The 72,089-nt window shown below is 37.0% G+C and overlaps 1 protein-coding gene across 3 annotated transcripts; it reads left to right on the top strand.

Annotated features, from left to right (window-relative positions):
• Positions 1 to 14,602: 14,602 nt before the first annotated feature.
• LOC110445593 (semaphorin-1A-like) lies at positions 14,603 to 56,604 on the top strand. Of its 3 annotated transcripts, XM_021490271.1 has the most exons (18): positions 14,603 to 14,708; positions 20,697 to 20,834; positions 34,822 to 34,924; positions 35,891 to 35,939; positions 36,197 to 36,259; positions 42,066 to 42,176; positions 44,819 to 44,909; positions 45,697 to 45,804; positions 46,001 to 46,089; positions 47,927 to 48,068; positions 48,208 to 48,571; positions 49,081 to 49,163; positions 49,819 to 50,035; positions 50,912 to 50,980; positions 51,362 to 51,411; positions 51,722 to 51,853; positions 52,131 to 52,232; positions 54,213 to 56,604. In XM_021490271.1, the coding sequence occupies exons 2-18, from the start codon at positions 20,735 to 20,737 to the stop codon at positions 54,614 to 54,616; spliced, it is 2,277 nt and encodes a 758-aa protein (XP_021345946.1). In that variant the 5' UTR covers positions 14,603 to 14,708; positions 20,697 to 20,734; the 3' UTR covers positions 54,617 to 56,604. The 3 variants fall into 3 exon arrangements, with proteins under 3 accessions (XP_021345946.1, XP_021345945.1, XP_021345947.1); XM_021490270.1 differs by lacking the exon at positions 14,603 to 14,708 and having other exon boundaries at positions 20,216 to 20,834; XM_021490272.1 differs by lacking the exons at positions 14,603 to 14,708; positions 51,722 to 51,853; positions 52,131 to 52,232 and having other exon boundaries at positions 20,216 to 20,834.
• Positions 56,605 to 72,089: the final 15,485 nt, after the last annotated feature.

Here is a 72,089-nt window from a genome sequence, read left to right as displayed (position 1 = left end):
ACAGTTGTAACAACCTGTTAAATAACCACATAGCTTATAGTGCAATTAAATGCAAACAAATATATTAAGTTTCCTATTATATCTAATAATAATTATATTTATCTATAGCTTATGTATGTAGGACTAATTGTATGTATTTATTCCACATAATTAAACAATAATCTCTTGAAATTGGATAAATCTGACAAATCTAGTGATTCCCATACATATATAAAAAAAAATAACCAGGTTTTATAATCAGAGTGCATTTGAATGTTATTGACGATGACATCATATTTTTATTATTTATAAGTGTTAAGTACAACACGGTAGGATCTTTCACAGATTATACTACAGCTTACGTTTTGTTAAACCTGACAAGATTAACTTGCATCAAAGAAATGTGCATTACATATTATGTATAGCAGTCTTAATAATTACCTCATTCAACTAACGTTAAAATCCGTGTAATAACGCTTATAAGTAGTTGAGATCAAAGTAAGATTTTCATTGTTGTAATGTTTCGTAACCTTGTTTTCCATATTAGGAAATAAACATTGCAGTTAGAATTTAACATGGAACAGCCCCAGGTAAACATGATCAGGAAAAAATAAATATGCAGCATTATGTATTTGACACAATTGCCTTTAATTGAGTTATTATAAACACGATTACCTAATATTATATTCTCACACCTTTCTGATGTTGTCCTCTATTAGATTTAAAGGATTAGCGTGTCCACACTGACAACGGCACACTTCTCATCCAGATTATCACATCTTACATCTAAAGGCAGACTTCATTTTTTGGCTTTTGTACCTGCCCAGGTATTGTGATTGGTTTCTCCCCAGGTAGACACACCTGGCCCTTTGACCAGAGGTGACAGAACAATCATCACAACATGTGTTTCTATCTGTCCTGTTCCCAGTGAACACATGACCTTGGGGCCCATACATTTATCCTTGGGCTTACACAGTGTAGTTTTGTTACGAAGTTGGTCAAGGCCATCGCCAAAGATATCTCCCAGCATGCAAGTGTGTGTTGGGTAACGGGTCTGTCCCTTGATATTACCACTCCCCCCTCACAAAGGGAGGTAATTACAAGTATGGAGGACCCTTGAGTTATTCAATCAAATATCGGTTCAATCATTGTTGCTATTCAAACATCAGAGGAGGCTTTGTGAATCGCTAAATAAACCTTAGGGGATGCAAGGTAACAATGGAGGGGCTTTGTGTAGGGTGTCAAGCATTAAAATTACAGGGGAGGGGGGCATACATGCCATCTTTGCCTATTTTGGAAAGAGACACCCGATTTTTAGGCTTTCGTGTTGTGAATGTTTAAATATTTTATCCAGCTAAACCCTCATTTAATCTTATGAAAACATCCAAGAAAAAAATGAAAATGAATTTGATAAGTATTTGACAATGTAAAATTTAGTCACTATGTCATGGTCACCATCAAAAAATGAATATCCGAAATATTGTTTCTATTTTATGACAAAATAATCCTTAAGACGAAAATAGATCTATTTTCATCAAGTCATCAGCTCAGGCTGGGAACGCTTTGAAAATAAAAGCTTCGGGCCTTCAAGTGGCAAATCATTTTTTTAAGAGAAAAAGTAAAGAGTCACAGGAGACAAAATAAAATATACTACACTACCAACAAATAAGGTAATTGCTCTACTTTCATGACACTCCGGACTAATCTATGCTAATTACTGTAGTAAGTACCTTACCTAGTATCTACATCCTATTCACCTGACAGTAATTGACAGTCATTGTTGTCCCCCTAAGTCATTTGTGACTGGCTAATGGCCTGCTGTATTGACCTAAGTACTTGCTAATCACAAACGATTGCAGTGACTACTGGCCCATTCTTATGTTGATGCCTGCACAATGTCCACAATAAAAGGATTTCTACATTTCTACGTCTGATCAGAGCAACACTGGATCACTAATATGGCACCTGATCCGAGTCAAGGAGACTCTTCAAGATTGCAATACATTTAGATTATGTATGGCATGGCACTCAACCTTTAGACGCTGGTGATTTGGTCGTAAAACGGACCCTTGTTGGTTTGCTGTTTGTAATTGAAATTTTTCATTATGACACGGATGGGGACTTTTATTTAAACATTTCCTCTTGTCACACATTGAGGTTTTGATAGTGGTTTAAACGCTTCCTTCCTAGGTCATTGTATCATTATAAAGGACAGCGGTCCCAATGTCATGACCTCTGTGTGGGGGTTATAGACACACATCAATGTGCTTTTATACCTTTTATACCCCTGACATCATAGAACAGGTGGGGGGATGTGTTCTAAGACAGAAAAGTTTCAACAAATCCAAGTCTTTATTGAAAAATATATCCCAACAAATGACACACTTCTGATGTCTGTAGGTACTCTTATAGAATAGACAATTTTCTTTTTGAATACACACGATCTTTTAAGTTATAGAAATACACTGTCTCTTAATTTGTAACACTTTAAATCAAAGAGTGGGCAAGTCTAGTTTATGTATATAGGGGGGGAATGATTTAAAAAGATTTTTTCTCCCTTCGTTGGGGGCCTTCCTTAGCTGTGCAGGTTCCCTTTAGTAATCACAGTGTCTGTCCGTCCATTTGCCCTCAGTAGCCCCCAATTGAAAATAATGTGGGTTACAGTAGCCGTTTTTTATGGATATTTAATTTAAAGAGTTTATTATAAAGAGTTGCGGTCAGTGTTACTATAATAGAAAACCAGCTGAAACCTTCCAGGGTTTTGGGTTTCTACAATTGAATGGGAATAATTGGTTCCTGATTTGTATTTATATTTGCTATGTCCACCCAGACATCTAATAGCCCGGAAACGTCCAGCTCAGCCACTGTCCACTAGCTCCCCGACATTGTGGAAACAAGTGTCTCGCAGATGGTCAATTTTACTTTCTGTTTCGGTTGCCAGGGACAATTGCGAAAAGAGGACTGTCCAGACGGTGATTTCCATTGATTTTGTGAATCTTGTTTGAGAGTGTACAGCCTGGCAGGCCTAGCACCTTGCCTAGGGAGGTATGTTATATCAGCACAAACAGAGTTTAACTAAATCATAGGAAAAGCTCTTGTATCAAATTGTCTAATGCTATATAACAAACTCTGGTGAATTTTTGTTTCCGCTACACTTGTGCTGATCTTAACAAAATATCCATTTCTTTTATTTCGCTTCAAGCTGATCAGACTTTGGTCAAGTGGACAGTGGTCATTAGATGGAGGAACTGACCACATCAGCATGGATCAGAACTAAAACCCAATGACAAGGTCCATAATTACAAAGTCTTCTAATCTCACTGCCCGATGGTCAGCAACTTGTCACCCATCACTCCTGGACACTGGTCAAGGACTTTCAATGTACCCCTCATCCCTCAAGGATCTGTGTGGTCAGTGTATTGTTAGCTTCATTAATTATTCACCCAAAATATAAAATGGAATTTCTTTGAAATGTCTTTAAAGTTCCAATAATAATTGTGTATTTGGTGTTCATATTATAGTCTCTTTGATTCTATGAACATACAACTTTAATTATGAATTTCAATTTTTTTTATAGTTTGGTAGAAAAAATCAACACAAAGTTTTATTTTAAGATGTTCATTCTCCGGTCAACAAGTTCCTGACCACAAGTTGGAGACATTGGATGTCACTGACAATAAACCAGCAGTGCCTATCACTAATGACCGTCATTTCTATGCTTCAACCATTCTATACATTGTCTCCAGAATTCTTGTCTGCAGTTTCAGCAAGAGACATTGATCTTCGACCATGGCTCTCTCCAAATAGCCTCATCCCTCCTCCATTTTTGTACTCCTAGGAAATAATTGTCACCAGATTGTCTGGAAAGCAGGGGAAAAGGATACTGACAAATTCCTATCTGTTAACAGATTGATATTTTTCTCTATATTTTACAAGTGTTGTAGTCTTGGACATCAGCAATTAGCCAGCCCGGAGGTGTTTGATAGAAAGGTGTACTTTATGGGCTGGCAGACAAGGTTCCTTCCTGGTAACTTGTGATTACATTGGTAGGTTGTAGATTTATATGGAATGTCAATGACAGAGCTCACTCTTTGTGACCTATGATTGCAGTAGGTCTGTGGATCTGTAGAGTGACAGGATCGTTTCTGGTAAACTATATGATTGGTAGATCAGTAGACCTATACGTACATTTGTATATATAAATATTGGCAGGTTTGTTCCTGGTACCCTATGATTGGTAGGTTCGATCTTGACCAAAGTATGATCATCCAGTGTCCTGTAATGTCGGTAATATCATGTTTACCAATACCCTGTGATGTTGTTTACAACATGATCAAGTCTCCCGCGAGATCAAGAATATTGCCCAAAAAACTATTGTCCCATACTACTGCCCCAAACTATTGCCTTACAGCTTAACATACTATGCCTCACAGAAAATTGATCTAAGAATACTCCCCCACAGACTATACTGCCTATATCCTATTGCATCGTGGAATATTGCCTATATCCTATTGCATCGTGGAATACTGCCTATATCCTATTGCATCGTGGAATACTGCCTATATCCTATTGCATCGTGGAATACTGCCTATATCCTATTGCATCGTGGAATACTGCCTATATCCTGTTGCATTGTGGAATACTGCCTATATCCTATTGCATCGTGGAATACCGACTGATAAAAAAATGTCTCCTCGCACAATCTCTGTGACTTCACAGTTTTATCACTGTCCTGCTCTCGGTTATCAAGAATCATTAGGAACAAGTTTTCTCCAGACATACTAAATGGATGGCCTCCAGTTTCTGATTTGGCCAACAAGATCCTGGGGTATCATGATTAGAGTGTGACGGGAGGAACAGAGCACAGAATGTTGGTCTAATGGTTCAGGGTATATAGTTTTAGCCGCCAGATATAAATAGATACAATAACACAGTATGATGTGATTTGAATCTTCAATAGTTTCTTTGAAATAGCTACACTTGTACAGTGAATGTCTATAGGCTAAGTTTCTGCATGATAACCACAGGACAGAAAACACACGAGCCATAGTTTTGCTGATATTTTTTATAAATTTAAGAATTTACTTGAATGTGTAGTTAAAATGATAACTTTTAATATGGCCAAATCACTTAATTTGTTCGTCCTACTCCAGCACTGAGTTCTGACATTATTGAAATGTCGGCTAGTTTCTAATCATGGCCTACATATACCATGATTATCAAATGCAAATAATGTGCAAAAACACTGAGCTATGCAATAGCTGATTTTACTGGGTTTTTTACTCCATTTTCAACAGTTCGATTCTTTTACCTTATAAATAAAATATCTGCACGAGTCCGGTAACAAATGACTGGTTACCTTGGCAGGTTTCGAGGGCTCCGGTATAGTGTAAATCCATAGTCGGGTATTTAAACCTTGGTTGCCCTGACAACTTCTATTGTCTGTTGTATTTGTCGAAGATTAATTTCCATTCAATAAAAAATATTGACTGTTTAGTTGTTGTTTGAACAGTTGACAATAGCTTGACAAGGCCGTGTAATTGGTCGGTTTATGACCTTTAAGGGGTGATTTTTCATACCAGTCATCTGGTTTATACCTGACCTTTGAACTATGTGTCCTTCTTGTAATAATGGGTGGTTAAAGCTAAATGCATATAGTTAATATTTCACTTTGATGTTGTCATCACAATAGAATTTTTAACAAAAGAGATAGTTTGTATGCAGGCAGACTCATTACAGTAACTGCAAATACATATCTGTCATGTTTATTCTAGTAAAGACAAAAAACAGGAATTTCTAAAGATCTGCATGGTGTGTGTAACATAAAAATCGTGGTTGTATTTCCTGATGCATTAGTCAACCAAGGCGTTTTATCCTGATTGATAATACATGATAGAGGATGAAAAACATAATGAAATAAACTAGTTCAAATTTTGAATATATTATGTAATTGAAAGTTAGTTTAAAAAAAGTTTATCTGTATATTGCCTGCTATTCAAAATTAATTTATCATTATGTGACTTCACCTCAGTTGTGTCATCCCTGTTGATTTCAAGGTCACAATTTGATTAAACAAAAAAAGAGTACAATGGAGTGTGTTTGTGTGTGAGATTGACAAATTGTCCTGGTTCAGTGCTGCGATGTCGGTTGATGTGTATACCTTACAACGGTTCGATCATCACAAGTTCCTCCCTCCAGTTGGATGCCCTCCTGACAAAAATGACGGAATGAGTCTACATGTTCCCAATACATTAGACATAACATAGTCAGACATCAAAGTTTTCACCCAGGCTGCACGGACGAGCTGTTGCATCAATACGTTCCCCTGTTATAATATCTGTCCCCAAGAATTCACATTATAATCGGGCACAATTGTTGCTCGACACTTGGTGTAGAACATTTGTTCCCAAGACTTTACATTTTTTGATAATCAGGGAATACCGGGCTATAGACAACAGTTGTAAGATTGCAGACATTGTTACTGCCTTGCCAGCTGATACATTCATCAGACCTTACATAATCTGTCTTCTGTTCATTAGGTGTCCACTATATACTACTCCCTGGCATTCTCACACTCACTATATCAGATTATCTATCTCACTAGTCTACCCCTTAATTAGGTCAATCATTGATGTTTAGCTTATTAAGTAGGTCAATTATATAGGGGTTTGCTTCTGAAAAGGGTCAGTAATCTATAATTAGCATTTAAGTAGGTCAGCCGTAATGGATGTTTAGCTCCTTAATTAGGTCAACATTCCATGTTTGGATAGCTGAGATTTTGTGCCTAATAAAGGATGAATTTGAGATTTCACTGGCTGATGGGAAAATAAACAGAAATATAAAGTCTTGATTTAAACTTCATATGTGTTTCAAGTCATTTTGGTAGAAATACTTTCTAGGAGCTATTATTATCACAATGGGAGGGGGGGGGGGTAATTACAGGAGCTGGCCTGTACTTCCTTCCACTATGTGTACCTGCATTTATACAGGTAACATTTGTATGTATAATCTAATGGGTCATTGTATTCATTATCTACAATATTATCAGCTCCCCTCTCTTGTGTGATTGGTTCAACCTGAATTGTGTCTGACCTACTGATTGGAGTTGGACCAAGGTCATAAGGTCAAGGTCATTGGTTGTCAGTCTACTTTATATTGTCATATGTGAGGCATAATGTCAACTTTCATTATAATTTCTCGGAAGATTCTGTAATGATCCATATATAGGTTACTTTTAATTGTGAAACGGTGATTCGACTAAACGTTAACACTTACTGGATGAAGCAACAGCTACCAGCCCCTAAGGTAGGCAGTTATACGCCTCACTTTGTGATATACAGTGAGTGTATTGCGGTGTACTACCTATGAAGATTATGTAATGTGTGGTCAAGTAATCCTAGACTCAATTTGACCAGTGACCACTGTCAACAAATGTGGTTGGTCAAAATCAATTTGTAGAGATGGTGTTTAGGTGGAGCACACCTGGTGGTACACCTGGTGGGCTGGGAGACAGGTAACTCACACCCATAACTGAGGCTCATTCACATGCCTGGTCAGACCTCATCACATGTCATTGTTATTCGGCCTTGTCCTAAATGTTAGTATGATTTGTGAGGTTCCTTCATTTTTCAAATGTGAGTTTTGCCTGGTAGGAACATTTAGGTTGCTATACCTTTCAGCTATTTTACAGTTCTGCCTGGTCACTTAAGTAAAATTTCTTCAATAATGACAAGATTTTTTTACACAAACAGTTTTTATCAAATAAACTTGGCATGTACAAAGAGGTTTCCTTGTGTCGTGGCTGGCCTCCAATGATAGTTTTCTTAATATTTATACCAGGTAGTTTTCCAACACAGTTTGTCACTGAAATGGATGGTCTTTTCACGAATCTTTCAAGACATGAATAGTCATTCAAGAAAGTAATCTCTTAAGACATTAGGCCCACTATGTCTTTGACAAGTTTAGAAACACCTCAACTGTTGGTGACACCACTAGAATTGCGCTCTGTGGTCAATTAAAAGAATGATCAGAGGCCTACCACTCTAAAAAAGATCTGATAGCTAAAAAGAAAACGCCCCCCATTCTCATCAACAGCATACCCTTGTCACTTCTCTTAATTCCTTCTGATTAGCACTTCCTCACATTTATTAGGCCCCTTGATTTTATGAAGTTTTTAACCAGAGAAACTCTATCACATGCCAATTATCTTCAACTTGTTGAAGTTGGGCAATATCCAGAAATATCAAAAACCCTGTTAATACCCCTAAACAGAACTTTCTCTTTAAAACAGGTGCTTTATCAAGACAGGTTCTTTCATTTTTCCTTGCAGTTTGGAAAAAACTTGACAATTAAAGGTGGTTTAATTTGGTTTTCATCCTCCAAGAGTGGTCCTATTATTACAAATTTCCTATGAGTGTAAACAGCAAGTGTGCATCACCTCAATCATTGTTTTGTTCTATAAAATACAATATCCTAAAGTAACAGATTTACCACGAACATTTAGCAAATTGTGTTGATGATGCCCTTGTAAGACACCCATGTGGCGTCTTGAAATGTAATACAATATTTAAAACGTAGAAAATACAGTTTTTTCTTGTATAGAAATATTCAGATTGTACCAATTATGTTTTTTTATAGATAGAGAATTACTATGATTTGTCTGTGCCTTGGTATAGCTCTGACAGTGTGACGCTACGTCTATTGTGTACCAAACCTTGCCCATTGTACAAGGTCATTGTAACCCCCACCACCTATAAACCCTATGCTAATTCCTTTAAATGTACTAGATTTGTTGCTTTTGAATATAATAATGGACTGCTTTCCCGTTTTCTATAGAAATGTAAATGGGTGTGTAAAATGGCTGTTATGTGTGCTGCACTGAACACAGTGTACTATACTGTCTAATTGTCCATACGCAGGCTTCAAAAACCTGTACTTTAATACACAGTTGTAGCCTTGGACGGTAAAACAGGTTCGAGAGTTCTCAACATGTACAGATCTGTTCCTCATCCGTTTGTTTATGCAGAATTATTCCAAGTGTAAAACGCAGTGACCGAAATTCGTTTTATAATGCATGCAAACTCAGTCGTTTGGTTTCTTGCCAAATATATAGAATTGATTTTGAATATAATAATTTAGATGGTAATTAAATAAAGATGAATACATAATATGGAATAATGGTCAATGGTTTAGTCAAATGAATATTAATAATTCATAAGAGATGAATGTTCCTGAACACAGCCAATGGAAAACATACCGGACCTCTTTATATGTATTACAGTCTAATGCTGCAAATTCAATTAACCAAAGGGGCATATTTACTGTTGGTGATCTCAAGTAAGTAGTGAATAAACTTGCTCTCAGACTGACAGGTTTGGATAAAGATTTGTAAAAGCATTTGTATGACATTTAAAAGACCTTAATTTGTCTGTTGATTTCTTTTTAGCTGATCCAGCCATTGTTGTTTGTTTCAAGTTTTCTGGTTCTGTTTTGCACACCATTCTGTCTGTTCTCTGGTTTCTGCATTGCCAGCCGTTCTTCGGTTTTGCCCGCCATTCTCTCTGTTCTCTGGTTTCTGTTTTGCCCGCCATTCTCTCCGTTTTCAGGTTTCTGTTTTCCCCGCCATTCTGTCAGTTCTCAGGTTTCTGTTTTGTTCGCCATTCTCTCCCTTCTCTGGTTTCTGCTTGGCCAGCCGTTTTTCGGTTTTGCCCGCCATTCTGTCAGTTCTCAGGTTTCTGTTTTGCCCACCATTCTTTCTGTTCTCTGGTTTCTGTTTTGCCTGCCATCCTGTCTGTTCTCTGGTATCTGTTTTGCCCCCCATTCTGTCTGTTCTCTGGTATCTGTTTTGCCTGCCATTCTGTCTGTTCTCTGGTATCTGTTTTGCCCGCCATTCTGTCAGTTCTCAGGTTTCTGTTTTGTTCGCCATTCTCTCCCTTCTCTGGTTTCTGCTTTGCAAGAAATTCTTTAGTTAATAAGTGTAAATTGCAGAAAAGTTACATTAAGTATCTGTGAGATATCAATATTTTGTTTGGCTGACAGCTTTTGCTTTTTATACTGAAAAAATTTGGTACAATATGTATAGGCACATGTATTACAGATAACAAATAATCCAATTCCGATGCTAGAATACACTGGGTCCTTTACATCATAACAAATATACTTGGTCTGTATTGTAAACTAGCTTCCTTTTTTCTTCTGTGAATTCATGAAAACATTTATTTGCAGAAAATCCAATTAAAAAAGGTTTTGTTAATTTGTAAATATTTAAAAGGATGTTTTGAAGTGTCCTTGCGAAAGACGTGTGATTGGTCGCATACAACACAGACTAGTTACTGAACCTCGGGGTTAACTCCGTACAGAATGTGAGTCACTTTTTTTTATTTAAGATAAGAAATAAATACATAAAAATGGAATAAGACTTTGAACTAAGGTAAACAAGCGTTTAAATACGTGTCACTATTCCATGACGTATTCTTTAGTGTTGCACAGATTTATAACTGATAATGCCGCGAGGGGGGCATACCAAGGCAGGGAGGTTGTCGTCAGGAAAACAGCAGGCACTGATATGGTCTTGTTAGAGTATTCTGTCAGTTTGACCTGTTTTACAATTATATTGTTATTAATTTTAGGAAATGCACCGAGCAGGATTTCTCAGAAAAATGAAACATGATACTCTGAGCTTTAAATGGTCTTTCTCAGAATTTGCCTGCACTACAATTTCTTTTCATTTGATATATAATATACCTTTTTTTTTTTATTTAAATACATCTCATGGTTAACACATAGTGTATATAAATGTTAAATTAGCTTAAATTAACATACAAAAAATAAAAATGCCTGTCCATGTCTGTTCCAAAATTATACCCCAGACATGATATCAGGTAAAATAAATGATCACTGTTTCAGTTTTGCAATACTAATTAACTGATAAATGCCTACCTTTATACTGAAGTAACTTACCCTTCCTGACCCTCACACCAAAGTTACCTCCCCATCCAGACCCTCACACCAAAGATACCTCCCCATCCAGACCCTCACACCAAAGTAACACACCAAAAGTACCCGCCCCTCACCCCAAAGTTACCTCCCCATCCAGACCCTCTCACCAAAGTTACCTCCCCATCCTGACCCTCACACCAAAAGTACCCGCCCCTCACACCAAAGTTACCTCACCATCCTGACCCTCACACCAAAGTTACCTCCCCATCCAGACCCTCACACCAAATTTACCTCCCCATCCAGACCCTCACACAAAAGTAACCTCCCCATCCAGACCCTCACACCAAAGTAACACACCAAAAGTACCCGCCCCTCACACCAAAGTAACCTCACCATTCCAACACTCATACAAAAGTTACCTCCCCTTCCTACCCTCACACAAAAGTTACCTCCCCTTCCTACCCTCACACCAAAGTTACCTCAGCATCCCATGGCCATCACTCATACTAAAGTTACTTCCCCTCCGGACCTTCACATAAAACTGACAAGGACAAGAATACAGAGGGTGATTTGACCAGTCGAGTCTAGTCAAAGCTCGACAGAACAGAACTTCAGTTGGTAGTCTAAATAAAGGTCTAAATTTAGTGTCTCTGATCTCTTGAAATTCATTCAAGATGGTATCCATATTACCTAAATGGGTGAAATATGACTGATGCTTGGATTCACTGAGGTCATTTGATACGTCTGGTACACGACCAACATTATCTTGTATGTAATCAAAAATATCTATTTCCAATAGGGTCTAATAGTAAGGGAACATCGGTGTTTGAAGACATATGGTGGTTGTCAATTTGTGTATGATATCGGCCATTAAAACGGGCTTATTAACTTTCCAATGAATGACAAAATAACACTTTTTAAATTTGAGAGTCTTATATTGATGTGTAAGTATTACAGGGCAAAATTTTCAATCTTCAAAAATAGCAACCCTTTTGTGAAATTCCTGTGATGTAATTATCGCACTCAGAATTTCACAGATCCTGCTATCTGTATGGGAGTTATGAAGCCCTGTTTACAAAATTGTTGGCCAAATCTTTCCCTGAACAATTTCCTCCTGCAGTTATAATCCCAATTTGTAAAACTATTCGTTTTCTCTAGTCAGGAATTTTCGTAGAAGTTACCTCCCTTTTGCAAAATTCTTCGTCAGATCTTGTCCGCACAACTCTTCCTGTAGTGTTAATCTTTTTGTGAAAACATCCTAGATGTATTTATTGCACTTCCATTTTATTTTGTCTTTTTATGGGTGTTATAATTACATTGTCCTTTTTATACGCCCGTCGAAGACGGAGACGTATTATGTTATCACGTGAGCGGGTGGGCGGGCATGCGAACGATGTCCGCTCGATATCTCAAGTAATTATTAACGGATTAACTTCAAACTTCACCACAAGGTTAATTACCATGAAACCTCGGACAAGTTCGATAACCGCCATTATCCGACCATAATTTGTGGAGTTATGCCCCTTTATGGACTTGCCGAAACAGTGTCCGCTCGATATCTCGAGTAATTATTAACGGATTAACTTCAAACTTCACAACAAGGTTAATTACCATGAAACCTCGGACAAGTTCGATAACCGCCATTATCCGACCATAATTTGTGGAGTTATGCCCCTTTATGGACTTGCCGAAACAGTGTCCGCTCGATATCTCAAGTAATTATTAACGGATTAACTTCAAACTTCACAACAAGGTTAATTACCATGAAACCTCGGACAAGTTCGATAACCGCCATTATCCGACCGTAATTATTGGAGTTATTCCCCTTGGTTTCATTAATGCGATGCATGTGTTCCATGATGTTGAATTGCACTCATTGATCTACCAGTTATGTTGAATGATTTCTCTTTCAATATCAATTACTCACAAATACTTCATATATTTCAATCATACAAACAACTGCTCATTCAATGTGTGACGGGTGTATTTTATACCGCTCGCGGTAACCTTGTTCAGAATTGGAGATAGGGGGAGGTATTGGCCTATATGAGGAGGTATTGGCCTATAGGGGGAGGTATTGGCCTATAGGGGGAGGTAATGGCCTTTCGCTGCAGTCGCTGGTGTTATATGTCCTATGTAAATGTATCATTTGAAGGAAGTATCTGGTCATATTTGTTGGCCAGGATCATATTTTGTATTAGCTATGAAGGCCACAAGAAGGGTTATAGGGTCAGTAGATTGTCTTGATTTCAACTTTTGCAGAATGATTTATGTTTAATTTATATCATTATACCTCATCTATGTTAAATATTGTCCCTAATTGATTAAGACACATTGTATGATCCTGAGACAAATCACCTTTTCTTACACTAACTACTACACGCTTGAAGTTGTAAAAAACCTTGTGTCTCTCATCAGTGCATGTCTCTAAAAGGAACCTTTCAAGAGTTATTGTCCTTCACAAGATCGGCAACAAGGGCAGACAACAACCACCCTTCCAAATCTAAGATTTAGTTTGTTGGTGTTGTTGATATGTAGTGTATTCACTTGATTTGGTACTTTATTGAAAAAAAAATATTCAATACACTTTTCATTACCAGTTTGGCCCTGGTGATAGGGTAATATGAAGGTTTGTCGACCCTCAGCAGTCATATTCCCCTCAGGCTTTGCCCTTGGGCAATGACAGCATCGGGTAAACAAAACCAAAGATCGCCCTACCACCAGGGCTGTTTAAGTGGAATATTGTTTGTGTCGATGAACACTTTCAGCTTTTTTTCTTAGTCAAAATGTTGCTCCACCATTATAAGCATCAAACAGACTCGTGTTTTACTCCTCAGTTACGGACGCTTCCTTTGAAACTGTGAAACATTGTACAGGTGTAATGTTATCTAATGAAAGAACCTAAATCAGGACACATAGAGTAATTACCTGTGTCTGGGTGCTCTAGATGTATGCCCTCAAGTAGCCAATTAGCTAATTACCCCCAAAAAAATAAAACGTTGCTATCATTTTGAAATTCAAGTACCTGTAGATATTACACAGCAAATATACATCACACGAACTTTTCATGTAAATGTTTGACTTTTCATGTTATTTTTAATTGCTGCAATTTGAATCATAATTAGAATCAAATTTCCTATTAAAAGATGGATTTTTTACATCATTGAATTTAAGAAGTAAGTACTGGAACATGACATTTTTACATTCTTGTTTGATGTAAACAATTTTTTTTCGATTTGATGTGATAACAGTTCGTTTTTAATTCTAAGAAACTGCGTTTTAATAAAGGATGAAATATGTTTTAAATGACCTAAAGTCTTAGTTCTATTTTAAATTGATGTGTAAGTATTACACAGCAAATCCAGACCTCCACTTCACATACTGTCAGCCTGACACTCTCCACAATGGACATTTTAATTGGGTAAAAAGTCTCGGACACTGAACGGTCTGAATAGGCGAGCCACAGGTAGCCCAGGGTCAGATATTGTGTCCCCTTGTCAGCTGGACAGCGGCCGCGGAACACAGCCAGGTGAATGTGGGACCCTATCACAGGTTACTGCCAAACAACTTGCCGCGGCATGATTCCATTTTATCTGGTCCCAGCTTCAAGTGTCACAGTGTTGGATCACGGGACCTTAGCAAACCAAGCTCTCTTCTGATTGGTTCCTGCTCCCCTTAATGTTTACTATCAACTTTACTACAATGTTTATACTGATGGCCTGACTGCGGCTTTATATACGCAGCAAAACTTTTATACTTTGTGGCAGAGAACTGAATCGGAAGACCTGTCGGTAAGTCGTTTGTTCATTTAGTTGTCAGTGCATGCATGCAGGTGATTATGATTAATTAGTGTACATGCAGTTATGATGTGGGGCACAGTTGGTAAGGGCACAGGTGTGTGCAGGTAGCGTGAGAGCTCCGGATATGGTGATGAGGTCAGTTTTACCTGTGTGTGTACAGGTGTGAACTCTTGTCAACTCACCTGGTCAAGCACACTGAGTAAGGACAAACAGCATCATTATTCATGTTACCCAAAGCAGAAAACACTCTGGCGTAAACTTTTAGAATTGGTGTATGTATACTTTATTTTTCAACGATTTATTTAGTTATACGATGCGTTATAAAAGATTTTGGGAGAGCATGTAGTTTTGCATGAGTTCATCAAGGGACTATCCTCTCCAGGTACTGTTCCGCTAACTTAACGTGGGGCAGGAGACGCATTTAGCACAACTACTCGCAGCTTATTGTTATTTGTTAAAGAGAATTAGCACTGACATGGATTAGTCATTATGTAATTAGTTAACCAGCATCCCCGGCAGAGGATATGGCTGTCATGATATTACAGAGGATATGGCTGTCGTGATATTACAGGGGGGATGGGAGGGATTCATTCTTCATTAGAAAAATGAGTTTAATATTAAAGGGGAAGAATAGGTAAGGAAGGAAATTGGGGGATAAAAAGGTAGGGGTTTTGAATTTTAAAAAGTACTCTGGTAATGGAAGGGAATGGAATTATGGAGGGGAATATGGGAGGGGGAAGAAGTGTTACTAGACAGTAAAAGTGAGACTTTGAAGGTGAAATTAGCAGGAAGAAAGTTTGAAGTAAAAATGGAGGATAACAAGTTAGGGTAGAAATGGTAGGGAGGTTAGGAGAAATAGACAGGGGAAATTAAGAGAAGGAGAGAAGAATGAGAGGCAGAGGGGAAATAGAGAGAGGAATGGAGAACCTGGAAAGGTGAAGAAACATACAATAGATAGAGCACGATAATTGAGGGAAATATAGAGGATGGAGAGGAGGAGGGACTAGAAACAAGAAAATGTTTGTTCCAGGATACATGGAGCACAACACTTCCTGGGTCCGATAAAACTCAGCCCTTAAACTCACCTTCATAGAGCTCCCCTTAGATAGGAGCGCACCCATTGACTGCGTTTCCTTGCGTGTGTATTGCATGCGAGTGATGTTTATTAGTGTTGTATTGTTATGTGCGACTGTGCGCCAAAGATCCGTCTGAACCGTGTTTCGAAACTCTCCAACCCGTCAGTGCAGATGTGGTGATTACGAGAATTACGCCAATTCTCTTACATAAGTTCCCAGGGTTTCCATGACAACAGTAAACAAGCCAGTTTGTGGATAGGTGTACTCTGTATTGTTATATACTATCAATGGTGTACCTACATCATGATAGGTGCTTGTTTGGAGAGGTAAGTTGTAGTTTGACTCCATTCCAAAAAATGAATTCATGTAAATGCAAAAAGAGAAAAGAAAACCCCGCTAAACTGTGCAGAAATGTGAAGAACTAATGATGGTGCATCTGGTTTGTGTGAATGTATACATTCAAGTCAAGCTTGTCATAAGATTCCAACCAAAGCTGCATTGTACACTTATCATCAAACTAGACATTATTATTAAACGTTAAAGGTTTCGTTGGGAAACTGCTGACTTGACAAGGAATGTATCGTACTCTGTAATATCCAGATCATAACTCATACTAATATATATATATACAGTTGTGTGATCCAACTTCAAGGGGAAAATGGTGATGAGTAGTGGTTATTTATAACTTTACAATGACTTGTCTTCGAGCATGTATATCGTAAGGATGTATTGTAATTTCCATCACAAGTCCCGGAGGGGACAATAGGTTTGCACTCGGTCAGTCCTTGTGTCACAATGTCCTTGGCATGTCTCCTATGCTCGATCACCTACAATTTCCGAATTTTGTATGGAAGTACTGTACTAACTCAAATTACTAACATAGGGTCTCTTTCCCCACAGCGTCACTATTTGAAGAGTTACGACCCTTTGTTTAAGTAAGTTGCGTTTGTGCAATGAAACAATATGCAAAGATACCCAAAGCAATTTTTGTAGCACTTTTTTTGCTATAAGCAACCTAGCAGGAAAACTGGGTAGTTCCATTTGTGATTAAGGGATATAAAGATACTGAGGAATGATACTGTAAATTTTAGTAGTGGAATTCATACTTGATTTGAGTGCTCAACCAAGAAAACTTCTATTTATCTCCGAATATTCTTGCACAAGCTCACATTCTGCAAATTAAAAGTACAGAAAACTTCACTTGTTTTATTAAGAAAAAAGACAAGTGTGTGTTTATTCAAATTTTTTCCAGTGCAAAGCAAATATGCCCAAACATGTAATGCAAATATCCCTCACTCTATAGCTTTGTGCATGCTGTTTGAATCGTAACTTCAAACATAATTCTGTTAGGATTTTATCATTTTAACTAATATTGTCTGAGGCATAGACAGAGATCACAGTGTGTATAACAACATAGAAATCATATTAGCAGCTATTTTATTTGAATTCTATAGACAGGAAAAAGGTTGATCGAGTGTTTGTTTGAGAGTTTAGACCAAAGTTTGTAAAGTTTAGAGTTTCTCAGACTTTCAAACCCTTTATCCAATGAAAATGCAAGTAGGCAAACAGACTAATTTTAAATTCGGTATGACTCATTGAAATTCTGATAATTCTCGGGTGGACTGAGCTTGGCAGTATGCAGAAACGGCCTTGAACTTATTGCAAGGGGATTTATACTACTTAGAATGAAATCACATCACGTTTACACAGGTAAAATTAGTTGTAAAAGTAAGGACAGGATACACATGCGTTTGTCAGGGTAGCCAGATAGGCTGCAGCGATAAGGTATGTTTACACAACGGTAAATTGCTCGCAACTGTGATAGAAAACAAATAAAGTGCTGTATTTTCTTTCAAACCATGATTGCACAAGATATTGAATGAATTTATTGGGATTAACATTTGTAACTATCAGAAAATGTGCATCATGTGATGAGGATGAAGAATACACAAAGACGTTGAGTACCTGTTATATAAATTCAGTGGGTCATGTTGTCGTAACCTTCAAAACCTCGCCACATTTACCGTAGTTATACAAGTGTATCGTAGTAAAACGTATGTTTATCATAGTGTATGCGTTACTATTTGCGTCAATAGTGAATATACATAGTGAGTCATGCATTAGGTTCCGTAAGACGTGAAAATCAGCTGATCACAACTTTGGGTTGCATGGCTGCACTTAACATTTCAGGTACGATATGTATGGTTGTCCCGAGAGATACCAGCTCCTCGCTGTTTTAAATTGCCACAACATTTAAACAAAACAAAAAACGGACATCTATAAATAAGTTCTATAACCAAGGAAATTATATAAATACATTTTATGATCCAATAATAGATAAAAAATACATTGTATGACTAAGGAACGGATGTTACTTGATTGTATGATCCTGAAATAGATCAAGATACATTGACACTCGGACAGATGTTGTACGACATGAAGATACATTATATGATGCAGGTGTAGTTACATATCTTATAAGAAAGAAAAAGACATATAATAGAGGAAGAAAAAAGATATATAATAGAGGAAGAAAAAGATACATTGTATGATATATCGGGATACATTGTATGATATATAGGCTCATACATTGTATGAAATATAGGGATACATTGTATGATATATAGAGTCATACATTGTATGATATATAGAGTCATACATTGTATGATATATAGAGTCATACATTGTATGATATATAGAGTCATACATTGTATGATATATAGTCATACATTGTATGATATATAGGGATACATTGTATGATATATAGGCTCATACATTGTATGACAATCAGACACATATAGATACATTGTTTGGCCCAGAAAAATATGTAAACATTTGTATGACACAGGTATACGGTAGGTACATTTCTTGACATCAGGACTCTGATACATTGTAATTTGTAAAGGTTTTCAGTATGTATATAGCCAATGAAAGAGAAAATGAGAGTTGCTTGTATTGTACACAATATGTCAATATCAAAGGTTCATATTTATTCAATAGTAAAATTCAAGATTGATTAGGTTATCTTTATCAGGCAACTTCGTATTTAAGTTATGTCACTATATCTAAGTGCAGTTGATTGTGCGTGGTACCAATCAAAAATGGATGATTCATACAAACTTCATGTCTACAAACTAATTTTTATGAACCTTAATTTTATGCTATTAGCCAATCATGCATTCAAATGTTTATGTGTGATTTTCTTTCATATTATACATGATCTAACATTTATGCAAAGTTTGTTAATAACATTACATTTTGCTTAAAGAAATACGCCCAATTCATTTTAATTTCATTTTTATTTATTATCCTACGATCATTGCGTTTAAGTTAGCATAACAACTAAAATAAAATAAAAACTCAATATAATTTTTGCAATCATTGAAAATCTAAATAAAAATTATCTGTCAAAAATTTGAAATATAGTAGAATGACATGGCAAAATTTAGGTGATGCTAATTAGCAATTAGTGAGGACTCTATATATGAAAATATACAAATGCACCATGGTAGAGTGGGTTTGCTACTGTGTTGATAGGGGGAAACTTCAGCATTTCTTCCTGGGGGACCTAATTCTTAACGAGGATTACTATTTCTTATTTCTACGTTGTTTTTTATTTGTTTAGGAAGTGTTTCGGGTATTTTATCTGTTATTATTGATCCGGTATGGTTAGACCCCCACATTGGTTGTGTATCTGATCAAGGCTCATGTAAACCTATAAATGGAACCTGGAGGTATTACTGTGACACCTTATAATCAAGGTTAACAACACCTGCTGGCTATCAGGTATCTCCTATGTACATAACATGTACTTACAAAAAAATCATATAAAATCACTACTTCTTGTCTACAATCAGCACATCCACCATAAGATAATGTATTTAAAACTGTTCAATTATAAAGTTATATAACTTATATGTTTAATTTAAGTTCTGCTTTAATATTGTCAAGTAATGCAGTTCATTGACTAGATTTCAAAATGTTTTGTTTAGGTAGCACCTCTATTGCCTGGTGAATATAATGTCCTGAAGACCTGGTCACTAAGACACACTATGTACATAGTTCCTGTACTAAAACATTATTGGTTCTACCCCCTGCAAACTTACCAAGCTCCTGTAAACAGTGAGGTGTGCTCACTAAGATAGTTGGGAATGAAAACAAGAGCTAAAATTAAAAATAATAATGATATTAAATTTACTCCATATCTGTTAATTATCCAGGTAATTTCTATGTAATGAGTTTCTTTATCTTGTTTGATCCAGTGTTTTGTAATTATCAGGTAATTTCGACCTGTAGTAACAACACTCGGTCCCTATGTACCTTAGGCTGTGCCTGGCAATCAGTGTGGTAACTGACACGTCCAACGACCAATCAGCTGCGAGCACTTCTAGGCCCCGCCCCCTAAGCTGCAATGTGTAGGGACAGGTTTACTACAGCACAAGCAGAGTAATGAAAACAACAGCACATGCTGTTTAGTAAAGCTAGCGTTGTGGAAATAGTAGTATCCTACCTGGTTATTGTGGATATTGTATACACTAGTGATTGTACCTGTGCTAGATTGTTACTTGTGTGTGTGAGCCTGGATTTATAGTGAACATACCCTCACTATGTACAGCGAGCACATGTGATTCCATCTCACCATTAGGATACATATACCTGTAAACTTACACAGGAGCTCTAGGATTCTTACCTGAGTAACTTGTGTGTTGTCTATCTTAAAGACCCAGGTGAACATTTGGCAAGACTCCAAATGATGTGTAGGGACAAAATCAGGTCATAAGATTTAATGAAGTAATAATAACAACACTTTCCGGAGGATTAATTAACAGACAAACGTGTAAGCAGGTGAATTTAAGGTCTGTTGAAGTGAATCTGATAGTTACCTGTATCTATTCTTACCTAGGATACACTAATTACCTGGATTGATAGCACACCTGCACCATGGACTTACTACCGGTTCTGTTACTGCTGATGGTACACATCACTATGGCTCAGGATTGGCACAGAGATTTTGAAGCATTGAAGATATGGCAAATCAAAGGTAAATATAAATATTTCACTCTTGCTCTATCATAATTCTGTCTCAAGTTTCTTCTTTTTTTTTGTTTCCAAATTTCTCTTCAGTTTGATTCAATTATTAATCATATTGTGTATTAACAAATAAACCAACTTACCTCTAAATTCAAATTATCTGTAGAATATAATTACATATTGGATTTTTTTTATTAAATATTTTATATACATGTTCATATATCAATTCTAGTTTTATGAAATGTTTGAATGTTCCATCATTTCTACACATAAGTGTGTGTTTGGTTGACACGGACTCATGCCAGAAATTAATCTGGTTTTGTGTATATATAGTAATGGCAGGGTTTGACCACCACTAAGACTGGCTAAATGTGTTGACTTAGTCAGGTAGGTAAACCCTCCACTGGGCCTGATTTCTTAATGGTCAACAGTGTTATACAACCTAGGTCAGAGTTAGGGATGGTCCAGTGACAGGTAATATAGCACAGGTAACGCTTACCTGGCCTTGATTATATTTACTGGGGGGGGAATCCCACAGGTACATCGATTGCATACCTGTGAAAGTCTGGGTTTTTATTGTGATTACCTGAAGCTGTGGGTATAAATACACTGCTCCACAATGTCCATGTGATGCTTAGAGATCACTTCAGTTTTTGACATGTATACAGGCACAAATAAATAACTCTACAACACAGAGGGGATATTTTTATTGAAATCAATCACGCTGCTTTTCAGTCCCCCATTGGGTTGTTTTTTGGGAAAATCTGTAGTGGCACAAAAATATAAGCTCAACATTTCATATTGAAATTCATTTATTCATATCATTCTAATACAGAGTAACAAAACAACTTGAATTTAAATAGAGGGGGGAGGGCGATTTGATACAAAGGAGTTGTTGGGGTGGACATAATGGGTTTGTGGATCAGGGTAGGAGTGTTGGTTACAGAGCCGTCACTCTATACCCGTCTCTGTATTACCTGTCAAATAGGCCTGCCACAAACATCTAATCCTCCAACTTGGGGTCTGCTGACACTTCCCATCCAATACGGGGGAAATCTTACAGCGCGGCAAAACCACTGAACCGAGGCAGAGACGCGTGATGTGTTTACCAAGGGGGGCACATAAAGTCAAAAAAAAGGAATAAGTCTACTTGTAGTTTTGTTGGTAGGTTTTTAGTAACTTGATGCTACACTTTATGGAGGGTCTAACCTTACGAAATCACATGTCGTCACAACCGTCTTTCTGGGATGGGAAATTTACATGAAAAATATGCATAAACAACAAAATAGAGGTCAGATACTTGTCATTGTAAACACTCCCTATAAGATAAATTTTTCTTCAATTATATATATAACCATTTTTATCTACAAACATAAAATTTGCATTAAATTTTCAACGGTTTTCCAAATTAACCATATTTTTATCAAATCAGGAAGTGATGACAATAATTGAGAAGATAGAAATTTAATAATTATTCTATTTTAAAAATAAGTTTGTATCCTGTTGGTGAGATAGTGGGAGGCTACAGATAGCTGTATACTGTAGAATATTAAAGGGCTGCAGTGTGATACAGCTGTACAGTGTTCTGTCTCACATGTAAAGCTGGTATCGCAATCAAAGGCCCTCACATCTGGGACTCGGATACTCCCTCACTGGGGAGGAGTGAGTCCTACACAGATTTGTAAACACTCACAAACCTGTCAAAATAATCATAAATTATCCCATAAAATATTCACATGTCATTTGTCTGAAAGCTCTGTAAATGGATATTGGGGCTTTTTCACAAGTGAATAATTCCCAGTGTTATTAGGGTTTCTGTAGTTAAACATGATTTGCAGTAGAGGCAGGATCAATATTCAGGTCAGGGATGCTGAGGTCAGGGAGAACCAATTTTTATGTCCCAGGACATTTACAAATCAATGTGTTTAAGGTCAAGCTTAAACCAGATTTATTCAGTTCATTCACCATAGACTGGGATGAGTCTGTCTTGTGGTCACTTATCATTTCACTGACCCATCCCTTGACCTGCTGGCTCACCTGTTGAATTGACTGTGGTCAGTTGTGACACCTTGGCTACCTGATAAGATGTGGGTATATCTGTGTACCTGTCAGTATTTGCCTGCACCTGGACGTTTATCACCAGATAATGGACCCAGTGTACACTTAGTCAGAAATACTGGAGCATGTGTACCATATTACTGTACTGTCATAACTGGTAACATGACCAGCTCTACCATAACTTGTGTGTGTAGAAATGATAAACCACGGAAGACTATATGATAAAACATAGTTGGAGGGGTTAGTTGGTATAATTAAAAAACATTAGTTTCCTGACAAGTACACACACATATATAACAGATACATGTGGCTGTCGATTATTATCTGGGCTCCAGCCCCTTTACTCCAGCTTGGCAGGTTATATTGGCCCCATCCTATCCCTATAAAACTGACTGAAAGGGTCTGAAGGGTAAATGAAGCGGGACTGGATTTGGCACCACAGGTCCTGTCTGACAACAAAGCAATATACTAAACCAGTGGTTTGGGTCTCCTATCACAAAACATTAGGGGCTCATAAACTACAGTGTCTGCAGTAAAAATGTATACATTTTATCTTAATTTCTTACAATATTTCAAGAAAGTAAAAGAAAAATTGAAATTAAGTAACCCTTTTTTGAGGTAAATAGATCTTCTGATATTAGTAAGTATTGTGATACTTTGATTATAGTCAATTTTATAAATTGGAGCAAAGGTGTATATGAATGATAATTAAAATTACAGATTTTCATAACCTTTGATCTGTGAACTGTCTCTCAGGTGGGTGAGCAGTACGAGGTAGTAAAAGGTAATGAGCTAACAGGTAAAAATTGGTCAGACACTTCTGGCCAGATACAATGGTCAGCTAACAGGTCTGGGCGACAAAATCAACGGGTCAAACAAACAGGTGAGAAAACAATAGCTTTGGTGACACCTGCTGGTAGCTCATTAACTTGTACAGAGGTGTCACATGTAACAGGTTCCAGCATATTTACCTGTGTGATGAGGCTGATAATTCACCCTTCTGTGTTCACATTAACACTTCTATGACCATGCTGACATTTATGTAAGCGGTGTATTTCTCAACATTATCAGAAATGAGTAAATCCAAGCCTGAATAAAAATATGAATTGCTGTTCATATTTATATGAAATCTAAGCCAATATATTTAAGGTACAGAAGATTTTGTTTTATTAAAAATATGAAATTTATTTCATATAATAGACAATTTTGAATTAGAATGTTAAATTAATGTTTCAAAATGTTAAATTAATGCAGGTATACAAACAAATAAATATACTTGATTCAAATTAACTGATAGTACAAATGATCATAATTTGATCTGTATTGCTTACACCACATGTACACAGCTGTGTGTTTGTATGAATATCACAATCGCTTTGCTACATTAAAGCTTGATTTTTGGTCCGTCTTGTAATACCATCTGTTAAATAGTTTTAAGGGATCATCCCATCCTAATGGTAGGTGTTCCGATTTCATAAAATTCCATAATCACTATAACAACAATATAATTTTGTTTTTTAAATATTTATCAAATATCAGTTGTTTATGATTTATACTTTATTACTGAATGTATTGTCCTTAAAATGAATATGGATTTAATTTAATTTAATTTTAAATGACTCAATAAATAATTGGGTGAATAATGAAATCTTTATTCTCGGTAGTGCACTGTGTTGTACAGGTAACTTGAAGTGCTCCATACATCAGACTTAATGACCGATGTACCAGCTTACCTCAACTCATAGAAAATTAACATTGTGAAAAACATCTATAAGCTATGTGGCAGGTGACGGCTACTATGACTTATATACATCAATAAAAAGACGTGTCACACGATTCACGTACAAGTCCTGTTACAGGTTCCTTTAAGCCCCCCTATTGTACAGACAGAAATATAACCAACATTTATTTCTAGAGGTCTGGGTCCTGTTTTGTTTGACGACTGATTTTCATATACATTTTATATTTATATATGTAAGTGACTCCGATGGTCAAGGTTAGATCTACATATACCTGTTCAGTATGGTAATCTATAGTGTTCCCTTTGTTTATATGTTTTGCAGTTTATGCACATTTTACAGCGTTTGTGAACGTAACAAATGTCAACGTCCGTTATTCTGATTCCAAGTAAATGTCAGTATGTAACCCTGATGTGTACACAATGATAGTTTTTATATGCCATGTTTTACAAGTAAAAACTGTATCAGGCTACACCAACCCTTAGGAAAAACTGCTCACCTTTAAACAGTCCCAGAAAATCCCCCAGATCAATTGTTCTATTTCATTTACAAAAACTTGCTAGCAGTAGTTTTCACGCACACAAAATAGCTCAAATCAATTGTCCTATCTAGCTATCATGTCACCTTTATTGCCAGCGAATAAACATTTGGTTGTAAAATTATACATTTAGTTGATGTAAATGAATAATGTATGAGGTTACATCAAAGACCTATAGTACAGGGTATACAGAGTTAAATGAACATACCATTGAAAACAAAATGTCTGTCCCACAACAAATCGTACAAAATATTCAAATGTGTGGGGCTTCACCGGCCATAAAACATGACCATGGGTAAAATCCCGGGTGATCTAATGATTGTGACTGTTATCAATATTCTACACAGAAAACATGCATCACTGGGGCTTCCGTAATTGACTGAATACTTAATGATGAGACTGTGCTTCTCCCGACAGGAGATATGGTAGTGTTCAGTCTATTTAAACACCATCACGGAAGCAAACATCGGATAATTCTAAAAAAACACTTATCTATTTTGGGATCAAAACTTATGTTTCTAAAAAAAAAAGGATGACTGATATTGATCTGTTTCCTTTTCTGCTTTAAACATTTCTCGTTTTAATTCTGATGATAAATCACCAGAAAATTTTGTATTATTAAAAAACAGATTTATTTTAGGAAATGATTGATCAAGTGTTAAATTATTTCGTATTTTAAATAGCTGACGTTGATGGTTATGCTGTAAGTATACAAGTAGGTGTAGCGATTATAAGAATCAGTCTTTACTTCCCTTAAATAGAATTATTTTGTAATCTTGGCAGCGTTTTTTAACAAGGCAATAGTTTGAAAACCACCATTCAAAAGTTTCCCACTACTTGAGAATTTTTGACAAGCTACGTAACAGGAAGTTGGATTAGATGATTTGTGGTACGAGGCTCCTTATAGAAGTACCTAATTAATGTGGCCGGATTTCCTACACTTCACACTTAGAGTCTCCTTGTAATATCAAAGTCAGACTTGACCAGGTATTTATAAACATTTCCTCGAGACACAGGAGCTGTTTACGCTTGTGGTTAGGTTTCGATTGCCGATATCCCCGCAACCACAATGCCTTAGCTCATTTGGACAATTCTTTTACATTATTTCTGTTTGATGCCTGTGAAAATATTTAGTTTTCGTACTTATCTAACTACTTTGTATCAGTTCAGGCGTGAGATTTAATCCACTTTGAAAAAAACATAGATTACGAAATAGATTTGTGCGATTCCTTCAGGCATTCGATTTGCTGTGTCTATCACAAGACATACAAAACCTACTACCAACGCTACCATTGTCACTCACCAACCCAAGCAGACAGTACAATACAGTGGACTTAATGTGTCAACACATGTCATGATAAGGCAAATCAACCAAGCCATTTACTTGTAGTTTGTGTGATTCTTGACTAAACATTTTCTGTCTCCTTATGAAGATATAAGTGTTTTGTAGAATAATGCTAGACGAACAATTGCTGTAATTCATCAAATGTGAAGAAATTTCTACAGTTTGACCTTGTATGACCTTGAATTTGGCAGTCAGTGGTTTGGCAGACCAGAGAGGGATGATACCTTTCCTTTGTAGTCCTCTAATCTGGTGTACTGGGTAAAATTACCATAAAACCCAGCTCTCCGATAAACCCCCAAATCCCTAGAACGAAGGTCAGAAAAGAGAGCATGGCTGGCTATTGAAAACCTGTTTTTATTTTGAGAGCTGTGGAAACACAGATTTGACAGGACAGACATTACATCCACAGTACACTTCCCACAGTCAAATACAATTCCACATATTGCTTATAATGAAGCTAAAAACAGGACCACACTTGGGAAAAATTTAACTCGCTCCTGTCCACTAGGACAGATTTCATCTAGGGAAAGCTTTCCGATTCACTGGTAAATTGATTTCAAAAGCAATTCTCCAGGGATGGATTCATTTAACAGGGGTGCTGAACAATCTGGCTTTACATAATGAAATTTTCCTTCAAGGGCATGGTCAGAATTAAAAAGTTGTGTTAAGAGTATTGCTTTGCTGGAAGAATATAGCTGACTGCCAACATGTTTGAGTATGATGTCGATTTTGTAGTGGCAGTATAAAGCCTTTATCTCTTATTGATAAGTTTGGTATACTTCGACTTCAAACAAGTGTGCCACTAGTTATTGACCTTAATCTGAAGGGCAATCATCATTTAACACAGTCCGGCAGAATTAAATCTGATTTATCACTAGGGTGGAGAATTAGCAGGTCCTGATAGTATAGAGCTGGACTTGGCTAGGGGGTCCTGTCTATTCAAGCATCGGGTGATACACAAGTTTGTTCTCATTTACCCCCAGAGAAGCTTTCTGTGTCGAAAAATCAAGGAACAACTTCCTGTGTAGTGAGATAGGCAAAATAATGATAAGTTTTCTTCACAAACCACCTGTAATAGATGTGGTGTCATATCGGCCTCCAAACATGATCCCCTCCTTCTATCCAGTACTTCTACTCGGTATTACAGACTCTTAAATCATGGTGATATTAAATGGAAATTTGAATGCGTTATCTTTGCCTCCAAACGGCAAAGATAAAAATCGCAAACTTCTGGTTAATGTAGAGATATAATGATGAATTGAACCAATCTGAGTTGAACGATCTAAGGCGTAAATAAGGCAAACCGACGACTGGTACCTGGAGTCGAAACAGTAGTGCTTTAGACATCTGATGATGATTATAGGAGGGGAGATCATTAATGTTCTGTAATCACTCCTAGCCGCTGTAAGGTGGAAGGATCTGTACAAGATGCCAACAAGTGCTTGATGCAGGTTAATGTAATTCCTGCCCTCCAGCCTCCGCAGTCTTATCAGATAGCACTGGTACAGGTGTATCAAGTTTTTACAAGGTTTGTTACACCAATCATGAGTGCTTATCCAGTGGAGCAAACAATCGGGACAAATTATACCGATGTAAAACATAAATCTGCTTTCTATGTGGTTTATAGTCACCTTCCTATAACCTAACACTGTACACATATTCATAGTCATCAGTGGCTAAGCATTCAGATAATATCCCTTTTAACTTTATGCAGGGTGCAATGACCAAGAAGAGAAAGTCACCTCATTAATAATAAAACACACTTATTTTGTGTTGAGGTCAGGTGACAATTATTCAATATATGCAGTTTACTGTGAACTGGGATGATACATATAAATGGTTATTTTGGTATTTTTCAAAGAGATGGGGTTTACTGTGGTGTACTTAAGTCATCAATTATCAATGGTCCCACTTGACGAGCACAATGAATTAACCTGTTGTACACGTGTAGTACAAATGAAGCCCTGATGACCTGCTGGCAGAGATCACACAACATTACATGTGCACACAACACCTGGGGCAGAGTCTGGCCCTTACATCTATAAATTGACCCATAAAATAACATTTAGCTGACCAACCCACTGCCTTAAGGTCATCTGATAATGTCATTTGCTTGACATTTTCATTTCTGAATTAAGAGAGTTTTGTCTGTTGACGTAGACCTTGGACAGATTGTTTTGTTGTATAGTACACAACAAAACAAACCTGCAATGTCTTACAAGATAACAGTCTGCCCATAGCAATGTTATGTAAGTCACGACCACATGGTCACATAGGAAGATCTAGTGGACAGTAAAAATATAATCATGGAAAACCAAAAGGATTTCAAATTAATACAAATATACTATTTTAGATTTTGTTTGCCTGGCTTGTCCTAATTATATAAGTGACCATAGCTGTTAATAACAAACCAAACCAAATTGAATTTTAAACATTTTTTAATTTAAAGAAAAAACGCTAGACAGCTGAGAGCTTATAAGGTCATGAGTCATTGTAAAGGTGTGACGGGATAGTATAGGGGATGATTTAAGGATCATCCCCCTGGAAGTAGACCGATAACATCCTCACTGTTACCCCTGTGTATCCCCTATCTCCTCCCTTTGATGTGGGGTTTAATTGCGGACTGCCTACACTATACTGCATCATGATTTTGCCCTTAGAACAAGATCTCCTCACGATTGTGTATGGCATTTCAATATCTCCCCGAATCAATGCCTGGTGTGATGAGGTGGCCTAGAAGTCTAACAAGCCCTCAACGTGATAGAGACCCTTGTTGTAATTGTTTTATGACTGATGGGCATACATTCTCCACACAAAACCTTTAATTTACCTCTCTATTTTTCTATTGAAATTTTCTTTGATTTGATATTCACTTGATTTTGAACTTGGACTTTGTGGCGACAACATAACAGATGATGGCTGACATTTACATTTTAAAATATGCAAACACTTTTGTTTAAGGTAAGATAGATCTACGTAGGGCTCCAGGCCATGAATACTTGCACATACAAAGTGTGTAGGCATGCAAAATCTGTATGTGAAAATGTCCAACGGCCAAGTTTTTGCTGAATGCTGGGAAGGGATGCATGCCAAATACAAATACCTAAGCAACATTCAAGATCTTTGAAGATTCTGAATGAATTTCACCTGTCACTCCACACCTGCACATGTAATCAGAATTAAGAAAAATATTTGATTCAAGGACTTGGTTGATATTGCAAAACAGAAATAACAAAAGTGGATTAATATATTTCCTGTTGAATCATTCTTGCTCCAAATCAGTTGTATTGCTGTACTACAGCTGATTTATGTCTTGTAAAACAAAGATGGTTGACCGTAGCGACCACCTTACACATAATTTAGCCTCTTGACTTTCGGTGTAGCCAGTGACGGGGTTAAAAGTACATCATGTGTGTTTTATCTGACATCAAAGTGCGATACAAAGACGCTCAGTGGGCTGTACAAGTGTTGCCCATTCAGTTTCTCAGACACTTGTCTAAACCTGGATGGTCAGTGTGTTTGACCCACGTCTAGTTCTATCCCATTCTACCTGACCAATAATCTTAATTGTTAAATGGTTGTCTGCAAAAATATGACTGATTGACTTGCAGAGATAGGCATCAGGTGCTGCTGGGTGTGGACGACACCAACAACAGTTAAAACGTTTACGAGATAGGGATCACCTAAAGGTAGAGGGACCCGTATAGACGCTCATATACCATGCAAGGAAAGACCCATGGGTTAGGACTTAGATCCAATAGGTGTTGCTTCTTGCCAAGAAGAATGGAGATTTGCCAGGAAGCTGTTATTACAATATTAGATTGGTTTGATATTTGGCATAAATTGGTTCTGTATAAATTGTGTTTACTGTTTTGCTGTGCGTCAGATTGAGTTTTCGTGTCCGAACAACATCCTGCATACGTAAAAAGGATTAACGATGTAAAACCTTGAGGAGCATATGCTTTTAACGTTCGTTTACCCGGGGGAGAACAGTTGTTCTCTACATTTCTGCTAATCTGTCCCTAAAGGATAAGCAGTCTTAGAAGTGTTTTCCAATATTAAATTCTGATCCAAATACTGCATAAGCCAGCATGACGATTAAAGCGTTGATCATTTGTTAATCATGAATTAAGCCCCATTATTACCGAGAACCGAGTTTTAAAAAACAATACTTAATTGCATTGGAAAGTTGACAAGAGATTTAGCGGCCTTCAAACATTAAACAAATCTGTTAGGTTATGGAAATGTTTGAATGGCAGAACCTATGACTACATCAGGATAAGCCTTAAGAAGTCTAGGATTATTAAAGTATACAGTTATTAAAGGTCTGTCGTTTGTGACTACTTCTTTTGCTTTATCATACTAACAGTTCAATTTGGCGGTGGCAAACATGCAAATACGAAACAAAAAAAATAAAAAGTAAATATCGATAAATGGGAAAAAATGATTGGACGTTAAATTTTGGATTTGGAGTATTTACTTAAGGTTGGTACGGGTGCTTCTGACGTCACAGATATAGAGTTTGACCTCAATAAACAAATATTAAGTAGAGTTTTTGTCAATATTTGCCATGTGTTTTCCTATTCGAAACTGGAATGGCATGTATTCTTCTATACTCTTCATGTATTTTTCGGTGACTATTTTAGGGCCGGGATTATGTCTGGGTGATGTCGTGTTTGTCATACAATTGAGAGTACACGGTAAAGCTGGAATGATTTAGATAGGTTGAGAAGTGTATTCATCAGAACAAAATATTTAGTGTTAAATACTGCTGTTGTTTGGTGTCTGACATGGAAATCATTGTAACGTGGCTTAACCTTTACTAGTCGTCATTCGTCCTAATCTGTATTACAACACCTACAGTTACTGGTCACGAGGTTCTAAGACTAACACCTACAGTTTGTACGGTCACATTTAGGTAATACCATAGTTACTAAGAATACTTGTGGGGAAGTATGATGGATTCCTACAAGTTACTGCCCTGGGAAAAAAAACTAACATTATTTATTGACCACCTTACCTGAAAAGAATTTAAAAAAAAAAAAAATTCTAAGAAATAAAAACTAGGATGAAGTTTTAAGTGTACATATCTGTTAAGCTACCTAATTACCAAGTCAGTACACTGACAGATAGCGATGACGTCAACTGTGAAAAAATACATGTTGATTTGTGGTCGAGTCAAGTGTAGGCCTGTGTGTAAAAGTGATGGATAGAGTTAGAGATCTTCTTTTTTTTGTATTACGAGGTGTCGTCTTATTACGACATTTGGCGAAGCATTTTTTGTACTATACATGTTGTCTTGTTACGAAATTTGGTGACACATTTGTGATGTCGTAACCGTTTGGCAGAGTATCAAAGTTGCCTTGTATATCCCACGTCACTCATTCACAGTGGTCGGATCCCTGCCAAATCTCCATACACACTTTTGTATGGGCAGATGGGTATCAGGAGGAAAAATAAATCTACGATTGTAAATATGAACAAGTTTTTATATTGTATTAAATGTGACAGTGTGTATCCTATTTCCAATGGCCATGGAGTTCCCATATATTTATATACAGAACCATACAATACTACCATCATATTTTCAGACAGGGTCAGCGATAACGAAACGAGATAAGTCGTCAGATTAGTCCTAGTTCGCTCTACAGCCGAACACTGTCATATTTTCATTGAAGTCATCAAACTTTTTATGTAGCATGACTCGTTATTATCAAATGTAGATTGAGTTGTCCTACATACGACAGACAATTACACATGGGGCATTTATTTGATACTTTGAAGTGGCCCGCCAAGTTTTAACCTGATCCTGACACACAAGCTACCCCCACCCGCCACGTCGCTTTGTACTCGGCAGCAGTCAGCTATTATAATATGTTCATCACCATATTAAATTTTTATTAATTACATATTAAATTAATTCAAACAATACATGATGTTTCACAATCTGATTAATTTGTAAACTAGACCAAATACGGAGTATAGTATTAGATTTTCTGTGTTTAACTGTAGGTTGAGAGTCTTGTGGACAGATATCGATACGACTGCTTTATATAACACAAAACAAATCGATAAGAATATCAAGATGCTTTTTAAATATCCTTCAATTAGACCTTTATCAGATGGGCGTAGACCCTGTTTTAGTATATCGCTACTAGACTCGGAGATATTGACGTCAACATATACTGGTATGATTACCAGATAAACTGATAACATATGTTACCCATCAGAGATCAACATGGCTAGGCTGTTTAGATAAACAGGGTACTGGGTATTCAACGAAATTAATTTAGTTCTATCTATCAATAATCGTCATCTTAAATAAAGGTTTTATATGTAATCAAGAAGATTTAGATATTCTATGCCAAAGTTTTCATTTATGAAAGAATGATTGAAAATATGGCTAAGTGTAACTTTTAATATATTCGTGTGTGTTTATTTCAATTATGTGCCTCGTGAGTATATGGGATCAGGTTTTTTCAGACTCCGTGCGGAATAGACCTGGAAATATGAAACATTTCCATTAGAATGGTATCTATTCTGTAGGGATTCTATAATTTTGTTTTATAGGGTGACTTTCCCAGCATTTATTAAAACTCTCCATTTAATTTCAAACCCCTACCTTTTCAAATTATTCAAATGAACAAAAATCTTCACATCTGTTTTGAATGAAGTTTTCAAAGTTGATTTTATGCGTGTTAGTTCTATTAAACAAGCAATATGAATTATTCAGTAGCTCCTGCCTGCCTCATTGGCAGTGATACAGAAGGGTAACTAGGACCCAGGTCCTTTACTCTCACTAATGCTAGCTCTGCAAGGTAAAGAAGAAACATTCTGACCTGGCAGTGTGCCAATTCAGGTCAAAGGTCATAAAAAACGGAGAGATGTCTGACATACAGATGAATGTTAAGGGCTCCCTAACTAGAGGGTCTGTCTTGTGCTTATGGTGTCTGGTCCTTCTAAATTTCGTTTGATATTACCGCAAATTATATCTTCTCTCTGACAAATTTTACAATTAAAGAGTTGAAGAACAACACATGTGTTCTATTTTCTAAATATAAGCCAGGTAAGGTGGTTCTGTACTGGTCTTGTGTAGTAACTTCCACAGACAATTCAAATTTGCCTATTCTATAAAGTATACTAACGTTTTACATAAGGATTGTTAAACTTTTGACACCCCTTACAACATTTTGAAATATGCTAATGGTGTCCCTAGTGGAGAAGTCTGTAATGTGAGAACTGTCACTTCGGGGAGTGTGTGGAGGGCAATGTGGTGTTGATATAAATATAAGACGTAAGAGATTCAGTGTAGTATTCCATACAACGCAGTAATCTTAACCTGCTGACAGCTCAGCTTTAAAACCACTGGGAAAGTATTTACAGGATGGTCACCTATTTGATATTCTATCTATTACTTAGTTACGTTTGAAACCCTTCACCTTGAAAGACAAGTTAACAATTTACGACTGTGGAGGTGTATTTACATATATGTTTTTAAGTATGAATACTATCCATCGTTAATTAATGTTATGTAAAGTCTATAAAAGGTGAACAAATTTAAAGTTAGAAAGATGTGAGGTAATTATAATACTTATTCCAACAACCCAAGTACACCATTCCTCGAGTGTTGGACCAGTATTTGACATTGAAAATAAAAGGATTTAGATGAAGAAATGTTTTTCTCGCAAAGACGGGAGAGAAAGAAATGCCGCTGATTTAGTCTCCAGATTATAATTAGGGAACATCTCCTACTGGTGTGTCAACAGTCCGAAGGTCACGGTTTTGTACATCAATCACAATGTCTGACAGTTATTGTTGATGTATCTTGAAGTTTTGAAGTTGTGGTTCTCCCAGCCTTAATGATATGCATACCTGGTCTGCACAGGGATATCGGTCACAGAGTACACATCATTGACAGAGGATGAAATGTCGTAATTAGCTGTCCCTAGGGAGCTGATGCTTCATCTCACCTTCTTCCTAACATCCAATCCTTTATCAATTATTCAGACAGATTCAGGATAAAACATTGCAGTATACTATTTGCAAACTGAGATGCTTTCAAACAACCGTAAAACATTAACATGGAATAGATAGTGTTGGCCTTCTTTCAACACTGTAAACCAATTTAAAATTAATAAATAATGTTTTTTATGCTCGATCTGTCTGGTAAGATAGTATTATAATGCGTTACCTTTTAGGATGAATGTATTTGATGAGTTATATTTTTGATGTATCGTCTCTCAATATAATGAGTTATCTTTTCCTGGTTGTGAATTACCACCCCTTATTAATTTATGATGTTTCTTGTATTTTACAGATGTGCAAGGCAGACAATCTTACTCCGGTGTCAGTACCCACTCAGACTTCTTCAAACTTCTGTATACTGATAGAGAGTCAATGTCAATGCTAGTTGGAGCAAGGTAAGGATTCGAAAAATTCAATGTAGGAAGCTATTAGAATTCAAAACATTTGCTGGGATTAGGGAGATAATGGGTTTTTTACCACATATTATATTTCTTTACATCAGGTGTTCAGAGCATTGTTTAACATTTAGAAATGTCAAAATACTTGCCATTCTATATTTGAATGTTTTTGTGTGTATATTGACCCCTGGCATTTGGAGGTCGTGTAAAGGCTGTATATTGTTGAAGCAAGCTGATATGACAATTCAGATGTGCCTTGGAAAACTCCTACAACTGAGGACATCTCAGTCGATGTGAGGGAGAGTTTCTGTGTTTCCTTTAGTGCGGGTCCCCTTACGTTGCTCCTTACCCTGCCTTATCTGGCCTTGTCAGACACTGGGCTCATCAGGAGTAACACAAGAGACTGTTTATAAGATACAGTAAATTCAAACCTACAGGTGATAAGACAAAGTTCGGGGAAATTTTCGCTAACCATTAAAAGGTCAACCCTTTTTTTTCAAGTGCGTAAGTTAAAAACAAGTGTGCCAGTCTTAGCCTGACATGTTTGTTTGAGGGATCATTGGGTCACACAGCCTGGGTTCGTGTTGATAAGGAGATTTGGGAGGTACACATCTAGCCTTCAACCTCCATTAGACCCGAATTTGAAGGAGGGTTTTCTTCCCAATACAAACCTGACTGGTCTTGTCGACCATGATAAGGTCAACTACAGCCTGTTTGTATACAGATTACACACAATGTGCCAACAAGCCTCCAATAAGCCTGTGATTAGGATATGGTCACAAATTGCTTCGAATAATTTGTCACGCTTTTACTTTCATTTTACCTCAATGGTCCACACCTAATCGGTGATTGCCATCAGTGGTTGCCAACTTCGCTCTGTAATTGAATTTGTTATGTAATGGTTTAAATGTTTAAATAATTGCTGTTACATTTTCTATTAATTATTTTGTTTGTGATTTACAGGAATACGTTGCACAATATCAGCATGGTCAATTTAGAGGAGAGTTTAGAGGTACGTTATCAAATTACATACATATGTTATCAAAATGAAATTGAACATTAAGAGAAAAGGAAAGAAAAAAACATAATTATGGTTTGATATTTTCAAGATATAAGACTTGTTAAAGTCCCAAATTCATTAATAAAGTCTTCAAATGTAAGATAACTTCAGTGACATTGGAACCTGTTGATATAAGTGGAGGTTTTCACAAGTGTTAGGACTTGTGTTGAGACAGCTATGACAAGAAAATATCTGTTATTTTATTACAGAGAATTGAATGGCTGCCTAGATCATTTGACATGAACGTCTGCAAAATGAAACAAAAATCAGAGGTACGTAAATTGTAGCTTTCCTTTTTCCTGTCTGGGGTGCTCCAGCGAGAGTGTGATTCCCACACAACTGGCACATGTTAGGAAGATAGTCCCATATCTATGCCAGAAAGTGACATTGGGAAACAGCAGGTTATTGTTTGGGTTAGGTCGTTAGGTGCGTTCTGTGATAACTGTCTCGGATTTGACTCAGTTTGTGTTTGTGCCATATTTTCACATTCAGTCTGAGCGCTTGTGTGATTCATGGACACATGTACCCTCCCACACGACTGTTTACCTCATCTCCCCACCTCGCCATAATATGTCAGTACCCAAAATCTCAACCAACAACCTCTCACAACTGAACCAACCTCCACAGAAAATGCCCACTTTATGACTATAGCCAGACAGTGACTGCCTAGTACATAGAAGCCTGCCTGGTACATTGAAGCCCGGCTTGTGAGGGGTGTACAGGGTAGCAGACCTGTCAGTCTGACCCATAAAGACTAGGTCACAAGACTTGGCATTTCGTACTCTTGGGTATCTATTACCTCTACAGGTGAGCATTGATCACTGAAGTCTGGATTAATGACCAGAAGACATGCACACTGATTACAACAATCCCTAAACTGCTGAACGCTGGCCTGATTGTTTTACTGTGGTCGGTTTTATATTGTAACCAGACACTTATGACAAGCACCTGTGCCGAGACCTGCCTTTTGTTAGCCCAGGTGACAGGGATTTGGCCCAGGTACCAAACCTAAACGCTAATTGTCTTTTCTGTAACTCAATCGCTGCTAATTCCGTGGCACCATCACCCATAATTAGGGGAAATCTCTACTCCAGAGGAACCAATAAAATATATTGTCAGCTTTTACGAGACTTGAAAACATTAATTTCTCATTTTCATCATCATCATCATGGCATACAGATATTTGAAGCTAGGTAGTGATGTACATGAAGACTATGAGATCGAGGGCCCTAGTGCTTGGTGATACGGCTAGGTAGTGATGTACATGAAGACTATGAGATCAAGGGCCCTAGTGCTTGGTGATACGGCTAGGTAGTGATGTACACAAAGACTACGAGATCGAGGGCCCTAGTGCTTGGTGATACAGCTAAATAGTGATGTACACGAAGACTGCTAATACTTGGCACCCTCTCTGTTGGTTTAGTAGTCGAGGTGTTGACACTGTCTGGCAAATGGTCAGCTGCCAATCAACTGACCACAAACAAACCAATAACCAATAAAACAATTGATTATTAAAGTCTTGGGCTAATTGTCAGCAGGTGAAACGAACCATCAGATCAATCAGATTGTTAATAGGACACAGACGTACTTCTAAACAAATACCGGAGGCCATTTATTTACAGAGTTCATTGGTGTACAAACTCATCATTGACCAGGTTTGATAATCAAACCTTGTGATAGTAGTATCCAGAGCTCGGTTTGAAGGAATTGCTGCCATTTTCAATATAAAAGATCTGACGTGCAAACCAATTTCCGTATTGACTCGACCAGACCTGCTGATGTAGAAAACATCATCAAAGTAATATGGGAATCTGGTAGTAGGGACAACCCGGTGTTGATGATCAGCATTAATAGAGTGTTCGCAGGATAGGCCTCACTTTATTATCAAACCCATTGGAAATGGTATAACTGAAAGTGATGGCAGGCTAATTTTCTGCCGCTGGTTGACAAAATTGGTATTTCAATCCTTCCTAACGCAAACGTTCGTTATGCATTAATGTACAGTTCGGCTCAATTTAAACATAGAAATTAATGATGCTGGTGGTGCAGAGAGACGGAACATGGTATTGACCCAATCCCTTGTAGTAATGGTGACATTCCTTAGCTGTTTTTATTGAACACAGCGTCAATGGGACATGGATCCTTTGACCAGTAATCTGTATCAAGGGTCCCGTGTTATATTGCCGCGGCTGTACAATACGACCAATAGTTAAAGGTTTATGGAGTACAGGTGAAAACGTAATGAGAATCAATGTGAAAGGAACCTGCGAGTATAAAGGTGTTACGAGTCATGAATTTGTGTGAATGTAAGGGGTTTCCTAGATGTTCGGATGTTGATGATGGTAATCTCCAATTAGAGCATCTCATTGTTGGAGGGGAGCAGAACCCGTGACTTGATCAAAAGCATCGTAATGAGCTCAATATCCCGGTAATCACTTTGTACATACACACTTCAAAAGTCAGCACACAGGCTCCTGTTTCAGAGCGCGCCATTAAAAATCAGAAATAAACGCTGGCCATTGTACCAGGTATGTTCACTGAGTGTAGCTCTTCCTGTATAGTTAATATACAGCTGCAGTGGCTCAGAGAACTCCTCACTACACCAGCCTACACGAACAGCAAAAAATGGTCCGATAATGGCAGGTTAACCGCTAAATAGCTGGGTCAATTGTTGTTGTGACAATGACTTGTAATAAACCACGGAATAGACAACATGCACTGGGTGGTTCACTCTGATCACAATATCGTTGATGTTTTTAGTGTGAAAAAAAATGACTTAAATATGATTGTATCTGACAAATTAATGTAGTTATTGTTAGTTCAATCATACAGAAATAGCTGATCTGGGGATATCTATAAAGATGTTTGTTTAGTAAAAACAAATTGAGAAAAAAAAATTGAGGTAAATAACACCTGATCAACTGGGTCATTGATTCGATGATAATGAGAAGGTGAGACTAATCAGGGTGGTCTGTTTGTTAGGTACAAAGCTCAATCTATAACAGTACTTTTATCTGGACAATCACAGGGAACACAGCCCTTGTTGTCGTGAGCTCGCGCCGTTCTATTCAATACGTACTACGCATTACAAAATCGCCTTATGTTTTAATGCAGTATGCCGCATAATTTATCTGAGGCGGGGCTTGCATAGCTGGCTTCACAATTTGAATTTAACTTCTTTTTTTAATATGCACCAATTTCCAAAATGACATTTTAAAAAAAGTTCGTAACACTGTACAAAAAGGACTTTGTTGAGTTACACAGCACAGATCAGGTCAGTGTTTATGTTTACGCTTTCATGATGCCACTATCAGTACAACTGTCGAAGTTCAATCAGAAACTGACAGACATCTTTAAAACAGATCGTTCAAGTGGCCGTAGACTAGAGTTATCTGTCTTCTTAGAGTTTACTTAGTAGTGCTATCAGATAATGTTCTTATCTGAAGATTTTAATGAGGGCTCCAGATGCAGGAGACCCACTTGTTTGTGTGTGCGCGCCAGCTATCACACAGCAAACAGGGGAGATAACTAGACTGCAAGAAGACATGGGGGGGGGAGGAATCGTACATGGGGACGAATGGAAGGCGAAATCAGATATTAGAAAAGAACGCTGAAAAAATCCACCTAGGAGGGAAAGGACAATGATGACATCATTACTGCTAACATCCTTATTTTAGTGCACTCAAATTTAAATTTAACGTGATTAGTGCATTAGTAAACTGCCACACTCATCCACTATAGAAAACAATTTACAGAAAATTGAGTGAGTGCAATCATTATTTAGCACAATATAATGCAAAAAGCATCATACACAGGATCAATACTGTGAAATAAAAAGGACAGAATTATAGAAGGTATGAGAGGGGTCAGGAGTTACATAAAAACACAGGCAAGTACCTAATAGTGCTACAGAAGGGAGTATTGTACCAGAGTAAAGTAGTGTGCTATAATCTGTCTGGTGTATTACACTCCGACCGAAGTGTACCAGTGACAGTACTGTCATGGCCGCCTGTCTAATAGTACCGTTCTGGTGATTATATTAGGACTCTAATGTCTCCACTCCTATGTTCAATCATGTGCCAGCCTGATTAACCATCTCAGGGCAACCTACATTTTCTATATAACGTACAGCGATCTTGCTACAAATGGCTGTCATGCATGCTTTTCCATAGTCCCCGTAAATTTCCCCGCCCTTTCATTGCATGCCTGACATGTAGGACAATTGTGTTTTTGTAGACTTGGAATTTTATTTACTAGTTTTATATGAAGTGTCAGTTTCTGACAGACCAGACTTCGCCCCCCTTTTACGCAGCTGGTAATTAAACAATATTTTCAAACCATGCAAACAACAAACTTTTAATTTGAGATTTGATACATAAGTCTGCAGCTTGATATTTCTGAAGTCTTTTTTTTTTGTGAATCAGATTTTCTTGTATAAACAATGCGTTTATTGCTTTAAAGGTACAAACTTTAAGTGTGATATTATGATTTAAAACAGCCACCATGCTGGCTATGCATGTTTTTCAAAAAGTACACTTTTCTTCTTGGACCATGTCTAAAGTTCCGCCTGTTTGATCACGATTCGGTCTCGGGCAGAAGTTGTGGTCCCCCTCCCCCTTCTCTCTTTATCAAATCTTGGGTTTTCAAGCTCGCTCCTCTGATCATCTCGCCCTCAGAATGAAGACCAGACCAGGGAAATGTATACATTAACTGTCAGAGGAACAATGGCTTGATGTAGTTAGACCAGGCTGTGACGTCTGCCAGGTCTATTGTTTCTGTTGCCTGGTATCTATCTCAGGGTTTTTTTACGGCCTGTCAGGGTCTGCTCATGTGTGTGTGTACCTCAATACACCAATCTCAGCTACATCAACCAAGGCAGTAGTCAGCGCTGGCTTATAAGTACAATGTAATATAGAAAAAGGAAATGTCAAGTCATTTGAAATAGTATGGCTTTCTATAAATCTTGTAAATATATATAGTAAAATTTTATATATTGGTTTTTAATTGAAGACAGAAACTTGATTTATATTGTGTTTGGTTTACATAGTCAAGTACTATGTGTGTGCCTGACTCAGTGAGTACTATGTGCGGTAATATGATGGTGGGAATACAAGGCTGTCAACCATAGATAGACCTGACAAGGTTGAAAAATTACCCCTTTTTAATGGGCCCTACAGAGACACATTATATCTCTCATAATTGTTGCGCTGGTGAGGTTCATATGAATCCTAAAACATCATGGAAATTTATGTGTTTTTCCTATCCATTGTGTTCTTAGTGTGTCACCGAACACACGCTGTGAAAAAAACATGATAAACAAAATAATCGGAGCATTCAGAAGATTCAGATTCTGATATCAGACACTTTATATGTATTCCTAAAATGTTTTACATCGGAGAAATTATGGAGAGTAGGGGAGGCATTTATGACACCATTAGTATTCTAGGCAGGAAATGTCTGCCTTGTAGAACACACATCAGCCCTGATGTGGAGTCGTAACCTACAGCAAATTATGGGTACTTTTATACAATTACAAACTTCTGTGTGAGTTGTTGGGGAAGACAGTATAAGATACCTTAGTATGCAGGTCTCTCACCAGGTCTGACTGACCTTCGACAGATGCTGAACGTAACTGGTTACACGCACCCGCGTCCGTGATGCTGCGTGTTGCTGTAGTAATAATCAACAAAAAGGCACCAGTTATTTCTGTGGGCATCTCTTTACGTAAACACTATCAACAGTAGTTTGTGTAGCTGACTACAACGGGTTGTCTGTGTGAGTGGGCACCCTTCTCGTCCTACAACTCTACCTGTTTCTGTATACTTGTGTGCACGTTCTCCCCCTTCTCCGTTACTCCATAAGATTACATTTTAGATACGATATTATCTGTGGAGTCAATTTCTAGATTACTGGGTTAAACTTTCTGCCTGATCTTGCCCCAGCTGTTGTATGAAGTTGTCATTGTACAAACTATTCACCAGCTGTTGACCATGTTACAGTACATGGTTCAGAGATCAACTAACAAGACAATAGAATTAAAACACATTTATTTACTGAGTACATCTTTTGTCTTTTCAGGAGGAATGCCAAAATTTTATCCAAGTCCTCGGAAAAAAGGAGTCAGGAGATTTGTTGGTGTGTGGAACAAACGCTTATAAACCGAAGTGCCGAAGCTACACGAAAAGCACTGTAAGTTTTTCTAACCTGATGAAATTGAAGGGAAAGCAACACAAGTAATCGCCCCCACCCCCATCTTCTGTGGCGGGATGATAAGCTGGAAGTCTTACATTGCTTCCCTTCTAGGTATTTCCTTGAGTATGATCTGATCCTGAACAAGTAATCAGTATGTAGGTGATTTGGTAGTGTTAGACTATTCATAGAGATTCAGGGAATTAGTACTGATTCATTGGCTTACAGCCACCTTGGCAGACACGGAGATACTGACCTGATTATAGCTACAATTAGGCAGCTACATCCCTCTGGCTACAGCCATCCCGGGATTATAGGGCAGTCGTTAGTTAATCTAATCATTGGTCAGGCGGAACATTAGCCGATGGTCAGCTGATAAATAATGTTGTTTATGGATATAAGCTCCTTGGATATTATTGTTAACATGAAGGACATCAGACATTGTGTAGTGGTCCAATTACTGATACCTTAATGTGTATTTAATAGATATTTTACAATTGATCTGTCGTTATTCAAGACTGTTAAATCATTAATCCAATTATAACTGTCATGAAAAGAACGGAGAGGAGCATCTATATAGAATCACGTTAGAAAAAGCAAAGAAATGATACCTCCTGTAATTATGAAGGGATTGTAGTCGGAGGATGAGCAGTGGCAGGAGGGATTGGCGGAGGTTTAGGAGGGGGATGGGTTAGGTATAGTAGCCGACAGTACAGTAGCACTTTATAACAATTAGGATTATAACATGTGTCTGGGGAGATGTATGTTAACCAGCGTGGCTCCATGTTACCTGTGGAAGGACATGTAAACCGGTACAGTATCCCTACATTGCCTATACCTGCATGGCCCCAGGAGATTACAAATCTACATACACATCTACACATGCTGTCATAAAGTAGACAATCTACAGTAAATATTGTACTATCCAGATCATGTGTGACTCCTACGGCAGGTTTATGTACTGGCCACAAGGCGTGCAGCAGTTTTATGGTACGGTAATGAAAAATAAATGCTGACTGTTTAAACAGATAAAGAAAATTAGCACACTGATATCTGAGATAACCAAAATGAGGTTTTCAAGACAATCTGATGAGTTATGGGTTTTAATTAATATTGAACGGTGGAATCCTTTACATGGAGAATCATCCGTTTGTATTGAAGATCTTAAACATGGTGCAATAAATATTATAATGATGCCCCAGAAATACAGGGTGTAGGAACTGATGTTTTCCTCACAATAAAAGACGCTGCAGCTACAGGAAAGAAATCATCTTGAATAATTTGCAGGTCTTCCTCAAAAAACCCATTAATGAACCATGGCAGTACAGTATTTTAAATAAAAGAGCTAGGATAGCAGTCATTGTAATAGAAAATTAGGGACAAATTGCTGTTTGAATAGGAAAAGATTAGCAGGGCATAAATGGGAGGTTGGGATGGTTTTACAGTCTGATTGATTCAATTTGGAGCCCAGACCTATGTATTATGAATGAAGCCCTATGCTTGTGTAAGAGTTCTAATGCTGTAGGGATCCATATCTCCCTCTACCAACCACAACTTGTTGTTCCGGTCTCAAATTACACAATGACGCTCAAGAAAATGCTCTGTTTTATTAGATTACAATTGTTTTTCAAAAGACGTAAAAGGGTGGAGAATACATGTTCTACAATCAGTCTGATTTTTTAAAAGGTTGAAAAAATTTGGTTTTATATTTAATTAGTCCCGAATTTGTTTTCTTTTTTTTTAATGGGGGCTCTGACGTAAGAAGAAATGTGTTTTTCCCTTGTGTTCCCTGGCAGTAGGTTTTAGACAGACCTAACCCACACGCTGCACCAACAGGCCAGCTACATTGTATATCACTGACAGACTGATTGTAGAGGCAGACTCTATATTGTACCTATTCCTCCCCTGTGGCCAAATTTATTAGTAATGGGCATGGTACAGTTCTTGATGATTGATCCCCCCCATTGGTGTTACCTCCCTTTCATCCCACTCTCCCCCCTCCCATATCAGCAGACAGACTTTCTTGGCAAACTGTCAGTATATAAGTGTAGGATAAATAATTTCTCTTGTTCTGTTCTGGTTGTGTTGGAGTGAATGAAAGCAGATTATTGTACCAGGCATGTGATTTACTGGGATAATTGTAATCCTATGAAATCTCTGTGACGGTTAGGTCTGATACACTTTCAATATGGTTATAGATGAAATAAAGGTTGGAGGTCAAACAAATATCCATTTAACAACTACACTGGACTCCACAGCATATACCAATCTCTTAAACATGAACTCATTGTTTTAAGGAAAAACAAGTTTGAAGTAAATAGGTAGGCAAATAAAAGATAGAAATATTGTTGTAGGCTTTGTGTTGTAAAGATATGGGTTTATAGGGATTTCTTTGATTTCACCTGCCGAACAAATCACTACAGTCAAGCTATTATATATCAGATTCTGTGTTGATACACTCTTTAATGCAATGAAACAAAGTACGAAATTGATGGTTGCTAGAAAAATCTTTTCTTTGATGTTTTCGTGCACCACCCAAGATAATACCTTCTATGTTCCTTATTATTAAAAACAAGTTTCTTTTGACCACGTTATTGCACGGAGTTAAGTGTTTGTTATAATGTGTGATTTTCGTCTTTCAGGATTCCGTTGGGTATACCCAGACAGAAGAAATGAGTGGTGTCGGTAAATGCCCATACAACCCAAACCATAACAGTTCATTTGTTTACGCTGGTAAGTATTCTCAACACATGTCATTATCTTCCATTGTGAAATTTAACTTTTTTACCAACCCATAAATTACAGTTGTGTCACTCAAATTTAGAAACGGAAAGTAATAGAATCATGCAAGATAAATGTGGATTAAGATATGTTACTTCAAGCATCTGATGGACTCGGATTACAGAAATATTGGCGAAAGGTCAGAAGTTGCCGTCTCCGCCATTGTAAAATTGTAAGGAACATGTCATGGATATAAAAGATCTCCAAAGTGATGTGGAATTAGATAATACCCATTTTTATTGGTGAGGGTTTGGTTACCATGGATACATTACGGGTCACCGTTGGTTACTGGGTCTGTAGGGGACCACACATGAGCTGCCACATCTGTCACTGGCAGCACTTACGATCATTTACATGTGTACTCCAACAAATTCTCCAAAATTATTTCAGGGTTAAGTTTTTTCTCTATTTTGGGGGGAAGATTGAAAGAGGGGTTAGAATTTGAGTTGAAAACCACTTCAATTAGGGTTAGCTACAGCTGCATGACACCAACACAATTATTACAGAGAACCAATTACACAGTATGAAAACAGTTGCCATTTGTTAAGATTTAAGTGATTAAATTTCAAAATAGAGCTTCGTATTGAACATTTTTCACAATGCTTTTTGTATAATGAAGACAAAGTGTTTGTTAAAGCAAGCCTTCCTGCATGTTATGTTTCAACAATTAAGTTTAAACACGTCGGGCCAGAAATTGTCAAGTGCTTTCATATTGAATTTCACTTGTTTTAATCAACAGATGAAAGATTGTTTGGGGCGACCGTGACTGACATAGCAGAACAAAACCCTCTCATTCTGAACGGACAGAGGATTAGGACCCGATCACACGACTCAAGATGGCTCAACGGTACATTTATATTATACGATATCCTACCTGCTACAGCATCTTTCTAAACTATGTAAATTAGTTCATGTTTTTGATAGATTTATCTGTCATTTGTGAGAAAATTTTGCAATTAAAAATCGAAGTGATCTCTTTTCGTAATTGAATTCAGCACCTTTTGAAAATGCAATTACATTCTCCGTTTCCCTTGTTTTTTCAGACCCAAACTTTGTTGCTTCATTTGATATTGAAGACAAGATTTATTTCTTCTTCCGGGAGACGGCAGTTGAAAACATCAATTGTGGCAAGGTAAGGATAACATGAAACTGTTGATATGGGGTAGACAGAAGTGATCACAACCAGGGAAGGAAACGTAGAATGGCCCTGTTTAATTTCAAAGGGGGCACGGGTGGAATGTTTAAAATACCAATACCTCTAGGTGCTCTGCATCAGGAAGATCAAATTCATGTACAGAAGAATTGTATTGTACAAATTTTGAGAGGTGTGAAAACTAAGACGTTATCGTGTGTGTGTGTACTGGTGCAGTCAGGGTAAGGGTCCATTGACGACCCCACAACAGAGACGTTGACAATACTCTACTCAAAAAATATTTATGTATCTCTGGAATTTCCTGTCTGCCAATATCTCCATTACAAGGTCCGGATCAAATTGCTGATTAAAATATTTAAAAGATTTCAAGACTTCTATTTTCACACATGAATTACGCATGTATTTTTTCTTTGTCTCATTCTTTCATGTCAGCAAATTCTATTAAGTATTATTGTCAAATGTTAAATCAGCATTTTTTATGTTCTGGTTGTTTTTTTGATAGATTTACTGAAAAAAATTCTTAATTAGCCTTTCTGGTTTGTTAGAGATTTTGCCCAGCTTGTTACATAAATAATGAAACAGGGAGGGAGTGATGATCTACCATGACATCATTAGTGTACCCTAAAAACTAAGGGGAAATATATATACAACAGTGATGCTGCCTGGTGACATAAGCCTGTACTGTTATACAGTCATACCTGGCCGCTTTATTAATATAACTCGTTAGTCTGGTATCCCCGGTTTTGTGGGGTTGTCTTGGCAACCCTGACTATCAACTGATTACACATGTACTATAAATAACACTAATGCGCTTGTACCAAAAATAACATTGTAACTGGGGAGGTGATTTCCTGATGAAGCTTTGTGATACCCAGACTATTATGTAATTCCCTCCTCTAACATAAGTAGAATCTGTAAACGGTAATTAGGTACAGTCCTAACTTGTCATTACAGTGTTTTCATTACAATGTTGTCATTACAATGTTCCGATTACAGCTTTTTCATTACATTGTTTTTATTACAATGTTCATATCTCACAAAAAGATATTATTTTTGTTTGTCATGATATTATTGTTGTGTACACAACAACAGAAATTGTACTATAGGTCTACAGTCTGTGGCCTCAAGTGTTGTGCATTCACACACAGGTGAATTATGAATCCTATCAGATAGTTCTCATCTCTAGGCGTTTACACATACAGCAAAAGATGACAAAAGATTGGAACTGAATGCACATGACTAATAACATAGCAAACAGTTAGGTTTTCTTTGTAAATATAGGTATTGAAGTTACAGATAATGGTTTCTCCGGAGATGTGAATAATGACTGCTCCCCGGGAGAGAGCTAAATACAGGGAAGGAACAGCAGAGATATAATTATTAACATAAATATTCCTATGGCAAAAATAGTAATACAAACACACCATTGGTTGTCTAATGACTAGCTACCTCTCTAAGTATTAGAGGACAGACACTGGGTAAATACCAATTATTACTCTGTAATACTGCTTCCCTTAGTAATCCCAACGAAAATATTTTTGTGGAACGAATTATCACAGGTAGAGTAAAGTTATGTGTTAAGGTTTAGACATGTGGAAAAAGTTAAGATTCATCCTTGGTGTCGTAACCCCCGCACACCACCACTCATTACTGAGTGTAGAAACAGATTCAGAAAACAGCGTAGCACCTCAATTACATTAATTATAACTCCACACACACCGATGACTGTACACTACTGACATGTCCACACATCCCTGTATAGTCCGTACCTGGTACCTTATGTACATAGATCTAATGGTCACACCTTTTATTACAGGCTGTATTTTCACGGGTTGCACGAGTGTGTAAGAACGACAAGGGAGGTAACATAGTCCTGGAGAACACATGGACATCATTCTTCAAAGCACGCCTCAATTGTTCAATCCCGGGAGAATTCCCTTTCTACTTCAATGAAATTCGTAAGTGTAAAATTTCACTTTAATAATTCATTCTGTCATTGTGAGCTGAGAAAACGTGTAAATTTAATTTAAAAGATTACTTTCATAGCCTAAGTTCAAGTAAAAATGAGACTAGTAAAATTAATTTATCTCATTTCAGAGTCAACCTCAGACTTTTTCCAAGGCAACTACAGATCTACAGATTTAAGTAAGGACAGGCAGCAGATGTTCTATGCTATCTTTACCACCCCCGAAAACAGTATTCGTGGATCAGCTGTGTGCGCCTTCAGATACGACGACATTGTCGATGTTTTCAAGGGGAAATTCAAAGGTCAAGAAAATTTTGGACATGAATGGCTGCCTGTTCCCGATGAAAACACTCCCAAGCCCCATCCAGAATCCTGCTCAGAAGACAGCGAAAACATTGGCGAAGATACCATGAACTTTGTCAAGTCTCACACGATGATGGACGGTGCTGTTCCATCATTTGGAGGTGCCCCCCTGTTAATGAAACTCAGTCTAAAGTAAGATTTCAGCAACTTGTTACATATTTTTAATCGAGATGTTGTTGTGAAAAACAAAGACATTGGAATTCACCTCGCACACTGCACACAAGATCTAATTTAGCTTAATCCCTGACTCCCAGGTCAGAACTCGACACAGCCAACAGCACTGTAACACTCCACGATCTCCTTAGGCCCTCTAATTCACTACACTTTCGATTTGCCATGAACAATGGCTGGGTTTTTTTTAGAGCTTCTCACACATGTTGAAGTAACCCGTACATCTCAAAATTGCTTCACTTTGTTGGTGTTTATTTATTTATGGCTGTTGAGGGAAAAGGCGTGTTGAGCCGAGAGTGTTTGACATTTATTCATTGATCTGCTGATGGCTGCTCAGGAACCTGGGGATTATTCTGGTTGTAGAGAGTTACGTAGAAAGAATTTCCTCTTCTTAATGAAATCATGATAGCCTGCCATACAGCAGATTACGGATTACACCAGTCTAATATTCCCATTTTATTATTTTCCAGGTCTAGATTCACTAAAATCGCCATCGATTGGCAGGTCCATGCTGCTGATAACCGATACTACGACATCATGTTTGTCGGCACAGGTAAATAGACACTGTTAAAACAAAAAGCACCAATAAACACAGTGGTAGAAAGTTAGAAATGAAGTCTTTGTAACGACAAAAATAGAACAAGTCATTACATGTTCGAATTCGAAATTTAGAGGTCTGTTAAAAAATGTTAAACTTTAACGATGAAATGATAGTGTGTAACGTCTTGAAATCCTCATTTAATAGCTCGAGTCGACAAATAAGTATTCATCAGTTACAAGTCATTAACAGACACTTTGTGGTTGATGGAAAGCCTTAATGTCCAAAAGCGTTTGTCTTAACTCACAAAAACTGAGTTTCACCGATATCATCCCCGAAACATAATTGTCTTTTCGTGTTATACCTTTCAAAAACACATGAAACTCTAGTATTGACGCCTTGTTTCTCATTATTTTTAGTGATAATGTGTGCATCAACTTGAACTATTTCACCTAGTCTATTGATATTCTTACAGTAAGAGTTGCAGATGATGAAATATTTTGACATGCTGAACTTAATAGTTTACAATTATTCATAAACAAAATCCCCCTAAAGAAAGGTTAAGGTTATGGTTTATAGCCCACGACTGTGGTCGGTTTTGTCTGCCTGTTAGGATAAGACACAGGAAATACTGACAATAAGCCTGACCTGTTCATGTTTTATTCTACAGACGATGGCAGAGTGTTGAAGGCTATAAACAAAGGACAAGGTAAAGATATTGAATCTGTGATTCTGGAGGATATTCAGGTGTTCGAGGATAAGCAACCTGTTACCGACATGAAGATCTTCCACGATAAACAACATGGATTAGACAAGCTTATCGTCATGTCGAGAGAAAATATTATGTCCATCCCTCTTCATCGCTGTGAGCGTGCTCTAACCTGCAGGTAACATATATTCTGAGAACGTAATATCCCAATTTTCAAGGAAAAGATTTTATCAGTCGTAGAATTTTATTTGATATTAAAAAAGTCAGGTTTTGAAAGGATTCACCCAAAAAAAATGAAAAGAACATTTTTCATTTTTATTCAAAATCTGCTTTCTCATTCAGACATTTTAGAAATGTTAAAAGAAGAAAAAAATTGAACTAAAATATTTATTACAGTAGGTGAGATTTATGTTCCTACCTGTGTTATGTATGATGAAATTTTCCCCCTTGTATTGAAACTAAGTATAGCGATATTGACCCCTGATTTAGTAAATATATGACTGGTTTAGTTTGTGTATTTCGCCCCCATTGTATGCCCCTCATCACTCGCACAATGACGATGGATCGTCACTGTAAGGTGATCAACACTTGGCAGCTTGTCTAGCGGGTATCCCTAACCTAACTTTCCACTTCACCGAACTTCTTTAGAAATAGCTCCTCGCACACAGTGACAAAGCAGAATTTACGCTATACAATTTACATTTGAAGAGACCACAGATCGCTCCAATATCGACAGAGATAGAGACCTTAAACGTAGAACTGTTGTGAGGTCGCTCGTAAGTCCAATTGGAGCCAGTCTACCCACGATTAACGTACACATTTCAAATATAGCTGTGAAAGAAGATTAAAGGATAAGAAATTAACTAAAAATAGAAAAGGTTTATTAAAAATAGTTGAAATTAGAAGATTATTTCTGACTGTTTAAGGCACCAAATCTCATAGTGACCGACAAGTAGGTCATAATAAGTTTTGTATTGAAGTATCAGATATCTTGTGAGCCATGAGAAAATATTTTATATATCTCTGTAATTTATATAAAATGAATTGTTTTCAGTGAGTGTGTGGGCCTGCAGGATCCGTACTGTTCATTTGTTGACACCACCTGTGCTGCCTCTGACAGAGGGTATGTATCTCCACCTAAACAACACAAACAAAAATTACATAGCTCCTACCAATCACTATAATGAATATAGTACTGTATCAATATATATTATCATGGTATTTTCAAGATTGCATCGTCCACAAGTATTAGTCGTCTTGAAAATGGAGCAGTTGTTTCGGAAATTTTACTATTATCCTCATGATCACTATACTACACTGAGGCAAATAATGATGTTTAGTTTGAAACGAGAAATTACAAAAGATTGGATCAACATGCTCATATTTCAACAAACTCTATAAAATGGTCATATTTTCCAATTTAATGAGATCTGCTACACTCTGCATACAACAGGGAAATGATTGAATTTTAATAAAATGTTTGTCTTTTATTTCTCCGTTACAGATTACAGAGTATTGTTGATGGCAAGTTACCAGCGTGCGGCACCCCCTTAGGTAGGAATACTTTACACCTCACACCTTACATAGATATACACTTGATGTTGTATACTCTTATTTTTTGTTGGTTATTTCTCTGTCCTCTTTTATTTTAACTTGCATGGTAAAAGTTTTCTTTTTAATATTATTGTTTCACCCTGAGTTCACCAAAGTTCCCTATTTTCAATTTGCGCCTGACCTCTAATTAAAATCGGTTAAAGGGACATATTATATTTTTATATTTCACATTTCACAGAGTCACCCAATAGCCATTCATAGGATATATATACGTGTGCACAGTTGTTGATAATATTGGTAATTTCTATAGAAACAACAACAAAGACAGTGACACCTGTACCTACACCTGCTGTTGCCATGCCAACAGCCAGCCCACAATGCAACTGTTCCTGTGGAGCCTCTAGCAACAGCATCCCCAACGCTCAATCTCATAGCAATCTTGGTTAGTGGAGGCACTACAATCTCAGCAAAGTGTTCAAAGATTTGTGCTTAATTTCCAGAGTATACATACGCTAATTTTATTTATTTATTTATTTTACTTATTGTTTAATAACCATTCTTACCATGGTATTATTTTTTTTTGTTATTCATTTCTTGATAAATAATTAAATTTGTTCATTGAATTAACTTGGGAAAACAATTCAATAATTAAAAGTTTCAATAGCATTTTTTTTTCTCTTCGGCTTTTATTTTATGGGCTGTAATTTTTCAAATCACAGGAGTAACGGACAATACAGTCACAAAAATGCCTCAAGATGGCATGGCAGTGAAACCTGATGAGAAAGTGTTTGCATCCAACCAGATGGAGGAAAGCTCTGTTGGTAAGGCAGTGAAACCTGTCAGATGTGTATATCACAATGGCTAATACTGTGTGCAACACGGCCTCGTAGCTTCCTCCTCAGTGACAGTCCATCATAATCGGCACTGGTCTCATATATATACTAAACATCACTAATACCTCGCCCTGCGTCACTAATACCTCGCCCTGCATCACTAATACCTCGCCCTGCGTCACTAATACCTCGCCCTGCGTCACTAATACCTCGCAGTGCATCACTAATACCTCGCCCTGCGTCACTAATACCTCGCCCTGCGTCCCTAATACCTCGCCCTGCGTCACTAATACCTCGCCGTGCATCACTAATACCTCGCCCTGCATCACTAATACCTCGCCCTGAGTCACTAATACCTCGCCCTGCATCACTAATACCTCGCCCTGCATCACTAATACCTCGCCCTGAGTCACTAATACCTCGCCCTGCATCACTAATACCTCGCCCTGCGTCACTAATCCCTCGCCCTGCGTCACTAATACCTCGCCCTGCATCACTAATACCTGTTTATCATTACGTACCCTGCATCTGTAATACCTTTGTGTAACCCTGCGTTACTAACGTTGTATGTATGCTGCCCTATCACCATATTGCCTCGGTATTCTACCTAAGAATTATGATATTGATTCATGCTGTTTCATCAGTGCTTCTCTGTTTTTATAGCCTTTTATCATTCAATATTCAAGAATATATTTCTACTATATCATCCCGCCATCCTACAATAACCAGCGTTCCGTACTGTACAGTCCCAACTATAGAACATATCCTTTATCGAGCACCTTTGTTTGGCAACTCAATCATAATACTTTTGCCTTGTCATCGCTGCAGTCATCTGTTATATTTCCTTCGTACAACCTCTGATCCGCTATAAACCTATCATTTCTACTCCATTTTAATTTTTCTTCATCACTTTTGTTTTACGACCTGTTTGTTTTCATCTCTCATCACATGACAATATCCCCAAGCTCGGTGTTAGTATTGTAGTAGCTCGCTCCTTGACGATCCCATCCCACTGTGTGTAAGAGGTCTGTAATAGGTTTGATGGGTTTATGGGCCTCGTCACAACTTACTCTGCATCTTGTGTTGTATATAAGGACACATCAATCACTAGCCCTGAATTATTCATGCCCTGCCTAGCCTTGTGTCGCCTTAAACGTCAACTGGCCGTATGATCGCAACATAAAAATGTAAAATATGCTCAGCTTTATGGCTTTTGTTTCTTGTATGGCTTACTAATTCAATTACATTTTCAATTAATTATTTATTTTTCAATTTATTATTTTGCATCTTCCTGCTGTTTTATCTCTATTTTTTTCTCTTGTATTTATTTAAATGCTTGCTTGTCTTTAGTTTTATCTGTATTTTAGATTATTTTAGTGTATTTGATTTTAATTATCAGTAAACTATTTGGTTCTTTGGTTTGGTTCAGTAGCTGTTGTGAGCATGCAGTAACATCTTCACAGCCATTGAGAACATCGTGGTTTCACTGCCTAAAAGAACTAAAAATAATAACTTCAAAAGATATCAGAAGTAATCATTATTGACCTAATCAATGTTAGCATGTGACTAAAAACAACAGTTGGTAGTCAGCATGGATACTGGGTAAGGTTAGGAAGGTCATGTGAAGGTCATATTGAGGGGTAGAGTCCTATATAAGGGGATAAGAGCATGACATAGCTAGTGGATGACAGTGCCTCCGGTATATAGAAGCATGTTGTTATGGTTACAGATAGGGTTGTGTCACATTTTAGATTTCATGGAATACATGTTTTATATCCCATAGTTAAAAATAATGTGAAATATCCATCAGGATAAAATGAAATCTCATGATTTCAAAGTTCGTTTTAAGTGATATTGTTGTTGTTTGGTTTTAAGTGATATTGTTGTTGTTTGGTTTTAAGTGTTTATGGTATAATATATTTATCTATTGTTAAGTGTATGAATCTAATGTTGGCCTTTATTTTACAGTTGTTGGGGAGAAACTGGAGGAAGCAGAACCGTCATCTTTAAGTGTTGCTGAAACAGCGATCGCCATTGTGGTTGCTATAGTGATATCCTCCATATTAAGTTTTGTGGCGGGCTACAAAGTGCGGTCCTGCACTCATACCAGTGACGACAATGACGATGCATTCCTCACAGAAAAACAAGACATTTACGGTTCTTTACATAAAAATCACCAACGGACATTGTCACAGGACTCGAATAAAGAACCCAGATATGTTAATCATTCCGATATAAATAATTCAAATAAACAATTAAATTTAGTCGTGAATTTACCGAAAGGATCAAATTTACCGAATGGCAATGCGCCAGCTAAACCATTTTCGAACGCGAATGTTCCGGTTTCTACAGACAATAAGACCTATGTGTAGTGTGCGCAATCTTCAGTGACTGTTGTGTTCTGTAAAAACGCACAAGTTAAGTGCTGTGATAGACTCTAGGTTGACAAAGGTGCAAGGCCAGTGTTACCATAGATACCATGGTTTGGGCTCTTCGAGCTAGCATGTCCGGAGTGCAGCCTATAAGTTGTCCGGATTGCAGCTTGCAAGTTTGTCGGTTTCGCAGAGGGTGACATATTTTTCATCTGTGATGTTTAAATGTGGAAAAACAATAAATCCATTCTTACATTCCAAGATGAGGTCAGATGGAGGTACTCTCAGAAGCAGGTATTCTGGAGAAGGCCATAGGTCGCTGTGTGACCTTGACCTTATAGTGTGCATCGTCATTCCAATATGAAGGATGTTCTTTGACCCTCTTCAGCGTGACCTTGTAACAAACTGCCGTAGACCGTGGGGATATAAGTGCTTAGAAACTAAAGACACATTGCACAAGATTTTTGTACATATTTGGTATTGTAGATATGTATATACGTGTGTGCTTCATGGATGGACCTTCATTTACTGAAGATGGCAACCCATCGATTGCAATCAAACAGCTCGTAGAGTCTTGCTTCTTCATAGGATCCAGAAATAACTTCTGTTTGAGGCCAAGGCATATTCATCAAAGAAAACCCACGTAAGCAAGAGTTTTCATCTTACAGGACTGATTCAGAAATTGCTCTTCAGAGACAATGAATCATTGGCAATGAGATTACTCCAGCAGACTCCGCGGTGATTAAAACTCAGCCTCTCAATCGTTACACCATTGATTCAGAACAAATCTGCTTCAATTTGATCAAACATTCTTGTTTTCTAAAAAATGAAAACAACAGCATGATGGCAGCTATGTTAAAGTTAATATTAATCGCATGCCTCCTCCTGGGAAAGCTCTCCCACTCATAGTGGTGGAGGTCAAGGTCAACAACCGAGACAGAGACGACAGTGGAGGTCAAGGTCAACATGAAGCCCAAGGATTTACCAACAATCATTGGACAAGGACATTTCCACTGAAAGAAATGTTAATTAGGTGTGTGGGTCAGTAGGTGTGAAGACAATGGAAACTTTTATGAAATGGTAACAGTGTGTTTATTGATTAAACCGGACTCCCAAACTGATCAGTTCAGCATTAAGGAGGGAGGTGCAGTGACCATATCGGGGCCATCATATAGACAATTTCCAAACATCAACAAATCACACAGACTTCCTGTGAAGAACTGGTACATGTGTTCCTACATAGACAACTGATCGTACTATATATATATCATAGGCTGTGTTTGTACCACTATTCTATGCATTTGCTCTGTGCAGTCACTGACCATCCTATAGTGTTTTAAGTACTTAATTTTTTAACATAGCATAATTTCGAATTTTATTCAAATTTTCTTTACATGTAAAGAAGAAGAGTAGCCAGGTGTTGTGTAGGATGTCAGTGGCTGTGGGGTGCTTAGTTGTTATTTATATGATCTCAGTGTACTTTGTGTGTATGTTTTTAAGTCCAAAGTCGAAATCTAGGCCAGTGCTTCCTCATTTACAACACCAGATTATTTCAGTCAAAGATGAAACGTTGAAACAGTAAAACAGATAACTCATTGAAAGGCTCACATTTTGATTGGTTGATTTTAAAAGTCTAGTTTGTTCTTCTTTGCTGTGCTTTTCAGACGTTGACCAAAGATGACAAAAAGAAAACTGATTTTTAAAATTGCAATATTTCAAGTTTTACTAAAAAAAATCTTTTTCAAATTTTAAAAATACAGTTTTCTTTGATTAGATAAGATTTTGTTAATCAATGATAAAGAACAACTAGACAACAACCAGTGCTGTCTGCACATGAGAAAGTTTGGTGTGAGTTGAATTTCCAAGATGATTGTGCAGACAATGAGACATGTGCTGTAATAGGTTATAGAGTCTTATCAACACTTTTAGAAGAATTTTCCATAGAAAAAAAAAAAAAAAGGAAGGAGTTTTGGGGAAAAAATGTAAAGCATAGAAAAAATAAAGCAGAAATATTGAATTAATTTCAGAGATAAATCTTTAGAATAACATTTCCGATCAAAATGTTAATATTTAAACGATTTTTATCCAAAGTATTCCAACAGTTTTCATATTGACCCGAACCATCATCTACTGGTATGTACTTCGAAGTGATGATGAGGTGAAATGTTAACAGGCTCAGTACCGCTGCCTACAGTTGTAGTTAAGTTAGAAATAGAATTGGAATCGGCCAAAGGGTTTCTGATAACACAATATCACAGTGACCAGTACACATCTATCGGATATGGTCAGCTCAATTGTCTGAACATTGCGTTTTCCAGAAAGAAGTATAAGAGGATTTTTAGGGTCTTTAAAATCAAGTTTTCTAGATGAATTGAGGATACAGTACTGACTGAGATCTTGTGTTACAGGGGTCCTGTTAGTCGGTTTTAATTATAGAACACTCGCATTATGGTACTTAAAACCATCGTGATAGTGTTTTGGGGCCTTAATTTGAGCCTCACAAGAAAAAACAATTATTAAAAATTAAATTAAAAAAATGTGTGTTTATAGTTGTAGTGATGGCAGCGGTACTGACATGAAATGGACTGAATTTACCTTGTGTACATAATATATATATATAATTTACCTTGTGTACATAATATATATATATAATTTACCTTGTGTATATAATATATATATATAATTTACCTTGTGCATATAATATATATATATAGTTTACCTTGTGTATATAATATATATATATAATTTCTATGGTGCATTGTGGCTCATGTCACATCGTGTATAGTGTACATACAAATGTTTATACTGCCAAATACATAATATGTAAAAAAAAATACCAAACAAAAACTATATTGTATATATTACTTAGTGATGAATTCAATGTATATCTTATTTACAAATAGTTTCAAATTTATATGGTTCAACAGATATTTAAAGCTAATTTATCACTCTATTGTTATTCATGAAAACAATTTTTAAATTTTAAATTTAAATTATAATGATATTAAAACTGAATATGTTGAATCAATATAAGGTGGATTATTTGTGAATGATGATATACATGATCTGTCAATTATGATGTACCTGAAGATGATACAGGTGCATTTAAAACTTACAAGGTGTGAACATAATTCATATAAATCATAAGTTAATAATATTATAGAGAAAATGGTTGAACATTGTCCTTGTTTATTTTTGTGTTGAATCATCTGTGGTTAAACATTTACATCCCTTGTTTGTTATTTATCTCCCTTTGTTACATCAGCTTCACACATAATCTGTGTCATATGAATGTTTGCAGGTAGAATCTGTGTCATTTGAATGTTTGCAGGTAGAATCTGTGTCATATGAATGTTTGCAGGTAGAATCTGTGTCATATGAATGTTTGTAGGTAGAATCTGTGTTTGCATTGCTAAATATTTATTGAAAGCCAGGTCATTTACATTATATTTTCTTTCCTGAATACTAAAACTGGACTCCTTGGATCGAAACCAGTAATAAAACTAGAACCCTTGGATCTTATTCAGCAGTAAAACTAGTTTCCTTGGATTCTTTTCAGTAGTATAAATATCAATCACCTTTATGAGATTTCCCATTTTTTCAATTTAAATTTTCACTGCCATTTTTCTTAAATGAAAATTTAAAACTGATCTCAAAAAAAGAAATGTTTTTGTTAAGTAAACATTGTCATTGTATATGCACTGCGCCTTATGTACCTTCCTCATCCAAGTTTCCTACAGACATAAGCATTATGAGACATTCTATAAAAATGGCTAATATACAACTTTATATATCCCAGACCAAATACTCGGTTTTAGTCCTCGACTTAGGGAAAATCTCAGTTTTTATAAGTATATCAGCTTTAGTTGTAACACGCTATCATACAGTTATTGGTGCTTTACGTATTATTGCTGTTAAGGTTATCGGTGAGAGTTGTGGTAAAGAGCTTTAAAATTGTATCTTCTGACTGTACTGCATCACAAACCTATTGTGTGTGCTTAAAATCTTCAAGAACTTATCCTATTTTGCTTTTTGTGAACTTGAAATGAACAGTTTTTTAGGTCTGTAAAGCTAAATTAAACTTTAGTCTGAAAATGATTATGAAAACATAGTAAGCTAAATGTTTGTCCAGAGATTTTTTTTTTGAAAACTGATTAAATTAATTGCTGAAAGACATACATTCAGCCATACATTTTAGACTAAATAACAATCTTAGATATATATGCTTGTATTTTTCTCTGTCAGACATGTAGCTGTCAGTGTTTCAGTGTGTATGTGTGTGGAAGTTGTGGTGAACAGTAATCTGTGTGAGGTCACTGACTCCTTGAACTTCTATCCATATCCCATAGACCTAGCGTTTATGGCCAAATGAGGCAGAGTTCATGACTTAGTGGCCTTGATCACAGTTAAAGGTGTCGACTTCCTGAACGAATGAAGGAGAGTTTATGGTGCAGTGTTTGCTCTGTGTGATAGTGAGCCTAAGGCCTGTGAATAGCTACATTTAATGATCATCCACAACGAAAACTTTATTTTTCTACGTGTCCTGTTCTTGATTTTTAAATACTGTGTAAAACCATACCACAGCATCGCTGGGTCAGGTATGTCTACAGGTTTCTTCTCTGGTTAGTATAAAGTATCACTTAGAAAAGAAACTTGTATAAATACCAAGATGACGGGCACATCATTTGTATCACTCATCATCATTGTTTAGCATATTGAACAAAATATATGTATATAACATTTATGAAATAAATATGACTTAAAAAGAAATAAAAATACTTAATAAAAAATATCAAAATTGAAAATAAATTCCTGTCTCTGTTCTCTGTTCCTTCATTGATTTGAATACATATTTTCAGTGTAACCAAGTAAAACAATACATCTGGACTGACCTATGGTGGTAGTCATATCAAGGCGAAAACAACACATGTTATTTAACAAGGAGACAAAGCCTATTTAACAGAACCATTGTCTGAAGCCTGTGAGCCAATATAACAACTATTTTTGGAAACCTCTGATGACTTACCTGGTATGAGTACCAGGGTGAGCTTAAGTGGTGCTTCCTGTCTGTCGTCTTGTCATTTGTTGCTTAAAATGACATCTCCTAAACTACATAACAGAATTCAACAAGGTTTTGGAGCGATCACCTTTAAGTCACGGGGATCAAAATTTATATAGATATAAGGGCTGACCATCCTGGAGGCTTGATAAAACAGGCTGAATTGTTTTAAATGACATCCTCTCTCAAACTACTGAGCAGATTTCAAATTGAATAGGGAATATGCTGTGTCAATGAGGATAAAAAGTTCTACAAATAAGGGGCTGACCCTCCTTATGGTTGAATGGTGGGACAAAAGGGGTCAAATAAGCTGATCTGCTTTAAAGACATCTCCCGAACTACTGGACAGATTTCAACTATATTGTAGTGACAGCATGATTAGCCTACTGGGATGAGAGTTGGTGGGCCTACATAACAAACCATTGTCAGAGGCCTGTGGTCTAATGGGTCTGCATAACAAAGTCATCGTCTGAAATATGTGGTCTAATGGGTCTACATAACTAAACCATTGTCTGAAATCTGTGTTCTAATGGGTTTATAAAAAGGAACTATTTGTTCGAAGCCTGTGGTCTTGTGCGCCTTTTCAAAATATGTGTTCTGAACGGCGTGGTAAGAAGACGATTAACTGAAACCTCCCGTTAGGTTTAGCTTTTGGAACGGCTACGTTTAGACCAAGTTCTATCTATCTAGTTGAATTATGTAGGGTAACCAACCTTAATACCATTAAACAATGATGTCAGGGAGATGTGGTCCGTATGATGCTCCCGTGAAACAGAGCAAAACACCAACACATTTGAATAGGCAACGAACTTTGTCACAGTGGACTAATTAGATGAAAACAACATTATACATATATCATACTAATGACTTGAATATTTAGATAACCCAGCCCGACTCATACACACAGTACCTGGCACTGCTCCATTGGTGTCGGCATCCGAACTTCAACGAGGTCGGCTTTGCCTTTTTCCAGCATCGTTCCAAATGACAAATTTTATTGTTACACAATGAGAAAAAAAACAAAGGATCACGGTGAGTCAACGTTTATATCCGACCTTTATTGTGCTGGTTTGTAGGTCATCTCTCCAAGGTTCAGAGGAAGCGGCTGCCATCTATCACAAACCTCATCTATCTCAATTCGGGTTACACAGGGGAGTCCATGAGCATCGGTATACGAGCATGATGAAGGGACAACAGTATCGGGAAGGAGGGACGCCATGTTGTGGCAATTGGGAAATGCTTCGTGTTTTTGTACCGAGAAACGAATTGTAGAAATGGGAAAATTCCCAGTTTTGTATTAGGAAGGGGCGCCATATTGTTGTGGTGTAAAGGCCCCCGTATTGTTGTGGTGTAAAGGCCCCCGTATTGCTGTGGTGTAAAGGCCCCCGTAGTGTTGTGGTGTAAAGGCCCCCGTATTGTTATAATAGATAGGGCGGGGTTTATGAACACTTGGGAGGGATGCCGTAATGTTGAACTAAGGCATCAATGGCCCAGGAATATTAATGTCGTGTCGGTATAACAGAGCAATAAATCTAGAAGTGACGCCGGTATATGAGCGTTGAAGAATTGACAGTGCGATGGGAGTGGTACCGGTGACTGTTAAAAAAAATGAGCGAAGAAGAATAAGCGGCGCGGTAGACGTGGCGCCGGTGAATGAGCGCAAAAGAATTGGCGGCGCAATAAAAGTCGCGGCGGTAAATGAAAGTGGTTTAGCAGTGGTACTATATTTGAACGCGGTAGCTTTATAATATTGGAGTAAAGTACGCCGAGAACGAACGCTATCTGAGTGCAGTGGCCACAACAACGGTTATGAGCATAGTAAAGGGCCGCCATGTTTTCATAATAGGGAGGTGTTGTAATGGGAATTTAGAGGACCGGAGCGCTGGTATAATATGCTGTTTTTATACAGATGCATGGGAGAGGGGGCGTCGTTAACATTAACTTGTGGGGCATTGTGAGAGTCATTACACGAAGACGTACTATATTAACTATTATAGGTTTGGTAGTCAGTATGTTGTTTGATGCTAAAATGAGGTTTCATAAAAAAAAGTCGAAAGACACAATGATCTCTCCAGCTTAGCTCTATATCTGTTTCTAACAGCAATAAAATCTGTCAGGTGGGCTGACAGGACGTGTAGGGGAGGAGGGCTGTAGTAGTCACGATTCCGGGTTATGGACTCGGTACATCTCTATGGCGTCTGAATCTGACTTGAGACGGCGGTCATAGCTTAAAATGACAAGCGTTGTGGTCCAACTTGAAATGGCGGGTTTATTTTCCGGAAATAGGAGTTAGAATCGAGGTAAATAATGCCATTTAAACTTGAATTGTTGAACGTCTGAGTATTATTTGAAGTGGAAGACATTGGAATGGCGGCGGCGGAGATCGGAGTCAACGATGCTAGATTTATGTTTCTGTATAAGTTTAAGTTTTTATTTATTCACTCCGACACACTTACGTGTGTAACAAGAGGTCACATACATATAGTAAGTATGATACATGGCGTGTGATGTACACAATTACAACATTGTACATAGCATAGATACATATAGAAGTACACAAATAGTACAGAAATTAAGTTAATATTTTTTCAAGCTTTTCTATGAATTTACAAAGTTTTGTGTGAATTTTTACATTAAATATATTAAACAATCCTTGCATTTTTAATTGACTTGGATAAGTGAAATAATATTTTGGTATATATTTCTCTCTTAGACATTTAACTAAAACACTTTCACATATAAATAAGTAATGAAATTCATCTCCAATGTACAAATTACATAATGTACAGGTTCTTTCTTGACGAGGAATACCTAACCATCTTCCTTTTTCTATGGGTAAATGCATATTGCAAGAACGGAATTTACACATTATTTTCCTATCATTTGTATTAAGTTTAATTAAATATTTTTCTTGTTCAAACTTTGTCTTTAATATTGAATATGTTTGTCCTCTAGAGGAGTTAAGAATATTATCAAACCATTTCTGTATAAATTGATCCTTCAGTCTACTTTTCACAAGCCTCTTAATTTCGTCTTTTGAAAAAGAACATGTAGATTGATAGTACCACACATAGTTCAGGCCAGTTTGAGAAAAAATATCTTTAACATATGCGAGCCATTTAAATAACATAGTTCCATTTTCATGTAATGTATACATAAGCTTATAAATAGTACTTGATAACTTACTAGAGGTAATCAACTTATGCCAGAATACTATTATTCTACATNCGACAACAGAGTGAGACCTGATGCAGTAGACCGTGAGATGCTTGGCGGCGTTATAGCACTCACCGTATGACGTGACCACTAAGATTACAATGACGTCAAAAATCCACAGAAAAATCGTCAATTTCCTTTTGTATGTGTAATCTAAACATAAAAATATGTACTTGTGCCTGTTTTGGTTGAGTATAAAATAAAAAGAATTTCAAATTTAATCCCATTCCATATCAATTAGATTGTGAAACATGCAGAAGCTCACGTGCAACTTCTTCTATTTGTGAGGTCAGAAGAAGCTAGGTTCGTCTACATGCATGACGTCTGATGGTGATTGGAATTGGTTTAGATCCAACACCACAACAGTTCTATTCACAGCCATAACTGTATTATGTTGAGTTGTTACACTCTCCTTATCCCCGGCCCCCGGGATGACTTCCGTTACATACCGACCTTTATCGCCACTATCAAACCGTCCAGAGGTCATCGGGTCACATCGTGTCACCGATAACTTTGAAGCGCGCTTTTATATCAATTTCAATGACGATGGTTGAAGTGAAAACAATATGTATAAGCGTTCTACACAGTTTACAGCGCATTTGGGGTCTTAGCGGACAATCTGATACCTAGTTATAACAATGGGTCTTTATAGCTTACAGACGTGAATGAGCAGATTTCTTAACATACAATGTTAGCATAGCATATCTACCAAGCAACAGGGTGCACACTTACTACATTGTAAACTGGAAATACATTAATGTACATCGGAAACATAACATTAAACTACCAGAAAAGTATTGCAGAGCTCGATTTAATGCATACAACAACTCGAGAAAACAAAATAAAAAAGAATCAAAGTGAAAGCGTGAAATGTAACCAGGTAACGCAAAAAAAAATGACAAGTAGTCTGTATACTACATAATAGTGGTTCCTTTAATATTTTAAATTAAATTCAAAATGCATGTTGGTGCAAATTCAAAACATTACGGTAGCTGTGATGTATGGCTACAGAATCGGAATCGGTTCACTCCGGTACCGGAGAATTCCAGTACTGCGTGTCAATATTATGGCCACTTTACAGTATAATGGTCAGTTTACGGCCACCTACTAGTGATTTGCGCGCTAGTACTCCTTGTTTGTGACGATTTACGTACCTAATACCAATAATTACCCCCACCTGGCTCCAATACGTCCGTATTGATGGCCGATCTGTGAACCTCTGATTATTTGTTACAGTTTATGTACCACTGCCGATAATTTGTCACTCTGCCGTCGTGTGGTCAGTTTATTGCACGTGCCGGTGTCCGTCCAAGCTCACCTGCCTGTTTACTGTAATTAACGCCTACGTCTCACATCGCCAATGTCCGTCATAGTTCGTATACGACTGTAAAACGGCCATAATGTACAGAAATACTTGTACATAACAAAACTAGTCGGTACGTCAAATAGACGAGGATGACCCTGGGCAAGTAACAAATACCCCACCCTCGATCTTCTTATAGTCATGCTCTCCTATCTTACAGTCACACACTACTCATTAATTCATCCGTCAATACTATAATATAATTTAACACAGATTTAGCAGGTTGGATGCTAAGAAATATTTTGACACCTATCTTCATAGATAGAACAATATAATCCATCCCTGATGCGATGTATGGATAAGATAATGCCGAGGGTCTTCTGCTCAATATGTTATCCCGAGGGTTTGAATTACCTTATTCATACATCGCATCAAAACCCGTAAAAACAGCTGCTCTTCTAGTAAAGTTGTAAATTGTCCGCACATTTCTCATTGGCATATGAAGCCCGGATGGCAATTGCTAATGGCGTCAATGACCCAGACTAACCCCAAAACGTCATAAAATAACGTCACGAATAATAGCGTGACCCCGAATGGGCACTTACATATAATTCTCCCACCAGTCTGCGCGTGTAAGCGATCCAGACCCGTGGGTCGGATAGAATTTTCAAGCACCGCCGGAAATGCGGATATCTCGGTCTAGTATGGAAGAAATCCTTTTCTCCTACAACCACTATAGGTTTCCTCACTCCCGAATCATTAGATAAACCTGCTAGGAGTTGGTAAACATGTTTGGTTACCCAGTAGTGGATAACACCATGGACGTGATTTCATTGGTCAATCTTCTAATTATGACGACAAGTAACAAGACTTTGCGACGTCATCTGCCATTGTTACGTCATAGTTCATGGCACTATTTCCCCGACTATCAACAGGAAAAATGTATTCCCAAGAGAAACATAAGATTTTCTAGATATAGTATCTGAACGTTGTGGGAGATAAAGGCCCCTAAACTCATGATGATTGATAAGTATGTTTATCTAACTCTCGTTAATTGATTTTCAAATGTAAAAAACACTCGGTAAATCTCGTGTCGTTATACAATTTGAAAATTAACTAACTCGAGTTAGATAAACATGATAACCAACAATCACTCGCTGGGGAACTTCTACTGTTCCCACATTAACAGGTGCATTCCCGTTTTTGGTACGGATCGTTTGGGTTTATATGGTCTAGCGTGCTGTCAACAGATAAGGTCGTGTAAGAACGTGTCTTCACTGTGATGTTTGCGTGCACGTGTATTTGTGTGCTGGGGCGGTATGTGGGTTCATTTGCCTCTCTGTGATAGCCCGGCTCTGATGCCGAATTTAAAGTGCTATCTCACTGAAATGAGAGAGTTAAGAGACCTAACATGTGCACGTTTTATACTTAATAACATTTTGTAACAGAAGTCGAATTACGTTTGCTTGTATTTTTTTCACTATAATAATCCAAAACATTAAAATGCAAAATTGATTTCGTACCAACTATATATTTATGCAATGACGCATATATGTGTTAATATATAAATTATTGATGTATAAATGATTTGTGATCAATTTATAATGTTACTGTTTGACACTTTTCTGTATTGTAAATTTCGGGGCCGCGTGGGCGGACAATTCAGAACAAAATGAAATTCATCTTCTACGTCATTTCAAACACATAACGAACAAACCCTGTTTCTATGTTTAATACCTTGGTATCTACCAGTTTCTATATTTAGTTTATGAGAAGACTCCACACTTGTTTAACTATCGCACTGAGATACCCGGAAATCACCCTTTTTCGGGAACAAAAACACTTCCAAGTATGCGGTGACCTACGACCTGTCGCCCGGTGTATCCGGTATGACGTATGTACGGGTATCACAGGCACGTGTTTAATATGAATCAATATCTATTTCAAAATCCTTTTCAAATATTTCATTTTCGTTTTCATGTAAAAACGATACCGAACCCATGCTTTGTCGTTTATGCTGTACTTCTAATTATAGTTGGCTGTGACACGATTTCGGTCGTACGAGAAGTTTACATGACACAGGTGTCGTACGAGATTTTACTACAGAACGGCACGTTGGTCTACCTGACGAAGGTGTTGTGCTCGTCTACTACACTGTGTATCGCACGTATGTACACACGTACCGGACAGACATATTACAAATTAAATATTTGTTATTGACTTGTAATAATTTTAGCACAAATATCAACATATACACCGAAATCATGCAGGTGACTTGAATTTAGGAATTGTGCGAAATACAATATTGACAAGTATAGAAATTGTTGAAAAATAGTGAACAAAATTGTAACGGTTGTTTTTAAGTTCCATAAAAAATAAAACTATATTTGAATATATGACTATACATTCCTAAATATCACCGTCAGAAAACTTCAGAAAGTTGTAGTTCGAATCGATTTCTAATTCCCGTCCGACTGACGTAACAATGGGCGTAACAGTTTAGAAATGTGACGGTGTCATCGAGGGCAACAGTCTGATACAGCTGAAATAGTTATAGAGATAAAACAAAAAGTACCAATCCTTCATATGTTTTATCAAACTAAAAGTGCACTAACTTAGTTTAACCTAAATAGTACTTAATTTAACGCATGCATATCTGTCTCTATATTAAGATCATAGTCCAAATAAAATTGTGATACAATTTGTATTTAGGGAAGTGATTTCTGTTGATTCATTTTGATAGAATTTATTTCAATTATTGTTTACTTTTAATCCTGGTTATATTTTCACAAAGTATAGAGTTTGTTTGTGTTTTTGTCCGGTTTTACGTAATAATGTAAGTCCTCACAACAGCGAACGTCACAAATAAACGGATAAAGCATACAGAGATAATTAAATCATATTAATAACATGTCTACTTAATGCTGGGGAGTGGGCGGAATTTTAAAAACAAAAAATAAATGGGAAAAACGTATTATTACCTTGACACACAAGGACACCACTTAATGTATTTTTTTTTAAACTTTATTCGTGGTTAATTATGACAATTGAGTGAATTCAGTGCACGATTATTAGGTAGTGATTAGTATTCAATGTTGTAAAGTCACGCGCACATCCAGGCCTCTCCTCTTGTGTCGTTAGGGACAGCGATGTCAATACAGGACGGACAGTCTTGTCTCATAAAGACACAGTGAGACAGAATAAGACACCCATAAGATACAAAAACACACGATAGTTACAGCCAAACACAACAGCAACACAAATAAAACAGAACTAAGACATAATAAAACAGAACTAAGATAATAAAACAGAACTAAGACATAATAAAACAGAACTAAGATAATAAAGCAGAACAAAGATAATAAAACAGAACTAAGACATAATAAAACAGAACTAAGATAATAAAACAGAACTAAGACATAATAAAACAGAACTAAGATAATAAAACAGAACTAAGACAATAAAACAGAACTAAGATAATAAAACAGAACTAAGACATAAGAAAACAGAACTAAGACATAAGAAAACAGATAGAGCTAAGACACACGATAAGACACATTAAAAACCAAAGGAGCAACAGCAAAACATGACAGTAAGGCACAATAACACAGACAGAACTAAGACACAATAACACAGACAGAACTAAGACACAATAACACAGACAGAACTAAGACACAATAACACAGACAGAACAATGACACAATAACACAGACAGAATTATTACACCTCTGCTTTATTTACTCTATATAAAAGTGTTTTAGTCCTGTGTGTTAGTCTGGGAACTAAAACACACCTACACTCGGGTGTTTTCGCCGAGCCAATCAGGCGAGAGGTGGGCGGAGCTTGTTACCGAACTCGGCAGTGACGCGCGAGGTGGGCGGAGCTTGCTACCGAACTCGGAAGCATTTAGCTCCATTGCCATCAAAAGGTTAGTTGGGACGTGAAGCTATACAGCTTATGATTTACAAATATTTTCTAGTTAAAACTATCTCTCCAGTGTGTATCGGTATAATAAAACGGTTAAAGTATTATGGGGTTGAGAGATATAGCAATTTTCTGGTGTCCCTTGACCATGCCTATTTCCCGAGGCGAAGACCTGGTCTCGGGACACCAGAAACTTGCTATATTCCTCAACCCCATACTTTATCTATATGATAAGACACATTAAAACAAGGATAGACACATTATAACACAATAAGACACATTATAAACCACTTATAAACATAATAAAACATGTATGACACTATCAAACAAAATAGGCATAAGAAACAGAAAAACACGACACGGCGCGGCAAAACAATGTTAGACAAAGTAAGACAGAAAGGCAAAACAAAATACGGAAAATTAATAAAACATGGTCAATAAAACAGGATAGGACATAATCAAACACGGAAAGACAAAATAAGCACGATACACAAAACAAAACATGGTAACACATGTTAGGACCTGTAAGACACGATAAAACATTAGAAGACAAAAATACTATAAGACCAATAGGTTCATCAATTCGGACTCCGGTTAACCGGAAATTAAAGGTTGCCGACGTTATGATGCACATTACAACCCGACACATTTGCTAAATTCGGAAAACAAAGTGTTATTTTTGGACGTGACTCATATGTACTGACAATTTTTATCAACATGGTGTTTTTTTACAATACACTTAACCGTTTTAATATTTTATCACATTTGGTGATATCATTTATTGAGCAATAATAACACATAGTGAATTAGTGGTATCACCTGTTGAATTAATATATTCACTTATTGAGTAATGATAACACGTAGTGAATTATTGGTATCACCTGTTGATTTAATATCATCACTTATTGAGTAATGATAACACGTAGTGAATTAGTGGTATCACCTGTTGAATTAATATCATCACTTATTGAGTAATGATAACACGTAGTGAATTATTGGTATCACCTGTTGATTTAATATCATCACTTATTGAGTAATGATAACACGTAGTGAATTAGTGGTATCACCTGTTGAATTAATATCATCACTTATTGAGTAATGATAACACGTAGTGAATTAGTGGTATCACCTGTTGAATTAATATCATCACTTATTGAGTAATGATAACACGTAGTGAATTAGTGGTATCACCTGTTGATTTAATATCATCACTTATTGAGTAATGATAACACGTAGTGAATTAGTGGTATCACCTGTTGATTTAATATCATCACTTATTGAGTAATGATAACACGTAGTGAATTAGTGGTATCACCTGTTGATTTAATATCATCACTTATTGAGTAATGATAACACGTAGTGAATTAGTGGTATCACCTGTTGAATTAATATCATCACTTATTGAGTAATGATAACACGTAGTGAATTAGTGGTATCACCTGTTGATTTAATATCATCACTTATTGAGTAATGATAACACGTAGTGAATTAGTGGTATCACCTGTTGAATTAATATCATCACTTATTGAGTAATGATAACACGTAGTGAATTAGTGGTATCACCTGTTGATTTAATATCATCACTTATTGAGTAATGATAACACGTAGTGAATTAGTGGTATCACCTGTTGAATTGATATCATCACTTATTGAGTAATGATAACACGTAGTGAATTAGTGGTATCACCTGTTGAATTGGTATATTCACTTATTGAGTAATGATAACACGTAGTGAATTAGTGGTATCACCTGTTTAATTAATATCATCACTTATTGAGTAATAAATACGAACAATGAGGTTTAATAAGGATAATCGCATGAGTAGAAGAAGTACAACTTTAAATCCTTGAATGTATTTACATACATAATAATTTAACCATAACGAAATATCAATATAATTGTACAGTATTATACATGTACATTGATATATGCCAATTGATACATACGATGGAGTAAGTATGTTAAACATGTATGCACACAGGACATATCAGTACTAAATGTACTTTATATTACCCTTCCTTATTATTTGATTTGGATGTAAATGTATCTCAGTTTTGAGGAAATAAACATAGGATGATGACGATGATAATATTATTGTGAGTTGTAATTACTGGATAGTCGCTGACTTTTACCGGGACTATGGGTAAAAGAATGATATTTCAACTTGTCTCATACCTGAAAATATTGAAGATATATTTATTTAATATTACATCGCTGTTGAGAGCGTGTGTACTGATGTTCAGAGATTACCGACGTATTGGATTCAAGGGTTCTAAACTATGTTAAATAATTGTCTGACTATGTCAAGTTGACTGACGATGTAGAATGTGGAGATATTTTAGTGTACCGAGGACTAAGGGCACAGCAGGGGGCTGTTTTCGAAGACACGGTAGATACCTGTGGGTCAGCCCAGCCCACGACGTAATAACCACTTGACGGCCTTACCCCAAGGCCAGGAATCCGAATTGTGTCGAACTATCCCAAATATATTTAATCTCAATAACAAGACAAAAACATTTGAAGTACGGTCTGTGAATGTTTTAACCTGTGACTTTCAATGTTGCCCGACGGTGTATATATACGACACGGCTCCTGATTTATGCTGATTTCCACGGCACACTACGTCAAGGAATGTACACAGACAGATGTCATCGTCATCAAAACATGTTTGTTATTGACACTCAATGTATTTTCCATTTTATTTCGTGATCCGAATGTTGTTAACATAACTATGCCAAAGTATTTATTCACACGTTATGTTATGATTTTGTTGTGAAGAGACAATTCGTGTTAACATCTTGATACTTCGTGTATGTTTCATTTTAAATATCGACCCATATGAAGTTAATGAAACAGCAACAAAAATCTGTCATAAAAAAGTTCAACATAATTATATTCACTTCTATTAAGAGTTAATTTAATATTCGCCCGTTGGACGGCGTGTGTAGTGTAGTATGACTTTAGTCCGTTCAGGTTGTAGTAAGTGTACCGCGCAGTTGTTAAATATGAGAATAGACATCTGCCAAAATAAAACCGTTGTTTACAGGTCTCCGGTGATAAGTCGTGATCCAGATTTCCTTATTTTACTGAACGTTATCTTCTATTTTGCACAAATGAAAAACAACTGCAATTGAACACAGACCTCCGTAACGTGGCCCACGTTGATTGCCCATTGTCAATCGGGAACCGTCGGCACTTTCCGTAAACGTTTACGGAAAGTGCCGACGGTTCCCCGATTGGCCCATTGTCAGAACGTTGCTGGGGTTGAAATGCGTCCTAGTCTGATAGCAGCTTTTTTGAAATGATTTAACATCGGGCAGTTTATAATTACTAGGGGTATCAGGAGGAAGATAAGGCGCTTATCCAATCCTTTACGATGTCCGAGAATTAAGAGACGTTCCACAACTTAATATATCTCAAATACCACACACAATGTATTCCTCATCATAAGCCTACATTAGCCTAATAATGGTCACTGCACCAAACTCGACGATAATCGTGACAATTGTAATTTAATGACATTTTTAACTTCCCTTTTCTGAGTTGTAACATACCAGTACTTGTGTATTGAACCCGTGGAATATTTTTCGTTGTGTATTGAATCCGTGGAATATTTTGTCGTTTTGTGTTGACGCTGTGGTACATGTTGTCATTGTGTGTTGACACTGTGGTATATGTCGTCGTTGTGTGTTGACGCTATGGTACATGTTGTCGGTGTGTGTTGACGCTGTACGTGGTATATGTTGTCGTTGTGTGTTGACGCTATGGTACATGTTGTGGTTGTGTGTTGAAGCTGTGGTACATGTTGTGGTTGTGTGTTGACGCTGTGGTATATGTTGTCGTTGTGTGTTGACGCTATGGTACATGTTGTCGGTGTGTGTTGACGCTGTACGGGGTATATGTTGTCGTTTTGTGTTGACGCTGTGGTACATGTTGTCGTTGTGTGTTGACACTGTTGTATATGTCGTCGT

The sequence above is a fragment of the Mizuhopecten yessoensis genome, unplaced genomic scaffold (assembly GCF_002113885.1).
Source record: "Mizuhopecten yessoensis strain PY_sf001 unplaced genomic scaffold, ASM211388v2 scaffold2329, whole genome shotgun sequence".
NCBI classification, from domain to species: domain Eukaryota; kingdom Metazoa; phylum Mollusca; class Bivalvia; order Pectinida; family Pectinidae; genus Mizuhopecten; species Mizuhopecten yessoensis.
Note: the sequence above shows the minus strand (reverse complement) of the source record. Positions and strands in the feature narration are given on the sequence as shown.

Bases quoted from the DNA above. Each gene is read 5' to 3' on its own strand.
- LOC110445593 (XM_021490271.1), top strand. From the start codon at position 20,735: ATGGACTTACTACCGGTTCTGTTACTGCTGATGGTACACATCACTATG. The intron at 46,090-47,926 runs GTAAGGATAACA...CTTTTATTACAG, and splicing joins AAAACATCAATTGTGGCAAG to GCTGTATTTTCACGGGTTGC. The intron at 48,572-49,080 runs GTAAGATTTCAG...ATTATTTTCCAG, and splicing joins TTAATGAAACTCAGTCTAAA to GTCTAGATTCACTAAAATCG.